General features: G+C 53.2%; 3 protein-coding genes, 1 long non-coding RNA gene and 2 other non-coding genes across 12 annotated transcripts; 3 read left to right on the forward strand and 3 right to left on the reverse strand.

The window, feature by feature from the left end:
• Window positions 1-376: 376 nt before the first annotated feature.
• TIPE1 (TNF alpha induced protein 8 like 1) lies at window positions 377-7,578 on the forward strand. 3 transcript variants are annotated; one of them, XM_086863028.1, is made up of 2 exons: window positions 377-678; window positions 6,204-7,578. In XM_086863028.1, the coding sequence occupies exon 2, from the start codon at window positions 6,206-6,208 to the stop codon at window positions 6,764-6,766; it is 561 nt and encodes a 186-aa protein (XP_086719154.1). In that variant the 5' UTR covers window positions 377-678; window positions 6,204-6,205; the 3' UTR covers window positions 6,767-7,578. The 3 variants fall into 3 exon arrangements, with proteins under 3 accessions (XP_086719154.1, XP_086719153.1, XP_023798672.1); XM_086863027.1 differs by lacking the exon at window positions 377-678 and adding an exon at window positions 1,106-5,467; XM_023942904.2 differs by lacking the exon at window positions 377-678 and adding an exon at window positions 3,486-3,822.
• Window positions 7,579-8,703: 1,125 nt separating this feature from the next.
• Window positions 8,704-12,142, reverse strand: MYDGF (myeloid derived growth factor). The gene is made up of 6 exons (XM_086863026.1): window positions 11,938-12,142; window positions 11,038-11,088; window positions 10,730-10,791; window positions 10,395-10,476; window positions 9,771-9,843; window positions 8,704-9,474 (listed from the first exon to the last, which is right to left on the reverse strand). The coding sequence occupies exons 1-6, from the start codon at window positions 12,115-12,117 to the stop codon at window positions 9,395-9,397; spliced, it is 528 nt and encodes a 175-aa protein (XP_086719152.1). The 5' UTR covers window positions 12,118-12,142; the 3' UTR covers window positions 8,704-9,394.
• Window positions 12,143-14,000: 1,858 nt separating this feature from the next.
• DPP9 (dipeptidyl peptidase 9) lies at window positions 14,001-33,532 on the reverse strand. 4 transcript variants are annotated; one of them, XM_086863024.1, is made up of 22 exons: window positions 33,337-33,520; window positions 31,442-31,529; window positions 28,944-29,046; window positions 28,793-28,847; window positions 26,073-26,185; window positions 25,197-25,370; window positions 24,454-24,622; window positions 24,170-24,283; window positions 23,766-23,894; window positions 23,210-23,271; window positions 22,593-22,693; window positions 21,087-21,264; window positions 20,727-20,892; window positions 20,560-20,639; window positions 18,652-18,804; window positions 18,369-18,504; window positions 17,739-17,884; window positions 17,095-17,241; window positions 16,797-16,949; window positions 16,123-16,265; window positions 15,707-15,818; window positions 14,001-15,299 (listed from the first exon to the last, which is right to left on the reverse strand). In XM_086863024.1, exons 2-22 carry the CDS (start codon window positions 31,495-31,497, stop codon window positions 15,207-15,209), a joined length of 2,583 nt encoding a protein of 860 aa, XP_086719150.1. In that variant the 5' UTR covers window positions 31,498-31,529; window positions 33,337-33,520; the 3' UTR covers window positions 14,001-15,206. The 4 variants fall into 4 exon arrangements, with proteins under 4 accessions (XP_086719150.1, XP_086719148.1, XP_086719151.1 ...); XM_086863022.1 differs by having other exon boundaries at window positions 28,793-29,046; window positions 33,337-33,523; XM_086863025.1 differs by lacking the exon at window positions 31,442-31,529.
• Window positions 33,533-33,581: 49 nt separating this feature from the next.
• On the forward strand, window positions 33,582-58,804 carry LOC111940440 (uncharacterized). Of its 2 annotated transcripts, XR_015279233.1 has the most exons (6): window positions 33,582-33,757; window positions 35,888-35,961; window positions 37,664-37,783; window positions 56,153-56,281; window positions 56,530-56,654; window positions 56,870-58,804. It is a non-coding gene; the product is annotated as an uncharacterized LOC111940440 (long non-coding RNA). The 2 variants fall into 2 exon arrangements; XR_002869520.2 differs by lacking the exons at window positions 33,582-33,757; window positions 35,888-35,961; window positions 56,870-58,804 and adding an exon at window positions 53,253-53,322 and having other exon boundaries at window positions 56,530-56,702.
• Window positions 34,025-34,096, forward strand: TRNAG-UCC (transfer RNA glycine (anticodon UCC)). The gene has a single exon. It is a non-coding gene; the product is annotated as a tRNA-Gly (tRNA).
• TRNAV-CAC (transfer RNA valine (anticodon CAC)) lies at window positions 34,487-34,559 on the reverse strand. Its single transcript has one exon. It is a non-coding gene; the product is annotated as a tRNA-Val (tRNA).
• Window positions 58,805-59,386: the final 582 nt, after the last annotated feature.

The following is a 59,386-nucleotide window of genomic DNA, read 5'->3' on the forward strand; positions in this document are numbered from 1 at the left end:
GGCCCCGTGCCCGCCCCCCGCGCGTTACCGGCTCCGGCCCACGCGCGCGGGACCCACGGGGGCGCGCCCGTCAGGCCCCGCCCACTCCCCATTCACGCGCTCCCATTGGCTTCTTCGTAGCAAGCCCCTCTTCGCCATTGGATGGCGCTGCCCGATGGACACGCCCCCAGCCCCGCCCCCGCCGCTCCCGGGCCCGCGCGGGACTTGGCAGCGGCCGCGGGCGGGAGGCCCCGACCCGCCGGGAACCGGCCCCGGGAACCGGGCACTGAGATCCGGGAACCGGCCCCGGGAACCGGGCACTAAGAGCCGGGAACCGGCCCCGGGAACCGGGCACCGGACACCGGGAACCGGCCCCGGGAACCGGGCACTGAGAGCCGGGAACCGGCCCCGGGAACCGGGCACTGAGAGCCGGGAACCGGCCCCGGGAACCGGGCACTGAGAGCCGGGAACCGGCACCGGGAACCGGGCACCGGACACCGGGAACTGGCACCAGACATAGGACACCGGGCACTGGTAGTGACTGCGGGGGCCCGCCGGGCAGGGAGAGGCGCCGAGGGAAACGGGACCCTCCTCCCGCCCCGTCCCGCTCCTCCCGCCCCGCCCCGTCCCGCCCCACCGGGGCCACCGGAGCAGCCCCGGTCCCGGTCCCGGCGCCGCTCTCCCCGAGGCAGGCTGCAGGTAAGGGCTGGTTCCCCCGGTTCCTCCCGGTTCCTCCCGGTACCTCCCGGTTCCTCCCATCTTCCCCGCTCCGTGGGGGCGGGGGCGCTCGGTACCGGCCCGTTTTGTGCTTGCACTGAAGGGCGAAGCCTCTCGTTCCTCACCCCGGGAATCATCCGTGTGTGTCCCCTCCCCGGTGTCACCGGGAGCCCCGGGGGGAGAGGAGGGTTTGGGGAGCCGCTGGGGGCGGGAGCTGCAGAGCCGGAGCTGCCCCGGCAGCCCCTGGATGTGCCTCAGCTTTCCCAGGTGGATAAAACACGGGGAAAGGGCGATTTCCCCCCAGATCCAAGGGAAATGCGAGAGCGCAGGGTCCGGTGGGTGCTGGATAACGGGAGCTGGGAGGAGGCACCGGAGCCACCCCCGTGGGGCTGTCACGGGAGGGCCGGCTGCCCCATGGCAGCACTTGGCTTCGAGCATCGCCCGTCCCTCCTCCCACCCCTGCGCTCCAGAGGATGAAATCCCTCGATTCCTGGAAAGAAGAATCCCTTTGGAGAGGCCAGAGCCGTCCCGGGGCGAGGGCTGGGTAAAACCTCCCAACCCTGACTGATCCTCCCCTGGAGCGGGGACGCATTTGGGCCGTTTTGGGCCGTTTTTTGCTGACTCCGAGGTGTTGGATCCGAATTGTCCCATGGAGTTTTCCTCCCTCCCAGAGCGACTTTGTCCTCCTGATCCCGGGGCAGGAAGCATGTGATGCGCCCTGGCCCCCGCCGCAGCCGGACAGACGGACGGATGGTGGTTTGGCCTCAGTTTCCCCCCTCCCAGCCTCTGTTTTCTACTTCCCCATAAGTCTCCGTCTGCTCCGAGGGAAGGAGAAAGGAAGTTGCTGCCAGAGAGAGCAGCTTGATGGCAGCTGGAGAAAGAAAAGGAGGAAATGGAAGGGAAGACAGATGCTCCAAAATAACCCCCCCTTCCTCCTCCTCCTCCTCTCTGGAAAATAACCCCCTTCTTCCTCTTCTTCCTCTGCTTTTTCTCCATAAAAACCCCATTTCTTCCTCTTCCTCCTCTTCCTCCTCCTCTTCATAAAATAACCCCCCTTCCTCCTCCTCTTCCTCCTCCTTCTCTCCTTAAAATAAACTCCATTCCTCCTCCTCCTCCTCCTCCTCCTCCTCCTCCTCCTCTCCGGTTCGGCAGCTGCCTGCCCCCGGGGCACGGTAATCCCAGGGGAATTCCTCGATGCCACAGCAGATCCTCAAATCAGCCCCGCCGTGTCTGAGCCCGGCTCCACGCGGATCCCGGGATCCCGTTCCCACGGGAAGCGCTGCCGGGGGTTCCCCACCCACGCCCGGGGTTGGCATCGCCGGAGCCCCCTCGGCCGGGGCCGCTCGGTTCCTTGCACAGACACGTCGGAGCTGCCGGGGCGGATCAGAATTCCCAGGCAAACCCGAGAACCGTCTCCTTGCCGTGGGTGCAGCGGGTTCCCACCGCAGCGGCCCGCGGAGGGAGGTTCGGGGATGGGAGCTCAGCCCCCGGTGCCGGAGGAGGGGGAGCGGCGGCGGGGCCGCTCCCGCAGTGTCCCCGCTCCGGCCGCGGCCTCTCCTCGCCGGGACAGGAGCTTTTCCAGGTGTTTACCCTGCGGCTCCTCCCGGCCTCGCCCCGCTGGGCACACACGCGCCCGGGCCGGCGTCTCCGGCTGCTCTTTGCACCCATGGCAACCCCCGGCACGCGTCCTTCCTCCCGCTCCTCTTCCTCCGCTGTCCCCGCCGGGAACGGGCCCTGGGGGCTGCGAACGCGGCCGGGGCTCTCCGGTTACTGCCCGGCGCTCCGACCCGGCTCCGGTAATCCAGGAGGGTTTGATTAATTAATGGGGGTCGGAGAACGGAGCAGAGGGATCCCATCCACCCGCCTGGCGTTCAGCCACGGGGCCGGGGACACCGGGAATGAGGAGGTGCAGAGCGGGGAGGTTTCCCAAAGAGCCGTGTGGGATGCAGGGAAATCCAGGGAAATCGCCGCTATTCTGTTTATCCTGTTGGGAAACGATGTTTCCATGTCGGAGGAAACTTGTAGCGAGACAATCCAAGTTACTGTGGCCGCGGTGGGAAGGTGGAGGAGGGAGAGGAGGAGGAAGAAGAGGCAAAGGTGCCTCTGCTCTGAGCTGGAGCTTTGTGTAGCCTCCCCCTCTGCGCTGCTCCATGAATTATTTAAGTGCTTTTCCTTTCCTGCATGAAATATTCACCTGCTGCCAAGGGAACTGGGGGGGCTCGGGGGACTGAGCCCACAGAGCCGCTGCTGGGAACCAGGTGAAAGGGACAGGCAGGGAGAGGGGTCCTTGGGACAGGTAAAAACGAGAGTTGGGATGGTGTCACTGCTGGGTTTGGCCCCTCTTCATAAAGGAGCTCTGGATGGTGCTCCCTTGGCAGCTCTGCCCTGGTGCCACCGGTGCCAGGTGACCACAGGGTGACAGGATCCTGTCTTCCCCCCTCAGACAGGAGCTTTCACTGATGCTTGTGTCCTCGGTGGGGTGGGAGAGGTTTTTTGGGGAAATCAGGTCACAGCTGGGTGTTGGCTGAGGTGCAAGGCCAGCGAGGGGAGAGCCAAACCAGAGATGGGCACGGCACACCGGTGTCCCCAGGGGACCCTCCTGTGGCCCAGGACACCCCAGCCCTCACACCACTGCTCAGGGCTGCAAGACTCCCCAGAAACCTCCAAAATGGGTGGAAATCCTCCAAGAAAGGGCTGTAGCTGTCCCCAAAGCCACGGTTGGGACCACAGCCCTGCCGCACTCTTCCGGAGCAGGGAGGAACTCGGTGACAGCAGCACTCGGCTGCTCCAGTTCGGAAGAAGAAGAAGCTGTTTTTTAGGGCGTTTTCATGAAAAAGAAGAAGGGGGTGGGGGGCAGTCTAGCCCTGAGCCGGGCTGGAAACTTGAGCGACAGGAAGGAAGCGAAGTGGGTTATTTCAGGCTGCAGTTGGCTGCTCGGGGCAAAGCTCGACTCTCGCACTGATAGCAGCCCCTCGTGAACAATGGGGTCGTGGGGCCCTTCCCAGCAGGAAAACGGCTCGTTCCGGTGAAATCTGCTGCTGCTGCTGACTCAGCAGGTCCTGGCAGGCCGAGTGTGGTGAGGAGGTGCCGGGGGAACCGTCCTGGCACAGCGGGAGCCAGCAGGAGGTGAGCCTGGCTTTCCTTGGCCTTTGCAGGGAGCAGCCCATGAGACCGACCCCGGGCACTGGAGAGGGAGCTGGTTGCATTTTTGGGATCCCCACACCCTCCTGTACCACTTTTGGGGTCCCTTGACCCCCCCCCCCCCATAATGCTTTGTGCCTCAGTTTCCCCCCTGGAGCGATGCTCCTGGTGCCGGAGCAGGGGAGGGCTGTGAGCAGCCGGGTGTTATTTGGTGCAGGGAGCAGAGGGTTGATCCATTATCCCAGCTGGCATTTGGGAGCAGGACTTGGCACTTCCTATTTTTCATGTGCTCTGGAGGTGGAGTTTGCACTCGCTTTATGTCTGTGGTCACACAAGGGAGAGCTCGGGTGTGGGAATTCCAATTTGTCCAGGCACCGTTCCCAGGGCACCCCACAGTCCTGGGGAGGAAAATTCCAGGCTGTCAACACCGCAGCAAAGCCCGGCTCCTTCCGGCCAGGACGCCTGGTGTGGGTGAAGGGGGTGCCCTCAGCCAGGGCAGAGGGGATGGAGCTGCCTCTGCCCATCCTGCCCATCCCTCCCTCCGGGCTCGGCTCACGGATGCAGCCATTGGGAATCCACCAGCCTGACCTGGGAGCAGCTGTCACCAGGCTCTGCGCTGTCATTTTTGTCTTATTAAGTGCAAGAGCCTCAGCTTGAGGCTGAGGCTGACAAAAATCAATGTTTTCCCATGGTAGGAAATGCTTCCAAACCTCCGTGTTTTTCCTGAGGGCTGTAAATAACCCTGCAGGCGGCAGCTCCGTTACTGCCCCCACAATTCTCGTCCCCACGGAGCCTTGGCTGCCCTCGGGTTTGGGAGCTGACGGCTGGGAGATGCTCGGGGAGCCGGGGCTCAGCACCATCGCCCTGGCCGGGGGAGCTCAGCCACAGCAGGGGATCCCTGAGGAGCCGGGATTTGCTCCCGAGCCTGGGGTGTCCTGCAGAGTGGTGGGAGCAGGACTGGGGATCCCCAGAGGGGTCTGGGACGTTCAGCTTGGCCGGGGGGGATGACAGAGCTGCCTGTGATGGGGACAGACCCGGTTCTGTGACAAATCCCAGAGGCAGGGAATGGCTTGGGTTGGAGAAAGACCAAAAATTCATCTCATCCCACCCCTGCCATGGCAGGGACACCTCCCACTGTCCCAGGAGCTCCCAGCTCTGTCCAGCCTGGCCCTGGGCACTGCCAGGGATCCAGGGGCAGCCCCAGCTGCTCTGGGCACCTGTGCCAGGGATCCTCTCAGGGAAGAATTCCTTCCTAACATCAAATCTAAACCTGCTCCCTCTCCATGAGCAATTTATTCCAACCCATCCTCACACCAGCAGCATCCTTCACCTGAAATATCTCCTTTCCTTCACCTGAAATATCTCCTTTCCTTCACCTGAAATATCTCCTCTCCCCTCCCTGGGGATGGATTTATAGGCTGATCCTGTCCTGCTCTGCCAGGCTGTCCATGCCATGTGCAGGCTCTTGCATAAGCAGCTCCCAGCTCTGCCCATCCATCCCGCTTGTTTTCCCGCTGTTCTCCCCTCCCTGTGATTTGTAGCTCTGCGGTTTCCCAGGCCAAGATGCATCTCCAGGGTCGGCGGCGTTTTAATCGTTCCCAGCAGAGTTTAAAGCCGTGCTCTGCCCCAGGTGATGGATTTGGTCCCGCCGGGATGTGGGAGTTGGGCTGGAGCTGAGGCTCCTGTCGGGGTGAATTATTCACCTCCAGAGGAGGCCGGGGCAGCGGCAGAACAGGTCTCAGCTTGTGTGGGTGTTCCAGTGCCAGGGAAAAGGGCTCCCACGCCATTGCTGGGTGCTGCAAACCGGCTGTGCCGCTCCAGCCGCGGCCAGCACCGGGTGGGTGCCGCACATGGCATCGGGGGTGACTCAGCTGCCACCTGGGCTGTCCCCAGCTCACCCTGCAGGAAATGAGTCAGGTTTTAAGGAAGGAAAAATGTTAAAACCGTGGGGCAAGAGTCCTTCCTGCGTGGGGAGGAGGGAGGCGTCGGTGGCAGAAGGGACACCGCGATGGAGGCTCGCGGCTCAGGTAGGGACACCCCGCTCGCTGCAGCCTCTGCGCGGTGTGGGACAAGGAAGGTGGCAACAGCCTGAAACTGGTGCCACCAACCAAAGCTGGGGCTGAGCTCAGCTCTCACCTGCCCTGGCACCCAGGAGCTCCCTCAGTCTCGCCATTGCCTGGAGATGCTCTTTCTCCTGCCAAAAACCTGCACGGGGAGGTGAGGAATGACGGAATCATGGAATGGTTTGGGTGGGAAGGGCCCTTAAAGCTCATGGGGCTCCAGGCCCTGCCATGGACAGGGACACTCAGAGGAGATGGGGATGGAGCAGAGCAGGGACTGAGCCGTGTGTGCCTCTTCCCCCGCAGAGATGGACACCTTCAGCACCAAGAACTTGGCCCTGCAGGCCCAGAAGAAGCTCCTGAGCAAAATGGCCACCAAGACCATCGCCAACGCCTTCATCGACGACACCAGCAGCGAGATCCTGGACGAGCTGTACCGGGCCACCAAGGAGTACACCCGCAACCGCAAGGAGGCCCAGAAGATCATCAAAAACCTCATCAAGATCGTGATGAAGCTGGGGGTTCTCTACCGCAACGGGCAGTTCAGCCCCGAGGAGCTGCTGGTCATGGAGCGCTTCCGCAAGAAGGTTCACACCTTGGCCATGACGGCCGTCAGCTTCCACCAGATAGACTTCACCTTCGACCGCAGGGTCATGTCCAGCGTCCTCACCGAGTGCCGGGACCTGCTGCACCAGGCGGTCAACGGGCACCTGACGGCCAAGTCCCACTCGCGCATCAACCACGTCTTCAACCACTTTGCGGACTACGAGTTCCTGTCGGCGCTGTACGGCCCGGCCGAGCCCTACCGCACCCACCTCAAGAGGATCTGCGAAGGGGTCAACAAGATGCTGGAGGAGGACAACATCTGAGGGTGGCCCAGGTGGGCTCTTGGCAGCTGGACTCTGCCCCCCGTGAGGCCGAAGATGCGACGTCTGCTTTGACCTTCACCGGGCTCGCCATCCCCTCGTCTCTGCAGCGCTCACTCGTGTTCTCCTCGCTTCTCCAAGACACTGAACCTCCTGACCTTGTCTCCCCCTTGCCCAGGGTCTGCAAACCCCTCCCTGCGCTGGGCCCAGCCCTCTCCAGGGCATCCTGGGGTGCAGGATCCTGCTGGACACTTTGATTTCCTTTGCCCACCAAGTGCCTTTTTTAGCTCAGAGTCCAAAGATTTGGACTCTTTGCCTTGAACTCTGTTGTTGTAACCCTCTAGGGGGAAACTGAACCAAAGACTCGCGGTGTGAGGCACCTGTGAGGTGTCTCTGAGCAGGTGGGACGTTGTTGAGGTGAACAGTTTGAGTCTCCATGACTGGAGGGCTGTGGAACTCCGTGCTTTTCTTCCAGCAGCTCCACAACGTGATGGGAGCAAATCCTGCTCCGGACTTGCGCTGCCTCAGGCAGGAAGATGCTTCTGCACGGGCTTTGGTGTCCTCAAAGACAAGTCCCTGAGAGCAGGAGGATCCTTCCTTGCCTGGGGGAGAGCTGGGGGAGCTGCTCCTCCCCTGGAGCACCCAACTCCCACCCCCGGTGCCACCTGGCAGCTCCCGCGCTGCCCTTGCTGGGCACCCAAAGCTCCCCTGGGATTCCATCCCTTTTCCATGCCCTTGACTGAGTGATGTTGGTTTTTAGCAAACTCTGTAGCCCTGATGAGTTATTTCAATAAACTCACCTGTGTGGCCTGGGAGCTCCGTGAGGTGGTTCCAGCAGTGGGGACAGTGACAAAATGAGCCCTGGGGACGGCTGGCTTTGCCCCCAGGGCGTGGTGGCTCTCTGTGACCTGGGCTTTGTGCTGGCCCTGCTCAATGGCCCAGCAGCTCCTGGATCTGCGTGGACACGGGGCAATGGCTCCCCACTGCCAGAGGGCAGGGTTAGGTGGGACACGGGGAAGGAATTGCTCCCTGGCAGGGTGGGCAGGCCCTGGCACAGGTGCCCAGAGCAGCTGGGGCTGCCCCTGGATCCCTGGCAGTGCCCAAGGCCAAGCTGGACAGGGCTCAGAGCAGCCTGGGACAGTGCAAGGTGTCCATGGCAAGGGTGGGACTGGATGAGTTTAAGGCCTCTCCAAACCCCAACCATTCCATGGTTTTGTGAGATCCTGCTCCCAGCACATGCTCCTCTGCATCCTCCCTGCTCAGGAGGGCCCAAGGCAGAGCCCTGGCAGCAGGAGCAGGTGGTGGCAGTGGGACACAGCCTGGAGCAGGGATGTTCTGGCCACTGCCAGCATGCTGAGCCCGGCCCTGAGCACTGAGAACTGTCCTTTTAGCATCCAAGACACCACACAATCTCCACTGGCCTTATCTCCAGGCCTTCTTGTGCCTCCTGCTCCCTGCTGGATGTCTCCAGGCACGGGCACTCCGCTCCTGCTCCCTTTCACCACTGACCCTCCTGAGATAACTCAGCCTCAGATCAAATGAAAGACACAAAGGCCCCGTGTCTGTCATTTCCCAGGCCTGGCTGCAGCTGTCACAGGTAATTGTGTGACACAGCCTGGGCTGGGGGCACAGCCCGTTCACAGGGGGGTGTGGAGAACACCAGGAGCTGCTGCTGGTCCCTCAGGAGGGCAGGGCTGGCCTCTCCTGTCCCCCCTGGGCTGCTGTCAGGAGTGTCCTGGACACAAACCAGAGCTGGCAATCCTGGCAGGTGTGCTGGGATGGGGCTGAGGGATGCCCAGCCAGAATTCTTGTGTGTTCCCCCCCAGCCTTCTGCAGCCCCCAGATTCCCGGGGACACCTCAGCTCCTCCCGGCCAAGCAGCAACAAAGTCCAGCCAGCTGCAGAGGGGAGGGACAGAGCAGAGCACTTCAGGCCAGAGCATGATGCTTTATTTCTTTATTTGTGCTGTATTTACTCAGGAAAGGAATTGCACATTCCCTGTTATTACTCTGGATAAGAAAAAAATCACTTTTCTGTAGGTATAAAACAGTCCCGTGGTTGTACTGAGACGTGGAAGTGTTGCCTGGATTGATTCCTGATTGTGTCAGAATAAACTGCTCTGCCTTCCCCCACCCAAGCCCAGCTCTGGATCCACCCCAGCCACGGAATCAGAGCTTTGGCCAAATCCCTCCCTCCCCCTCAATTAATTATTTCCTCCTGTCAAGCTGGTGGAGGGACAAATCCCCTCTCCCCTCCAGAGACTACAGAGTTAACAACTTCCCTTTAGTAAGGGAAAAATCGCTGAAATCCAGGCACTTATCTCCCTGCAGGCTGTTCCCAGGCAGGCAGATAAGGAGCCCCTTTCCAGGGAGCTCTGCTCAGCAGCTCAGCCAGGCAGGAAGGGGCACGGGAGGAGTGGGAGCTCTCAGCTGCAGAGCACGGAGTCGCTGACACAGGGCGGAACAAATCCGTCCTCACCTCCAAACCCCCCTCGTGTCGCTCCCCAGAACGTTTCAGTACGGAAAACAGAAAAGGTTTGGCCAACCAAAAGCAAAAGCCTGCAGGTCAGCAGGAAATTCCTTCACTGCCACACTGGGCAGGCAGAGCCCCCTGCCCAGGGCTGGCCTGGGGGTCACAGCTCGTCACGGGGGGTTTTTGCTACGATCACGAGTTTGGACAGCTCGAAACGGAACTTTCCTTCCCTGTGAGACACTGGGGAGAGAGAGAGAGAGAGAAGCAGATGGAAAAGCAGGAACAGAACAGCCCCACTGGGCCCTTTCCAGGGTTTGGGCACTGCTCTTCCCACTCCTGCACAGGCCAGGCTGGGGAGAAAGCCCCCCTTACCCTCGGAATTTAACTGGGATGGGACCCACGAGATCCAGCTGCCAGAGGTGGATGGAGAGCACTGCGCCCCCAGCTCCATGGCACTGGGGGATATTTGAGTTTAAACTGGTCCCTGGCCCGTCCCCCAGCCCAGCCCCTCTCTCACTGCTCCCTCAGGCACAGACCTGTTGTGTCAGTGATCTCAAACTCTTCCTGTTTTAAGGGGATGTCGCTCTGGGCACCCACAGCAGCCTGAGACTGAAACAGGAAGGAAGGAGCTGTAAGAGTCAGTCCAACAACTCACAGCATTCAAACCAACCCAAACCAGCACACACACAACGAGAGGGTCTGTGATTTCTGTGCAGTGGGAGAATCAAGTGCACAGAGGAAATCGGAAGGGATCTCTGGCTGTTTCACCGTTTCCTATTCAACCCCGGGCTCGTGTCCTCGGGGTGAGTGAAAGCCTCACCCCTGGGAACTGGGAAATGGAAGAATGAGCCAGACACAAACAGCAGCAGAGGTTTGATTTGCTTTGTCACATGCAATTAGTTGAGGCAGTCCAAGCCTCCCTTTGTGCCCTGGTGCCTTTGGAGCCCCCTCCCAGCAAATCCCTGTGACCGAGAGGGCAGGAGCACAATGGAGCAGCCTGCCCACCTGCAGCCCCTCTCCTGCCTGCCACCAGTCTCTAATTAGGGACATGATGGAGCACATTTTATGGCACAGATGTCTAATAAATGTTTTCCACGTCTAATTCATGTTTTATAGCAGCCTCCCACACTCCTGCTTCCCCGGGATCAGCTGGGACTTACATAAGCCATGGCATACTCTATCTTGGCTCCTTTCACTTCAGCTTTAAACTGGGTAAAGAAGAGATAAGACTTCCCTTGGGGCCTGAAAGAAGAAAGCAGAGCCTTTGTCAGTGGCACAGAGGGTGGAGGTGCAGAGGAGTGAAGGATTCCTGGCTCCCTCCCTCCCCCCACAGCCACCTCTGGATCTCCTGCAGCTTTTGTGCAGAGATCATAGAATTTATAAAGCAACAGCTGCACAAAAAGCCCCCAGAGCCACAGCAGCCCCAGCAGAGGAAAACCCTCCCTGCAGAGATGCACAGAAGGGTCCCTGTCGCTGTCCCCTGCTCAGGACACACCTCCAGACGGAGCAGGAGAAGAGCCCGCTGTCCTCGCTCACTCCGACGTTCATCTGCCATTGCTGCACAGGGAAGATCCGGAGTCAGCGTGGGGAAAACCCTGCAGGGCATTCCCTCCCCTCCAGCTGCAGCAGCAGCTCCAAAATAACCCAGCACCACCCCAGCACTCGCTGCTGGCCCCCTCTGCTCCCTGCTCGCCACAGGTAGGGCTGTGCTCCCACACAGAACGGCTCAGAGCCCCTTCTCCTTTCAGGATGGGAAAAAGGAGCCGGTTCCAAGGGGATGTGCCCGGGGCCTGCCCTGCTCACCTCGTTGGTGCCGCCCTGGGCCGAGTAGGTGAAGGTGCAGCCATAATCCCCCTGCCAGAGAGAGAACAGGAGCAGCCTCGCTTCAGCACGAGCTTTCCTTCCACACACTCCAGGAACTGCTGAGGTTGGAAAAGCCCTCCACGACCACCGAGTCCAACAGTGCCCCAGCGCTGCCCAGGCCACCACTGACCCCTGTCCCCAAGTGCCACATCCACACGGCTTTAAATCCCTCCAGGGACCCCCCCAGTGCCCGACCTTCCTTTCCATGAAGAATTTTCCCCAATATCCAGCCTGAACCTCCCCTGGCACCATCTGAGGCCATTTCCTCCTGCCTGGAGTGCTGGGGTGAGGACTCGTTTTTGGGGTGCCCAGGGACCCCCATTCCGTTCTGCACTGGGGCCCTTCCTTTGCTGAGCCCCCTCCCATGAGAACCCTCCTTTCTCTGAGACCCCTTTCCCTCTCCCTGCCCTTGGGCTAGCTCATCCCTTTGGAAACCCCCCTTCTCCTGGGGGCGTTATCCACGGCAGGTCCCCATCCCTGGGGGTCTCCTCGCTACAGAGATTGTCCCACCTTGGGGACCTGCTTTCCTTGGGGACCCCCGGGCTCCCCCTTCCCCTGCAGACCCCCGTTCCCCCCCGTTCCCCCCGGGCTCCCCCTTCTCCTGCAGACCCCCGATCCCCCCGTTCCCCCCCTTCCCCTGCAGACCCCCGTTCCCCCCTGGGCTCCCCCCACCTCTTTGGGGACCCCTCTTGTCCTGGGGACCCCCACCACCCGCTAGCCCCGCCCTCCCTCGCGCCCAGCCAATCCCCACCGCAGGAGTTATGAGTGACGCGGCGCGCAGCCAATAAGCGAGGGGCACGTACCCTCTCCGCTCCCGCTCCCTCCCTCCCGGCCGCTCACCAGGCTCCGGGAGAAGGAATGAATCTCCCCGCCGGGCCGCACGTCGAACTCGGCCGTGCTCGGGTCCGCGCCCGGGGCCGTGCCCGGTTCCGCGGCCGTCTGGGCCGCCAGGCACAGCAGAGCTGCGGGCACCAGCGCTGCCCACGCGCGCCGGCCGCTCCTCCCGCTGGGCGCCGCCATCTTGGAGAGGAAGCGCGGACTATGGCGGCCGGCAGGGGCCAGCCCGGCGGCGGCGCGGCGGCCATGTTGGGTGTGGGCAAGAGCCCGGGCGCGCCAAACCCGCGGGGACCCCGGCGGGACAGGAGGACGTGGCGACATCGAGGACAAGGGACAATAGGCAAAGGGACATTGGGGACAAGAGGCCCTGTGGTCAGGGGACAGAGGGACCACGAGGATAAGGTGCCTTTGGGACAAGCGTCCATGGGGACAGGATAGCAGGATGGCCAAGCTGTGAGGGAAGGCCTGGAGAATGCTGAACATGATTGGAGGGAGCATCGAGGTTGGATGGGGCTTGGAGCAGCCTGGAAGGTGTCCGGGAACAAGAAAGGCTTCAATTCTCATCCCACCCAACTCATCCCATGAGGCCACGATTGTACCACGAGGCCCTGGCTGCATCAGCCAATTAACCAAGGCACTTTTAATTGCTGCTTCCTGCACAGGAACAGAAGTTTCCAGAAGGAAACAGCGGTGGGTTGGCAGGGTGGGAGAGAGAGAGGGCTGTCCTGGCTGTGATCCCTCCGAGAGGATTGTCCAAGATGGATTTGCAGCCTTGTTTTGGCCAGCACAGACACACCCCGCTCCTCCTTGGGGGACCCTGGGATTCCTGAGCCGCTCCGGTTCCTCTGCACGGCCCAGCACAGACATCAAACCCCTGACACCCCCGAGCACCCCGAGTTTCCCCTGACGTGGCTTTCCCGCAGCCACAGCTGCCGTCACACCTTTATCCCACACACTTTGGGAATGGAGATGCCGGGAAGTTTTCCGTTCAAGCATCTTTCAGGGCAAGGAGTGACTTTTCTGAGCTAATTTTGTAGCTTGAAGAGTGATTTTGTTTTAAAAATAAGTCCTCAAGAACATCTGTTCTCCATCCACACAATCCACCTAAAAATAAAGCCCTACAGGGTGGGTTTTTGGGAGAGAAATGCCTCCCAAGCCACTCTCAAGTCCCAAATTCTTGAGGAAGAGCCTTTTTTGCCTGGTTTCCCCAGCACCTGCTGCTTCCTCTGTCATTACCACTCAGGAAATTAACTCAGCTTCATCCTCCAGCTGCAAATCCTCCACCCAGAGCCACCCTGCTCCCTGTTCCCATCGCCTTCCCCGCGGGACAGCGGCTGGGGGCCTCCCACACCATTTGTATTTCAATCTCCAGCAGAGCCTGTTCCATAAGGAACAGCTCCTCCTCCCAGGAGATCTCCCAGCTAATTCCTCTCAGGAGTCTCAATCCCCAAAAGAAGACGACCATTCCCTTTTTAGGGTGCCAAACAATCCTGCAGCGAGCTGAGGGATCAGAGGAGCCGACAGATCTGCAAACTCTTGTAGACAAGAGTGTTTTAGGACATTTTAAGAAACACTCGGCTTTTTTGGGGACAGGAAAAAGCAGTTTAAAAGAAGTTTAAACTGAAGAAGTTTTGTGTTCAGATCAAGCAGCACCCTCAGGGCATTAAGAGCAGGTTAATTAACACCGGCTCCCATGGAGGAGGGCAGAGCAGGGCCGGGTTTGGGGAGCTTTGAGCTGGGAGGGCGAGCAGAGGCAGGCCCAGCTCTGTGAGTCCCAGAGCGGGACCAGAGGAGGTGCAGCCCCCAGTCCCACCGGAGGGAGGGAGGGATGGAGGGAGGTGCCCACCCCAAGCTGCTGCTGCCTCACTCAAGGTCACACAGAGCCAAGAACACAGCCCAGGGTTCCCAGCCCTCCCTTGGATCACGCTTCCCCCGAGGAACAGCAGGGATTTAATATTCTCTCCACTGCTCGGCACAGAAAGAACAGAGCACTTGGCTTTCAGCAGAGCCGCTCTGGCTGTGGCAGCAGCTGCTGCTTCCTCCCGCCCCCCAAAGCAGCCACCACGTCTCTTTCCAATATTTTAATGAGTCGCTACATCTTACACTCATAATTATAAAAGAATAAGAATCCATAAAAATATTTTCTTTTCATAATACGCACTTAAAATACTCCAGGGCAAGTCAACGTGGTTCATTTGGGTGGGTTTTGTTTGAGTTTTCGTTTTGCCCCTGGCAGAACCCTTGGCTTGAGGGGGGGATGTGCTCCCCTGAGGTGTGATTGCTCAATCCCCCTCCCCAGAACTGCAGTTCCTGTTGCCCAGGTAAATAAAAACCAGGAGAGAGCATTGCTGAGTAGACGGGCAAGGGGACCAGTCACTGACCCGCAGAGAACTGAAGCACAGCCAATTTCAGTGCACATGGGAAAGCTCGGGGATGGACAAGGGGGCGGCACAGAGAACGGAGGGAGGGAGGATTTGCATAAATATCATCCATCTTGTGTTGCAAAAACCCAAATGCTGCTGTGAGCTCTGGAGAGAGGCTCTGGCTGTAGCCAGCTGCCAGTGCTACCTGTTGGCACAACTCTGTGTGAGAGCGGCCATGAGAGGAAGGATCAGAGGACGCTGTTACCGGCCCCGGCCACTTCCTCCATCTGCTCTGCAAATTGAAACTGGAAAATAGATATATATATATAAAAAAGACTAGTGTTGCATGCTTCTGTAGACCTCTCTTCACCTCCCAGGGCTCCAGTGTGGCAGCAAGGGCCAGGACACAGACCAGATCCCCAGGTGAGCAGTAGGTAATTCTCTCTTCCCTCACACTCCTGGCTTAAGGCAGCTTCTGATTCAGCTCTTCCGTTTCCAACACAGGCACTGAGTTCTTGCAGGTGAGAGTTTGGGAACTGCACAGGTGCAGTGGAAGGAGAAAGGGATTGGGGAGAGAGAGATGGACACAAACCTCAGCCTCAGGACACAGACCACTGTCCATTGATTCCCAGGAGAGAGGGAGTAGCAGCAAAAAAAGCATTGAACAGCCAGGCTGGAGGAGAGGAGGAGGACGAGCAGCCGAGCAGGGGCAGACCTCCAGCATGGAAAGTGAGAGAAGGTGGCACTGTCCAAAGGGAAGGCGCCCTCCAGCTTTTCCCCCTGGCCTGGGGGTACCCCCAGCCCGACGTGGGCACTCAGCCCCTTGTGCTCTGGGTTGGACGCTGCTGGGGAGCAGGAGGGCACGGGGCAGGTGAGCTGTCAGTGTCCAGTTTGCAGAGGCTCGTGCTCTCAGAGGTATTCTTGTAGAAAGTGCAGCAGCGTGATTTCGTAGTGCTCTCCTGACTCAGGGCACCGAATACTGTGTCTCTCGTTGGGGTAGATCTGTGCCGGGGCAGACATGGGGCACTGGTCACTCAGCAGGGACACAACTCCCTCCCCTCAGCCCTGCTCCCTCCAGCCGGTCTCCAGCAGGACAAAGCCGTGCCAGGGAAGGTCTGGAGCACCCCCTCCCTCACTGCAGCCTCCCAGGTGGGACAGAACAGCTCGTGGAGGAGGAAAGTTCCAGGCCCCAGGGCAGCGGCCCTGCTGCACATGCCACATCTGCCAGCCATGGAACAGCCACAGTGCCACCTCCCGGCCTCCTCTCCAGTCCACGAGGTGTTCACTGCCACCAGCACCACAACAGGATGTGGGGGAGCTGTCTCCATCTCCTCCCATCCCCACAACACACAGCAGGGATCCTTCTCCACATTTATGGAACCTTCCCTCCCCACTCCTGCCCCTCCTACCTGCAGCTGGTAAGGTTTTCCAGCCCGGATTAGCTGCGATACCAGGAAGTTGGTGTGAAAAAAGTGCACATTTTCATCCAAAAAGCCATGGAGGATCAGCAAACGGTTTGGCCTTGACATGGGGTGAGAGATAAGGAGAGAAACAGGATGAGAAACCAGATGGAAAACACGATGAGGCACCAGATAAAAGCTCTGCAGCGGGTTTGAGCAAAGAGCTGCCAGCTGGACAAGCCAAACCCCAGCAAGAGCAGTGCCAGGCCATGGCCACGGGCCTCAAGCCCTCCCTGGCAGGGGGCTGGGGATGCTCTGGCTCAGCTGCTGCCGAGTTAAAGCGGATCAGAACCTCTCCATTCCTCTGGGACTGAGCAGAGGTGGCACCGAGCAGGCCCAGGAGCAGGTCTGGGGAAGGTACTCACTCGTTGGGAAGCTTTTCCACGTGCAGTGCCACCGAGCCAGCCTCGTAGCCCTGCTGGTTGTTCTCGGGGACATCCATGTAGCGCTCGGTGTAGCCGGTGTCGTAGGCCATCCACACGGTGACAGGGGCACCTGCTATGGCAATCTGTCAAACAGAGAGGTGGCACCACACAGCCTCCATTATCACCTGCTCAGCAGCCCAGGTGTTCCCTGCTCTCCTGGAGAGGCAGGAAAGAGCAGCCTCTGGGCTGTTCTGTCACTCAGATCAGGATTCTCCTTCAGCAATCCCACACAGAACCCAGATTCCCCCTCCTGCTGTTCCTCTTGTGGTCACAGTGGGGCAAATTCCTGCACATCAGCACTAAAAGGCCTCCCCTCTGCAAGGAGGACTTGTCAATGATCCAGAAACTGTACTGGGCACTCAGGATGGGGAACAGCACATCAGTATTGCCCTGCATGGCAGACCAAGCCCATCCCAGAGCCATCCTGCTCCAGCCCCAGCCAGGGATGAACTGCAGCAGGACACGGGACTGGAGCTGGGAGCTACAGGAAGGACAGGGGGACATTTCCACCTGTCCACCACAAACAAGCCAAAACACCAATTCCAGCCGCCAGGAGGGACAGAAGCTGTGAGAGCCAAGTGTCCCAAAGGTGCCAGCCCCATGTGCAGGCTCACCTTGAAGACGTTGGGTTTACAGATGAGCCCCATGAGGGACAGAAAGCCCCCGTAGGACCAGCCGTGGATGGCGACCCGGCTCAAGTCGATGAACCCGTATTTTTCTGCTACATAATGTAAACCTTCCACCTGGTCCTCTATCTCCACCTGACCCTGAAAGGCAACGAGGAGACTCATGTTAGCAGACTGGAAAAATTTAGAAACTTGAGGCAGGAACACACAGAGGAAATAAGCAGCCACCACTTTTAGGAAGCACAAACAAACAATCAGATATTCCCCAGCACAAGGAGGACGTTACCATTTGATTTTTCAGGGCCCCTTCAAATTTGAGGCCCCGCTGGCACGATCCCCTCCCATCAATCACCACCACAGCATAGCCCAGGGATGCCAGCGTGTTCAGCCGCAGGTACTTGATGCCTTTGAAGGAGTTGTTCACCAGCTGCACCTGCACAAGGAGGGAGGAAGAGCTTCAGAGCTGAGCAGCTGCCTTCCAGTGCCTTCCTGTGTCAGTGGAGGATCCTGAGCTGGACAGCAGCCACTCATCGAGCTATCAGAGCATGGAAATCAAAGCACACGCTGGAAAAGTCATCTGAGGTTTGAAGCAGAGGTCAAACACAGGGACAAAAGGAGTAAGTTTAGATATTAGGAGGAAGGTTTTTGCTGTAATGGTGGTGAAGCCCTAGCACAGGGTGCCCAGAGAAGCTGTGGCTGCCCCACCCCTGGAGGTGTTCAAGGCCAGCCTGGATCTCTTGACAACCTGGGATAATGGAAGGTGTCCCTGCCCACAGCAGGGGTGGGACTGGATGGGCATTGAGGTCACTCCAACCCAAACCATTCCATGATTCTGTGACATTGCTAAGTGCAAGTCTTGATGCACGACTGACAGAACTCTGCCCTGGGCAGCAGCCCCAGCCCTGGGCCCAGAAGTTCCCCAGTTATTACCTGAGGGCCTCCGTACACAAAGAGCACCGTGGGATGCTTCTTGCCAGGCTGGACATCGTGGGGTTTGTAGACCATTCCATAGAGCTCCACGTCTGACTGGGTGTGGAAGTGGAAGATCTCTGGGGGGACGTAGTCTGGGGGACAGCCTGCAGCAGGAGGGTCACACACAGTGCTGAGGGACTGAGCAGGCTCTGCTGCCACCCCCCTGAACCAGCTCTGTCCAAACCTGAGCCAGGGCAGGGCTCCTTCAACACCAAACCACACCAAGACTTAGCAAAAAAACACCCTGAAGTGTTCAAGGGCAGGTTGGACAGGGCTTGGAGAAACCTGGACTAGTGGAAGATGTACCTGTCCATGGCAGGGCATGAAAACATGAACTTTAATGTCCATTCTCACCTAAACCACTCAGTAATTCCACAGTAAAACCACATCCTTGTGGGTGTGTCAACTCTGTACACCTCTGAGCATGACCTTTGCTCAATGTGTGAAACACCTCAAAAGCCCAGACAGCATTTCCTGGGTGAGTGAGAAGTATCTCCCCCACAAGGTAACACAATTCATCTTCCCTCCCCACCACTGCTGGGAGAGCTCTCCCTGAAGGGCCCCACTGGCACCTTCTCCAGGACTTACTGGCTGCCTCCATCATGCTGGCCCAAAACTTGGGCTGCTTGTGGAGCGGGTCATCGTCGGAGCCGCTGAGCTTGTAGATGTGCACACAGGGAGGAGTGCTCACACTGCTGTAGTGGCTGATGAACATGTCAAAGTTCTGGCAGGGAACACAGGACAGTCAGGGAACGAGGTGCTGCACTGCCCACATCTGGAGCAGCGCTCAGGACTCGTTACTGGCCACGAGTCATTGCCATTCCCAGTTAGCCCTGTCAGTCAGGAGATGGGAACCCAAGAAACAACAAACCTGGCTCATGGAGCAGCTGTGGGAGAAGCCTGGAGTGGTGAGGCGCATGATCTCCCCGGGAGACTCGTAGCTGACCACGTAGAGGTGGTGCTCCAGCGGAGTGTCCTTCGTGCCTTGGAAATACACCAGCTTGGTGGCCTCATTGACCCAGATCTGTGCCAGGAGAGAGGGCTCAGGGACAGGCAGGGACAAGCTCTGCTCCTCTGCCAGCCCAGAACACACACAGACCACGACAGGGCTGCTCAGGGCAGGGGCTTGAGGGGTCAGAGAACACACACAGCACACGGAGAACTGCAGACAACACAATGCAGTGACAGAGAGCAGCCCCTCAGCCTTTTTGTTAAAGACTCAAAGCATTTGCTTATTAATGAGCAAATTCATTTGGGCTTTGTTCCCTGCAGGTTAAAAAGAAACCATCCTCTTGACAAGGAACATTCTGTGCTTATATGGCATCTTACAGAACCATGGAATCCTTTAGGAAATGGGAAAACCCCTCCAAAATCAACCATAAAGCCAGCAGCACCCTGTTCACCCCATGTGCCACATCCACATCTGAACATTTCCAGTGGTGGTGACTCCCTGCTGCCCTGTCCCAGTGCCTGATCACCTTCCCAGTGAAGCCATTCCCCCCATCTCCAGCCTGAACCCCCTGGAGCAATGCAAGGCTGTTTCCTCTGCTCCTGTCCCTTGTTCCCTGGGAGAACAGCCCACTCCTCACCTGCCACCGCCTGCATGGCTGCATTATAAAGGCACAGGTACCTGCTTTCATGGTAATGAATTCCCATTTGTGGGAGGACCAGTCTAACAGCTCTCAGCACCAAACTTTGAGACACATTAAAATAGGTTTTTTACTGTCTAGATAAAGCTGGTTCTAAAAACCACCCAGTGAGGCAGGAACAGAGGCGACAGCTTTTAAATCCTGCATTGATCCAACAACAGTAACTGAACTGTTTTTCCACCTTACAGTTTCCAAATTCTATTTCTGGCTAACCTACAGTTTGAAGACCCCTGTGAACAGCAAAGGGAAAAACATATCCAACTCAATTGGCCAGGAAAACCAGGCAGAGCCCTGTGGAGCAACAAATGCATCAAAATAATTGCTGCTAACACAATTTTAGCCGTAACACATGCAGGGAAGAGCTGTGGCCAAAATCAACAGCATGTACAGTGAGAATCCACATGGGGAGGGACAGCAGGTTAATTGCAGATTGAGGAAAAGCAGCAGAAACCAAAAGCTTGGAGCTGTTGGTCTTTTAAAAAGCGAGAAGTGAAAATCCAGATTAATTGGAAATGAACAGACAAGGTCTTTATTTTGACAGAAATCACCTGGGAGTGTTAAAGATCAGACTAGGAGTTAATTCCTGAAGCAAAAATGAAACTAGGTTTCTACAAGATTAATAAAAATTCATTTCTGGCTGTTCTGCAAGCGACAACAGATACAGCTTCTCCATATTCTAAATTGCTCTATATTCCCCAGCTGCCTTCTTCCTAAAGGCTCTGCTGAGGGATCAGCTGGAGACCAAGAGTTCAGTCTGAGTGCCAGGACACATTTCCACATTGCAAGAACTCATTGGAGTTAAAATGCCTCAGCAAAGGCAGCAATCCCCAGCTTCTCCACAAAATGGTTCTTTGTTGCTCTTAAACCTCAAACTTGTGTCCTTTTTTATGGCCTGACCCACTCCTGGGATTTACCTAAGGAGCAATCCGAAGTCTGATTAAGAAGGCAATCAGATCCATGTGCACTGGCCTACAGCACTTCTGGGGAAAGCAGAGGCAGCAATAAAAACAGCAACAAAATGAAGCTTAAGCAGTTCTAGCAGGTCCCAGGCGTAAGGGAGGGCTCAGGCCAGGACTGGGGGCAGACAATGCAGAGCTGAGACACTGCAAGGGAATAAAAATAACCCCTACCTTGGATCCATGCCTCGCCAGCACCTCCCATTCCCCACCAGTCAGGGCAATCTCCTCCTTGATGGGACATTTGAAATCATCTATAAGAGATACCACAAGAATAAATCCCTGCCCTCCCCAAAGGACAGGCCAGCAGGAGGGGGAGCTCCCAGGGCTGCAGCCCTTACCCTCACTGCGGACACAGGGCTGCACCCAGTCGTGGCTGCCTGGCTTCAGGATCGCTGTCACCCTGTACAGGTGACAGAACCCCGTTTTGCACTCGTTGGCTCGGATAAAGCACAGCTCTTCCTCCTCCCCCTCCGGCTGGATGAAAGGATAGAAGATGTCATGAACCTGCCACACAAAATGAGAAACCTGTGAGTGACTGATTTGCTTTATCAAAGCCCTGATTCAACACCAAGTTTGGGACTGCTGAGTAGCAAAGCTGCTGGAGCAAGGACTTAACTGGACACCCAATCAACAGGAGATGGTTAACTGAGGGGAGGAAGGGGCAGCCTGTGTTCTGCTCCCAGCCCCGAGCCTCTTACATTTATCCACACATCAGTGGTTTCTTCATAGATCACAAATGGCTGGACATTTTCTGGCACAGTTTTGGCAAATTCAGCACGCTGCTCCTCATTTTCTGGGACTGGAATAAAGAGTGCTGGAGGCAGAAGGACTAGCTGGAGCCGCTGCTGAGGTCTGTCTAGGAACATAGCCCAGGCGCTGGGGAAAGAAGTCGGAGGTGAATGTCAGTACCACAGAACAGAGGTCCCTTTCCAACATGGAACATGCATCCCTTTCTTCCCCCCTACTGCCAGAAAGGATTTGGGCATCTGAATGCAAAGCTTTTCTCATCACTGCTGCTTTCTAATCCCCTGGAAGCTGTGCCAACACACACGTACTGCCAGACAGCTCTGGTATTTCACAGGGGTATCGCTCAGACGAGATGTCTGACAGATTTGCCAGCGCCTGTTCCAAGGGAGCACTGCTGACAGAGCCCTGTCTCCAGAATGGAACTCCTCCTTGGACACCCCTCCATCAGGAAGCACTGTCTGTGCTCCAGCTCTCCCCCAGCTCCAGTGATCACCCTCCAGGAGCTCCGTCTGCAGCCTCCTCCTCGCGCTCTGGCAGGGAGGCACAGCCCCAACTCGAGTGCAGGGGAAGGAGCTGCTCCCCTCCAAGGAGAGTCCCTGAAGTGGTGCTGCACTGCAGGCTCTCAGCACGACACATGGCAAAGCACGGCCACCCCGAGGCCTGCGACTGCGTCCAGGGGAGCTCCACCATGAAAGACAGATTTGAAAAGAGGCAGTTCTCCCCCAGCGCTGCAGGACTGCAGGAACTGAGATATTCAGCACATTTAGATAAGCTCTGGTGCAGAACATCACAATCACCTCTGGGATTACCTGCTGGAAAGCTCTCTAAATTTCCTTTCCAGAGCAGAAAATTAATGACGAGTTACAGAACGCCACCTTCAAAGACAGCCAAATCACCTTAACTTCATCTGCACACACACCAGTTAACAGCCAAGCAAGCTCAGGAGGGGGAAAAATTAAGAACTTTAAAATTTCAATCAGATTGGGATGAATTCCGTAACTCTTCAGACAAGACTGTGCATCCCATCTGGAGCAATCCTTCCCTCTGGACATGCTGCACGAAGGATGTGGCACCACAGACCCTGCCCCTGTCCTGTGATTCAGGCTGTCATGACAAGCTGTGCCAACAAACAAAGATAAACTTGCCCACAGAACACCCCCATTTTCAGCAGGAAACACTGTGTTACCTGTGTTAAACACCTTCAACCCCAAAGAATTCCCCAGGACTGCCCACTTAATGTATCCATGTCATTTAACTCTGGTTGTGACAAACCCCACAGCCCGTCACTCCGCTGTGCCTCATCCCTACTTTTAGGATGTTACAACACTAAAGCCAAATATTCAATATTCTGGCACTCAGGGCTTTAAAACCAGGTCATGGACACAGAAGAAGCATGTTGAGGGTCTGCAACCAGAGGAGCCCTTGGGAAAGTTCTTTTGGGAGGAAAATGAACTTACTATTTGCCATCCCGGGTCCATCCAGCACGGGCAATGTACTCCACAGTGGGAAACAAGGCAGAAAAGGGCTGCACCAGCTCTTTGTCCTGAGCACACACAATCTGCAGCAAAACCAAGGCCCAACATCAAATCAGAGCACCAGAGCTCATCACCTCCTCCCAGGGAAGCTCAGGGAGATGGCAGAACAAGGAAGTTTAGCTACTGGCATCAGCAAGGGTCAGGCCAGGAGAAGCAAGCCTTGCTACAAAGAGCAGGAAGAGAAGGGGAAAACAGGCTTCAAAGCAAAATGATTTTGGCATTCAGCCACAGGAAAGGCCACAGGCAGGGACTGAAGCCCCGGATTAGACCTGGCTCCAGCCCTCCTGTGTCTGCCACGGTGTAGCAGGCAAGCCCCACTTCCCCCTCCCCTCCACATTCCCAGATGAATCTCCCCCAGAATAATTCTCAGCATTTTCAAGTCTTTCTGTTTCTTGAACAAACACATAAGAGAAACAGGTACTACAAGAGAATAAAAAACTCAGACTAACACTATTTAGGATTTCTCTGTGACCTTGTTTTAATTCTAGGGAGTTTCAAAAACCCTCCTGTGCAATGTCCCCTTCTGAGTTATCACTTACCTTACCCTTGCTGTCTGTTTTAAATTCTGCCAGTTTCAATGTAATCTTGGGGTTTTTGCTGCCTGCAGAGAAGTGAAAAAACATCAAGATGATCAAGTTGAACATTCTGTGGTTACACAAAATACAGCTCCTAAAGAAGAACTGCCCTTGGTCCTACTGAAACGGCTCTGTGTGAATTTACAAATATCCAATATGCATGTGAGCAAACACCAGAGTCATTCAGGGAATGGGAGCAGTTTGCTTTGCCTTCCCTAGCTGGCTGTGCATGTTCCCAGGAGGGAAAGGAAAGATGGGATTCAGAATGTATTCCACCATAAGCCATCAGATATATTCCACTTCCTCAGCAATCCTTTCATTTAGGGCTGGGATTTAAAGTTCAGCCTTTCTTGCAGCAGATTTTGGGATCGGAGAGTCAATTAGGTCTCAGCATTTACAACCAGTTTCTAACATCCCAGTAAGTACCCAGATTAATGATGCAAAGTTTATAGCCCCAATTCCACTGCTGATTCCAGCAGGAGTCCAGAGCTGCCTCAGCAGCCCCACGTGATTCACTCACCTGTCCTGGGGTACCGATAGGAATCTGTTTTTCTCTCCTCCAAGGCAGGTGAAGGAACATGAATTATCTCCACCTCTGACTCATCCACTTCCTCATACAAGATCCGCAGTGTTTTCAAATCCTCTGAACCTGGGACAGAGAGCAGGAATGTTTGCAACAGCATTTCCTGCTGCTTCTGCCTTGCCTGGAGCACTGGTGCAGAGGGAACACCTGTACAGCCCCAGCTCTCAGTGACCACCTGCAAACACTGCACAATTATAATCCTCTCAGTGCTTTGTTCCTTCAGGTGTTCTCCCCAGGAACAGTCCAAACCCAGACCAAAGGAATATCATGCTCAGAACCTCATTCCTAGCAGGAGGCAGCAGTCACAGCACCAGGATTTGATGAGTAGAACAGAGACTGACCTTCTGTGGAAGCTGTGGGACACCACCAATAGCCCGTGAACCGATCAAACTCCTCCTGAATGACAAAAGTGGCTACTCCAGCAGACTTGGGGTCATCCAGAACATTGGATAAGCCTGGAGAGGAACAAAGACGAGACAGCATTTGCATTTTGCATTTACAGCTCCTTGGAAAATGCTGACCCAAAAGACAAATGCACTTGTAAAAAATAAAGCAGGAATGTGGGTACTGCAGGCCAGATTCCTCAGCAGGAATTCCCTTCTGGGGCTGGAGGAAGCCTCGTTACCTTTATGGCAGTACGTCATCCGCCTCTCCTCGCCCGTCTCGATGTTTGCCACCCACAGGTCGTTGTTGTTAATGAAGGAGAAGAAGGCTGGGTCAGCAGGGCAGATTTTGGGATCCATCCGTGGCCCCGTGCACTGAGTCTTGATCTCCAGAGGTTTCATTGGAGACACCTACGGCAAGAGACACACACAGAGCTGGGTGCCACACCAGCTCCCAGCTCTGCAGGGAAAAAGCCTAAACCAGAGACACAGCACAGCCTGGGGGATGATGGCAAACCCCTGACAGGACACAAGAACAACCACCATAACCAAACAGATGAAGATGTGGAAGATGTGAACCTGCTAGAGCAGGTCCAGAGGAGCCACAGAGATGCTCCAAGGGCTGGAGCCCCTCTGGAGCCAGGCTGGGAGAGCTGGGAGTGCTCACTGAAGAAGAGAAGTATCTTGCAGTGCATGAAGGGGCTCCAGGAGAACCCTCCTGTGAGGGAGGTGAGGCCCTGGCACAGCTGGGGCTGCCCCTGGGTCCCTGGCAGCGCCCAAGGCCAGGCTGGACACTGAGGTTGGGAGCACCTGGGACAGTGGAAGGTGTCTCTGCCCATGGCAGGGTGTGGCACTGGGATGGGCTTCAAGGTCCCTTCCACCCCAGTCCAGCCTGGGATTCCACATGCAGCCATCTCCAATCTAAACCATCAAGCCCCTTTGAGGTGACATCCCTCAGGATGCAGGAAATCCCTGTCAGACTCACCATGAACCCATTCTTGCCCCCATCTCGACAGTGGAAGAGGCTGTTGCTGGCCTGGAAGAGGAACAGGCCACTCTCACTGTGGAAATCGTAAGATGTTATCCCAAAGACACCCAGTCTCTTGCGTTCCCTCAGGAGCTCCTCCTCTCTGGAATACATCCCGTGGTGAGGGGTTGCCTAGAATTGAAGGAAAGGAATATCTGAAAGGATTTGCAAGGAGAAGAATGTTCACAGGAGTGCTCTGAGCCTGTCACAACAGCCCAGCTCAAACAGGCAGCAGTGTCAGGGTACAGGTCCCCAGTTCCTGCACTGCAGGCTACAGCTGTGGGTCCAGGAGGCCTTAACCCACCACACCCCCCAAACTTCCCTCTGCAGGAGGGCCGAGCTGTGAATCTCTCAGTTCTGCAGTTGGCACTTCAGCATGAACTGAGAACAGCTATGCTTGCTCTGCTTATGCAAATCAGATGTAACCAATTAACTTAATGACGTTATCTGCAGCCTTCACAAACAGTTTCCATGTCAGACACTGCAAACAAAAGTTCTTCCGGGATCTTGAATTACCCTGGAGAGAACTCGCAGCCCAAATGGGGTCAAGACAGATAAATTCTGTTCCACCAGGAACTTTTTAAGGATGGGAGAAAAGACCAACACCCTTCGATGCTGTCAGTGACAAAGGACATGAAGATACTGAAACCAGGGAGGGGAAAATTCCCTCCCTTTCTGGTGCACTCCCAACAGTGTAGGGCAGAAGCAGCAATTAAACTCAACTTTCCCAACACTGTGAAAGCAGGAAGGATGGCAGACACCACACAAATGTCCCCACCACAGCAGCCCCACAGCATCACCCAGTTCCCCCAGGCTCTTCCCACCCTGGCTTACCTGAAAGTGATCCAGCATCTGTTTCCAGGACAAGAGCAGCAAGGCCTCCTTCCGTACCTTTTTGGGAATCTCTGAGTAAAGAAGGGAATTCTCTCTGCTACCATATGGCATTCCTATTAGGAGGACAAAAGCATCATGGTACTTAAGATGAGTTAACCAGGACAAAGAGGCCCACAAACAAATTCAAACAGAAGTTTGGAAACAGAGGGGCTGGGGCTGCCCAGAGACCTTTACCCACTTTCCTTCCCAGATCCATCCCAGAGTAACATCTAAACCATTTAGATATTCATTTGCTTGGAATTTTCCTAGGCAAGATTTAATATTCCACCTCTCCAGAATGTATCAGGTCCAATTTTCCCCTCTGTGCCTGCCTTCCATGCCCCAGCCCCACTCTAAGAGCACCACTCCCTGAACGGGTGACTCAACATTACTCTCCACATTTCTCATACAGAAATTTGCTACAGGGACTTGGTTCAGGCCAAGGCAGCAGCCTGCAAGGGGGGAAGGAAAAGCTTGGAAGCTCCAGAGAGCCCATTCAAATGTGAAACAGTATCCTACAGAGTCAAAAGACCTTGTCATTTTACATAAGCCTTTGACTGTGGTTATCAAATGAGCTCCTGGCCTTCATCCAACTTCCAAAACAACCATCAAATATCCTGACACGTGATTTTGACAGTTTCCACAAAAACAAAGACCGTGAACTTGCCCTCTACTTATGCTGCAGAGACTCCCTGGATCAGAAATTCACACAGGGATATGTGCCCTGATACTGCCTACTCTGCACATGTTCTGGGCAGAACAGAGAGATTTCTGAGCTGGCTGACCCAGCAGTAGTTACTTCAAATTAAAGCTGAAATATTAATAAGTGCTCGGGAAGCAGAGCAATATGTGAGGATCTAATCCTCAGAGATCCAGGAACACCAAAGTGCTGAGCATGTGGTGTTTAACATAAGCAGCATCTGCCACCATACAACATAAAAAACTCTGTGGGGATGGCCCAGGAATGATTGAAGATGGCCATACAGGAAAAACTGCAGAGGGGAACAAATGACTCTGGATACACGTATCTGACACTCAGGCAACTGTGACCTGGACTTCCCCTTATGCTAGAACTTTCTCCAATGATCTCAGGCTGACTACAATCAACTGGCATTTACAAGGAAAATATTGCCTTCCTCCCCAAAAGACAGTTTACTTTGCTTCCAAGTGAAATATTCAACCCTACAGTAAAGTTCATCAGGAGTCTCCATCCACTCCTCAGTTTCATTTAAACACTTTAAAATGCTACTTGATGCTGGAGCAGTAACAGCCCACTGAGTTAAACACTTTGAACTTACAGGCTGCCCAGAGAAGCTGTGGCTGCCCCATCCCTGGGAGTGTCCATTATTATGGCAAAAGAATCAGCATTTAAATCAGAATTTACCCTTTATTAGGGACATCTGAGCAGAGGTACCCTGGGATTACCTGGCTGATGCTGATCTTAACTGAGGGATTAATCTGCTCTAAGCCCTGTACGATTCCTTAAGGAAGGAAGCACTGAAAAGGCGCTCGTGTATCCTCATTCCTGGTTCTGGCTCCTGGAACAGTCACACCCTGGCAGAACACCAACCACCCAGTAGCTGGTTTGGTTGCCATTTCATACAACAGAACATTAAAAAACTTAAAATTAGCCACTTAGCTCTTTAATCATCCAGATCAAAACCAGTATCAAAGTGAACTGGAAATACATTCAGCTTTAAATCAAGCCTCACTGCTCAGACTTGACAAGAAAAATATGCCAGCTCTGGATCCTGCCCTTCAGAACAGCACTTGTGTCCCAAGAATTTATGGGAACTACACAAATCAAGTCACTGGCACACGGGAGCTGCTCAGTGACAAAACAAATGAGTCCCTCAAATCCAGCATCTTACAGTGACCTACACTCAAATCTGGAAAAAGGAGGAAGAGCAGCAGGGTCACTTCAGGGCAGCAGTCACTGCACAGAGTTGCACATCCGGCAATTTTTGTACTGGCCCAGTAACGATCAGCTCATGCCCCAAAGCACAACAAATTCTTTATAGTCTATAAAGCTTCCCATGTTACCAGCCACAAAATTATCCAGTTACTAAAATCCAAAAACTCTGTCACTAATTACACCATGGCTCCATCTGTAAAAAGGGACCTGTACAACACGGAATTCTGCTTTGAGTCCCACTGAAGGAAAGGGATATTTCCCTGTAAATGCCAGGAACAGCTCATTCCCACCTCAGTTTTCTTCCCTGCTCTTGAAATCATTTTAACTTCATGACACTTAATAAAGCAGGAGACACCACCACCCTGCCATTAATATGTTGCAACATATAATTAGTCATTACTGACAGCAAATTTCTTGGAAAGTCAGTCTGGTTAATGAAGCAAGTAAATCCCATTTCTCCCAAGCTACAGAGGCACGAGGCAGTCCTGAGCGTGAGGAACATCCCTTCTCCCGCCCCATGCCCTGCGTGACAAAGGACACGGAAGTGCTGGCTGGCCAACACTTCCCCTTGCCACAGCTGATCCCTGCCTTGTCTGGCACTGGGGAGCCCCTGCTCAGTCCCAGGTTTGCGGAAGATCCTGCAAGCCTTGAGCCACGTTACCCAGTCTCAGCTCCCCAGCCCACAGAGGGAGATCCCTCCCATCCCTTCCCCTGCCTGTTGAGTTTGGAAGAGCCCCGTGTTCCCCCGGATTACCACGAGGCTTACCCAGGTAATAGAGGCGGTGCGAGTGCGGGCTGGACTCCTCTGTTTTCCGGACAAACTGGAAATCATGGGGAGCTTTGTTCACTATCATGCCCGAGTACTTCCTGCTGCTGTGAATAATGTCACGCAGCCCATCCCAAGAATGCTTTTGCACCTGGAATTGGGAAGGCACATCCTCCATCTCGACCACCTCAGAGCTGTCCGAGAGCGTGTCCACTGCAGTCATCCTCGCTTCCCCTTCAGAACTGGGCAAAAAACTGAGGGAGGAGTAGAGGGAGAGAATTAAGTCTTAAAATCAAGCAGGTGCACCTTAAACTGCAGATCCTGGGATTCTCTGCACTCAAGGATTAAATTTTAAACATATTGAAAGAAAAGTCCATCTCCCATCCCATATGGAATCCTGTAAATGACCTCAGAAAACTCCCTCTGCCAGGGCTGGCTCTAGGAATGAGCTGTTAAAGGAAGCACAAGCAGCAGATTCTGGTGCAGACAGCAAGCAGGTTGACTCAAAGGAAAACCACTCCAGGAATCCAGATGAGTATGTCATCAAAGCTATGATCTATCGTAAAGGCACATAAACTCCTGCCCTGTGAGACCACAGAAGTGGAATTCCCTTCCTATCCCAAAGGAAAACCTGGCCATCACTTGGGGAGAGAGGTTCAAACAACAACTCACTTACCTGAGGAGGTACTGAGGCCAGGAATGAAGCAAGAGAGATGGGAAAACAGGAAGAGAAAGTGCAACTGCTTTGCTAAGAGAGAGAAGGCAGCAGGAGCAGCCCCTGGTTGTATCCTAAGAAACGTGGCACACATTCCTCAGAGATCTCCAAGTGAGCAGGTGTGGAATAAGAGGACAAGAACCACCTCCACATTAACACAAATTTTAATTTGAGGTGAGGTGAACCCACAGACTTGCCCAAGGTCAGTGATGTCATCCACTGTAAAGCAGGAATGAGCTGAGGACTAGGGAAACCTGTTTCTGACACCCCACTTGAGAGGTAGGATGGCCCTCCAAGAGGACACGTGAGGGGTTTTGGAGGTACCTGAAAGAATGTTATAGAGAATTTCAGAAGAACTTCAGCTTACTGGAGAATTTTGCTCCAAGGAGACAGAATCAGCCTTGTGCAAGGGCTGAAAATGTAACATCTCCTCAGACTCCTAAGTCCCTAAGTTGTACAAAATGTGCCAAAAGTAACACTAGAACAAGGTCCCAAAATAATTCCCTAGGTACTCCTGGTACCTATTGCCCAGCAGTAAATCCACAGCTTGAAAATGGATAAAGAGGAGTATTTTCCAATCAAAGGCAGGCAGGAAGCCCAAGTGAAACCACAAAAGAGAACATGATGAGATGTCACACAGACTGTGTGTTTGTGGCCTCTGCCTGTATCCAGACTCTCCACTGCAGCAGCCAAAATCACAGCTGAAGGCAGAAGTGCTGCCTGTCAGAAACACAAGACAGAAAGGCCATGAAAATCCATAAACTGAGTGCAATTCTCCCAACCCCATCCCACTGCAGATCAACTCAGCCAGTCAAATACTCTGGCTTTAGCTCACAAAGCCTGGCCCTTGAGTTAACTCGCACCCAGCTGATGAATCCATTTCACTCAGCCAGGCTGGCTCATCACAAACGAAAGCTTAACCTTTAAAACCAGTCCACAAATGTGATACTGGTACCTGTCCCCAGCTGAACTGGAGCCTGGAGGCCCTTCCAAACCATACTGCCATGATTTTATCATGTCAACAGCACAGCTCTAAGCTTGGCACTGTTCTCACCCTGGTGATTTGGACACAAGAATGGAGTAGGGAAGTGGGATAAGCAAAGCAGCCACAAACTGAGGTGAGAGTGTTGGGATTTATCACTGGCATTGCTGGAACCTGGTGGACTCTCACAAAATCACAGAATAGTTTGAACTTAAAGATTATCCAATTCCAAACCCCTGCCATGGGCAGGGACACCTTGCACTAGAAGGGAAAAAAACCTCTAAAACTTAGATCCTGCCATGATAGAGAGTAAAAGGAAACTCAGATTTCTGCCTTTGTCACTACAGCCACCTCTGGAAAAAGACGTAGTCAATATTTGGCAACACTGCGTGTGTAAGTAAACAAACACAAGGAGTAACTTATCTCAGGGTAGATTTTGGGATTACATTACTCAGACGTGAGCTGGATCAAGACACCAGTTATTAACCATCTTAAGGCAGCAATAACAGCATCCAAGATTTCCACCTTGCTGGAGAAGCCCTGTCCCTTCCGCCCCACGCTGAGGCAGGGACTGAGATGACTCAGAGCTGTTGCAGGAACACTGCTCTCTCCACTCCCAAAAACATGGAGCTGCCCCTTGGGGGTCTTTTAATGCCATTTGTGCCCTGTCAGGTGAGGTGGGTGAGCCAAGCCCTCCTCTGGGGGAAGGTGTTAGTCTGGAGGGGACAACAAGCACAGGTGGGAAATCAGAACCCGGAAAAAACTGTAAAGCTCGGTATTGGAAGTGAGTGAAAGAAGTTATTGTCCTGAGTCACTTCCTGACTCACAGATCCTGACACAGAGCTCCCTGGGCAGGACTGTACAGATGGGATTTCTCAGAGCCCTCTCGGTGCAGAGGTGATTGCTGCTCTGTCCCACAGCACACAGAGTCCCCGCAGGGACCTGGACGTACCTTCTCCAACTTCCTGCAGTCTCGTTTTCCAGACGAACCCTCTTTATCTTCTGCATTAACTACTCAGAGAGCTGGGCAGGACAGGAAACTGGGGAGGAAGAGGGGAGAAAGGAGATTTCATACAACTGCTGGATAAAATCATCTTCCACAGGTCACATTTCCAGCTGAGCGGGGAGGAATAATTAAATCCTTGGGTTTCATTCCTTGGTCCAAATCTGTTCTGTCGGCACAGCCTGGATTTGAATAGCCCTGATAAATCTGAGAGACTTCATCTGAACGAGGCTCAGTGAACTCTGGGGTTTGCCTTGCTCTTCCCCAGAAAATTCTTCGTAAAATCCAAGGATCTTGAGTACTGAACCTTTCCGTCATCCCCTTTCCAAAATCTTGGAATTCTTGCAAGTATCAGGTACTAAAAACTCATAAAACAGAGGTCTGGCCCATACACTTAAGAGGGAAGAGTCAAACAAAGGACACACCATAAGGAGCGAGCCAGAGGGTCACAGTCCCACCTGGGACATAAAAAACACATTTATCTTCCAAGCCTGAATAATGCTTCCCTGTGCTTCAGCCTGCTGCCACGAGGAACCCTGGCTCCCACACCAATCTGTTCTCCAGGAGCACAGGAAGGTGCTTCACTGCCATCCCCTCTCCCCAAGTACAAAGATCTTTAGCTCTGAATCACAGACACACTCAAGACCCACCAGCACCTTTTGTCAAGGCTCCTGCTCTCCCCAAACAGCCATTTCTCCACCAAAAACGAATTCACAGGGGACCAGGAGAGACAAAGCATCACAAAGAAACTCCTCCGCTGCAGAGGAGAGCAGAGAGGGAGGAAGCAGCTGCATTCCGCAATTTAAGGGCAGTTTTTGATGCAGGCATGAAGGACAGCAGGAGCGATGCTCAGGAATGCTGAGTAACCTGGTCTGATCTCCCAGCTGACCCTGCCTAGAGCAGGGGGCTGGACCAGAGACTTCCTGAGGTCCTGCCAGGCTCGGCTGCTCTGTGATTTTAATGATTCTGAGGAACATCCTAACCCTCATTGCACCCAGCACAGATCACACATTTTACACGGGGAAGGAACAGTAAAATCTTGAACCAGGAGGAAAAAAAAAAAGAAACTGAGCAAAATAGACAAAAGAGATCAGGAACCAGCGTGAATCATTCGGGAAGAGCCAATGGAGCACAGGAACAGAGTCACCTACAGGAACCCTTACAACGTGTCCCTGTCGTGGCTGTGAGCTTTAAGATCTCCAAAAATTAAAGCTGCTGAGGGTGGGATAAAACTGTGGGAATCTCTCCAGAGAGGGATGAGCTCTGGCAAAGGCTGCCAGCAGCCCGTGTTCCTGTGCAGCTCTCGCCGGGAACTCTGCCCTTGGTGCAGAGGAAAGGCCGGGATTTGGGATAGCAGGAGAGGGGGAATCCCCGGGGATGGAGCATCCTGTGCCCCCCATCTCCCTCGCTGCTGCAGACGGCTCCTTCCCGTGCCGGAGCGAGCGGCCCCTCAGCCGCCTGGGCTGGCCAGGGCTGCTGGGGGGACACGGGACCCCCCTCCAAGGGCAGGGGGTCCCACATCACCCCATCCACGGGCAGCATATGCGGGAGTGAACTGCAAACGAGTCCCTGAGGGCCAGGCCCGGGAACGAACCCGGGCGAGCAAACGCCCCCCGGGGCAAGGAGAGGCGGCTCCCATCCCTGGAGGGGAGGGAGCCCACGAACACCGCACCCCCGGCCCCTCAGGCACCCCCAGCCCAGGGCAGCGGGGATGCGGCCCACGGAGCGGGCAAACGCCCCCCGCCCGGCCCAGCCGCCCCTCACAGGCGTGGGCCTCACCCAGCCCTGCCCGTCCCAGGGCGGGACCCCCCGTCCCCGCCATCCCCCCTCCCCTCCTCACTCACCGCGGGGCGCGGCGACCTCCCCGTGCCGGGCGGGGGTGGGGGCGGCTCCTGCGCGGGAGGGAGGGCGGGGGAGGGAGGGGGCGGCGGCGGCTCCGTCAGTGCCGCTCCATGTCCCGGGCGCGGGGCAGCCCCGGAAACGGGGGCGCGGGGGCGGCGGCGGCCACGGCGCGACCTCTCACCCGGCGGCGGAAGTGGCGGGAGCGCGCGCGCGGCGGGAGCGCACCCGGCCCTCACGGTAGGAAGCACTGCCTCTGGCGGGGGAACGAGATGCTTGCGGGAGTACGGAGCTATTAGAAAATCACAGAGAATAGATTAGGTGTTGGAAAAGGCCTCTGAGGTCATCGAGTCCGACCTCTGACCGATAGTCACCTTGTCATCCAGATCACGGAGCTAAATCTGTCCTTAAACACCTCCAGGGACGGTGAGTTTGCCGCCTCCCTGGGCAGTCCCTTCCAATGTCTTCATGGAGAGGGTGGGCGCAGAGAGAACTGAGGCTGATACAGGATAGAAAAAGCAAGAAGAGAAGATTCTTCCTCGCCCTCAGAGATGGGCCCCTAGTTCAGCATTCATTGGGGCGGCTGTGGAGCTATGATCATTTTTCCTTGTGCTTTATCTCCTGTTCCGGGAGAATGGTTGGGTCGGGCTGGGTGATGTTGCTGAGGGAAGCCGGGAGGAGCTGTATCAGCGGGCGTTGGTGGTATAGTGGTTAGCATAGCTGCCTTCCAAGCAGTTGACCCGGGTTCGATTCCCGGCCAACGCAAGTTCGCATTTTTCCTTCCTCGTGTTATATTTTTTTCCCCCCGTTTGTCACCGATCCGAACCGAATTGGGATGCACCGGCACGCGGAGCGCCCGCCCGGCTGCGCCCTGGCGGGAGTCGGGCGCTGCTCAGTGATGGGGCGCATGGTGCCGGTTACTTCTTTTCCCAACACGCGATAGAGGCCCCGAGTTGTCAGGAGACGGCGGGGAAATAAACAAACAAACAAACAAACAAACAAGCAAATAACTCTGAATTAAAAACAAAGTAACACAAAACAAAACAAAGCAAAAAAACCACACACAAAAACATCCCCCAAAACTTCCCCCAAAACTTCAAATAAAAGTGCACAAAAGAGCACCCCGAAATATGAGAAAAAAAGAAAAAAAGCAGGTGTTTCCGCCCGGGATCGAACCGGGGACCTTTCGCGTGTGAGGCGAACGTGATAACCGCTACACTACGGAAACCCGCCATGGGAGTAGCAGGCGGGTGATTGCCCATGTTCCCGCCATGGCGGCTGAGGGGATGCGGACCTCCCTCACGGCAACCTCAAAATAAACCTTCCGCAAACCCCTGGAAGGGCCGTGCGGGATTCCCAGTGATTATCATCAATGACTAATTTGAGTTCCCAGAGACCCGCTGGTCTCAGGAGACAGCTGAGGTGCGTGTCCTGGGCGGCGTTTTGGGGGTCCCCTCAGAGACGACACAGCTCCACAGGGAGGTTCCCGCTGAGGGGGCGCAGGGCGCTGCTGGAAAAATCTCTTTTCCCTAAGGCAGCTGCCAGCAGATGTCGGTAGAATAGTGGCGACAGGGAGTGGAGCTCTCTGGAGAGCAGCCCGGGAGGGACAGGATCCGCCTGGCCCAGGGGACAGGGGCTGGAAGAGGAACGGCCCCCAGGCCTGACTGGTTTGAATTGGAAGGACTTTAAATCTCATCTCATTCCACCCCCTGCCATGGGGAGGGACACCTTACACTGTCCCAGGATTCTCCAAATCTCATTCAACCTGGCCTTGGACACTTCCAGGGATCCAGGGGCAGCTACAGCTGCTCTGGGAATTCCATCCCAGGGCCTCCACACCCTCAGTCGAGAGCTGGCAATCCCAGATAGTTCTAAGTTTGTTCCTCGTACCCTACTGAAATGTTAACAACTTACTTAATGACAATCTTTCTCTTTTTGGTAATAACCTCAGCCCTTGGAATCAGGTGGTAACATGAGAATTATGTTTTCCTGTTTTCTTTTCTTTCTTGAAGTGTATTTTATGCTCTGCTGGCTGCAGAGAAAAGCTTAGAAGGGAGAAATTAATCATAAATCCAGACGAAAGCAAAAAGAACCTCACTTTTAGTAACACTTGCTCTTAATAAAATCTACTTTTAATTTTACAATTTCATTTTACAGTTTTGTAGCTGGTCTTTTGATCTGGGGCCAAAAGGGGTAGAGAAGAGGTTGTCACATGTCCTTTAACTTCAGAGCTTGCCAGTGCTTTATTCTGATCTATGATAAGGATTATAATGTTACATCCAAGTCCGTGACAAACCCAGTGTCTTGAGACTTGTTTGCTTCGTGTTGTTGTTAAACATCCTGGAATGAAATCCTTTTTGCCTGTAGCTGGCAGAGCTGCAGAGAGGACTGGTCACAGCCTTTGCACTGAGCATCAGCTGAGTGTGCTGGGGCAGAGCTGATCAATAGCTGGGGGCAAGGTCCCCTCTCCCTCGAGCAGGGGGAAGTGAATCTGTGAGTGACCCAAGACCATCCATGGAAAGATTCAAACGCCTTGGGTTTTGTTTTCTTCTGCAGCCCTCTTTCAGCCTGGTGATGGGTGGAGAGACAAGCCGCAGAACAGACAGCTCCAGGGAGGAAGCTCTTGGAAGGTACCTGTGCGAGGCAGAGGGAGGAATTCCATTAAAGATGTCGTGCTGTTGGTGTGAACTCCCAAAATCCCCTGGATCCCGCAGTGGTGCCTGGTTCTGGTAGCACTGGGCTCTGGGAGCTCTGGGACACACCGAGTCGTGGGCTCTGGATGCTCCTTGCGTGGGCAGCGCTGGCTTTGGGGGCCCAGACAAAGCCTCCTCTTCTCGCTGGTTCCTGCTTGCTGGAATGGCTCCCGAGGATGTTCTGGCTTTTCTGACAAAGATCCATTGTCAGAGACGGCTCAAACTTTGCCCAGAGGACAAAGATCCCGCAGCATTCTCCCTTCCAGCCCCTGACCTATCCCACTTCTTCCGCTCCCAGCACTTCCCACCCGTGTGGCACTGCTGGGTGTGGGAGCCCCCTGTGCCTCACCCCCTCCCCGCGAACGGTCCCCAGAGCACGGGAAAGGACTGTGCCGGGGAAAAAAAGAACCCGGGGGCTCATTTGGAGGTGAAGGCTGGATATTCTCCTCTATTATCACCAGCATCTGCCCTTTCTGAGCGAGGAGCCCTCCCCCAGCTCTCACCAGCGGCCGTGCTCGGCTTTGTTTCCCTGACACGCTGCGCTGGTTGCACAGTCCCATTCTCCCCTTTTCCTCCCTCCACTCCCAAAGCCTGCGTGGCTGTTCCAAGAGGGGAGTTGGAAGCACCGTGGAGCAGGAGAGCTGACAATCAGGGCCGGGAGACAACGCTGCGGTGCACAATACCCCCCCAATTAGCCATTCATTTCTTCTGCCTCTGAAATGGGGAGCACAGCCCTTGTGCTGGGAGATAAAACAAGAACGGCTTCAATAGCACTGATTTAAATTAGGTCAGGCTGGCTTTTGTGTGGCTGGGACCACACAATAGCTGTCACACGACGGTGGAGGGGAGCAGCACAAAGGAAAAGAGGCCAAGCAAGTGGCACGGATGCTGGGAGTTGGTGGGTGCTGGGACATGGCGGGGTGTGTGCTGGGGATAGTGGAGGGGCAGACACCCGAGCAGCACGTGATGCTGAGGCATAAAAGGGGCAGCATGGGCAGCAGGGGACAGAGGGGTCACACACTGCCTGGGCAGAAACAAGCTCTGCCACACCACAGCCATGTGCCCCTGGGAAATTGGTCTTTAACCATAACTGGTTATGAGACAAAGGGGTGACAAGTTTTGGACTCCTCAGGACAAGAAGGATGTTGAGGGGCTGGAGTGTGTCCGGGGAAGGGAACAGAGCCAGGGAAGGGTCTGGAGCAGCAGGAGCAGCTGAGAGAGCTGAGAGGGCTCAGCCTGGAGAAAAGGAGGCTCAGCGGGAACCTTCTCTATTGTTGGGATGTCCTGTGCAGGGCCTGGAGTTGGACTGATGGTCCTTGGGGAACCCTTCCAACTCGAGGTATTCCATGACCTGTGTTGCAACCCCCAGCATTGCCTAGTTTCCTTCCCTTCATAAATTCTCCAAAAGTCCATGCCTGGTCTGAACAGCTGGTGTGCTGTGAAATCCTGCACTGGCTTCTTTAGGGACGGGTGAGTCTGGGGAAATATCAGCAACTCCCTCAAAATGATCTGTTAACTCAGGTTCTCAAAGCCATTAGAGAGAAGTCCTGGGGAGAGTTTTCTCAGAGGATGTGAGCACTGCAGCCTTGTCCCAGCTCTCCCCCCAGTTTCATTAATATCCTTATTGCTGTTTTTACAGTGGCAATGCAGATGTTCCTGTTTATCTGGCCATTGGAGGACACGAGAGCAACGTGCTCAGAGCTATCAAGAACCTGATCTTTTCAGCAAGCTGTTGTCATGTCTAAATGAATTTATCCAGGTAAATCCATATGCAAAGGAAGGGCAGGTAAGTTTAAAAATAAGAGTCCATTTCAAGTCTCCCAGGAATAAATGGATGGTCTTTTGTGCCCCAGATTGGGCTTTTCTAGGTATCACTACTGCTACAGTTGGGCCAAAAACCAGTGGGGGAAATTGTGGGTGTGGAAAAGTTGAAAGACATAATCAGCCATAATTCATAATTCAGTCTTTTTGGAAGGACAGCTTGATTTTCTTTTGCAGTTGCAAGAAAAAGCTGTAAACAAAAAAAAAATACTTAAGAAAAATGTTCATTGTATTACAAAGTTATAATTTGCATGCTAAAATTGCAAGTGTTATCATTTCTACTACTAACAGTAAAAAAGTAGGTGAGCCAAAGCACTGAGTGTGCCAGCCAGTGCCAAGAGGAGGAAACTAGGTTAAGCTGAAGTATCAGTTGTTCCTATTCCCCTTCATTTGTTCGTTCACACATGAATAATTTTTTTTCAGTTTATTTATTTTTTTTTTTTTAAATACAAGACAGCTTAGTGCTACTCTGGGCCATCAGCTACAATGGACTACATAATTCCCAGGCTGATTTAAACACACTGCTTCCCATGGGCACACACAGGCAGAGGAATATTCGGTGGCCACCAGCTGATATTGGAAAGACAGGCACTAAAAATAAGTTGTCCTTTTTTAACAGTAAGTGTAATTAAGCACTGAAATAGTGCCTGTTGTAGGGAGGTGGCCCCAAAGGCACGGAGCCAAAACAAGACATGTTGTTAAAAGGTATGTTGCCTTCAGCAGATGGTCAGAGCTCTGATGCTTGAAGCACCCAGTGAAATTATCCACCCAATTCCTGTAGGAAGCCTGTCTGGAGCAACTGTTACAGCCCTAATTTCTCTGAAAATACAAATATATGGTTGCTAGTTTTCACTGCTTTACAGCTATACTATTTGGTGTATTTTTAGCTGTTCAGTTGTGAGAACACAACGAAAACAGCACCAGCCCACTTTGGTTTGCATTATGATTTACTTTCTAAAGCCCACACTGCAGTGGAGACTGGAGGGGCCCAGGTACCAAAAACAGTTTAACTATGATGGCACAAAAATATGTTGTCTGTCAGGGGAGGGTTAGGTGGAATATTAGGAAAAGATAAGATATAAAGATATAAAGATATAAAGATATAAAGATATAAAGATATAAAGATATAAAGATATAAAGATATAAAGCACCCAGAGAGTGCTGGGGCACTGCCCAGGCTCCCCAGGGAATGGGCACAGCCACAAGGCTGCCAAGTTCCAGGAGCATTGGGACATCACCCTGTCCCTGCACGTGGGGTGACCCAGAGGCAGAAGAGGCAGGAGTCCAGCTCTTGTGATGTGATCATTGTGGGTTCAAGAACAAGAAGACATGAAAGTTATATCTGATCATGTTATTAGTGCACACATCCATACATGCAAATAAATCAGAATGTACAATTATGTGTATATAGGTAGAGATTGTTATTCTCCAACAAACAGCATCATCTGGGATGCTCCTGAGTTGTGACTGTGTAAATCCCAGAATTCCTGATATGGCCCCTATAACCTGAAATGCTCATTGGAGTCCTTCAGTTCTCCAACAACCCAAAATCCACTGCAGAAAATAATATGTTCTGCAGAAGATTGGTTCATTCCCTGAATATTTATTTGCTGGTTTGGGCTGGGGTATTTTTCTATTCTTATTATTACTATTATTTGTTTTGTTTATTTCTTCTCCTTTTATCAGCTCCAGCTGAGACAGGGGAGGGTGGGAGGAGGGTTTTGTTCCTCTGGAGATAACAGGAGGCTGTGCCTGTGCAGCCATGGTGACAAGATCCAGGGCGCTTTCTGGTTCCAAGCAAATTGTGCCCCACCCCTGGCTCCCAAGTAAAAGTGGGGCAGAGAAAGAAAGGAGCTTTTGTTTCTCAAGTGCTTCAGCTGTTACTTCTAATTAAGCAAAGAGCTCCAGTGCCTTCCTAGTCCCCAGCCGAAGGAGGATGGAGTTGGGGCAAAAGGAGAGCCAAGAGGCTGTGGCAGCTCTCCTCTTTCCAGCTGCAGCCTGGCTGGGTGACCTGTGCCATCCCAGCGCCTCGGATTCCCTGGCTGCAGGGGGGGAGGAATGAGAGAGCCCGAGCCCAGCACGAGGCCAGATGGAAACGACCACCCTGCTGTTCAAGGTGTTATTATCGGTTTAGTGCAGTATGTTCCCAGCTTCCCAGACATGCTGACTATCAGCAAATTGCTCTTTCCTTCTCCACCTTTCCCTGGATGCCATCCCCTCCTGTCTGAGATGCCAGCCCTTGCTCTGAGGTCTAACAGCACTTCTCCAACCTCCCCAGTGTGCCTCTCTTTGAGCCCTGCTGGCGTCACCAGCATGTGCTGCAGGAGCCAGGTGAAGTGTCAACAGCCAGGGGTTGGGCAGGTGGCCTTGGCACAGCCAGGTGGGGTCTGTGGGACACGGAGAGTGGGGTGGGCAGAGCTGTGACAGCCCCTGCCCGGCTCTGCAACAGGGAACACAGACTGTTCCACAGCACTGCACGAACACGGGAAGGACTGCCAAGAGGAAAAGAGGGTGGAGATGTGGAGAGAGAGAGAAGAAAAAAAGAATGTAAAGAATAGGAACGCTCAGGAAACCAACAGCCCACAGACTCAAGGTCCAAGCCCTGCCTCAGTTCTAGAAGGTGTCCACCAAGGAGTGAAGGAGCCCTCCAGGCCACGGCTGCTCCTCTGTGCCCACTGAACTCCGTTGGATCTCTTCTCACACAGAGAAGTTGAGGGCTTCACTCACAAACAGATGGTCTCCCTCTTGGGCCCCATCTGCCAGGCAACACTGGAGCAGTTGGTCTCTGCAGTGCTGAGCAGAATCTTGTTTACTTTCCCCTCCCATCCCCAAGGTGATCGTGGGGCAACCCAGGCCTGCTGTTTCAGCCCAGATTTCCAGGAACAGCCAGCAACTCCGAGGTGCAGGAGTGTAACCCAAGAGCAAGAGAGGGCACGTGGCATCGGCCAGCCCTGATCTCTGTCACTGTTCAGTGTTGGAAAGATGGAGCAGCACCTGGCAGCTGTCCCTTTTCCCCCCTCAGGACACAGAGTCCACCAGGGATGGAGGGAAGTGTCTCCTGACAGCATTAAGGACACACAAAAACGGCAGCTGACACCAGCTCTCCTTGAGCAGCACCAGCCAAGATTGCTGCAGCACGCATGAGAAAAGAACTTTACTTCTCCTCTGGGTTCTGTTGCTGCAACTCTGTGTCAAGGACTGGAGGATATCACCTATCCATGCACCAGCCCATGTTTTCCAGAGACCTCGGCCCCAGCAGCCAGAGCAGCGAGGTCCTGCTCTCTCAGGTTGCCAGGTTAGGCAGTCAGTGCTCTAATGGTGCTCGCTGAGCAGAGGGCACGGAGCACCACTTTATCCCTCCCCCGAGGGTTCCCATCCGCAGCGGCTTCAGCCGGGATGCTGCCGGTGGCAGCTCCACTCTAATCAGCCCCGAGGCAGGAAGTGGAAACTTTCTGCTTGCAGCCACTTAGTTTCATTAGAAGCATCACGAGAGAAAATGGGGCCTCAGGTGGGGCAGGGAGATGCAGAAGGTGGGGAGAGGGGTTTGCAGCCTGTTTGTTGTGGCACTTGTCATGGCAGCTTCAGCTGGAGAGGAAAGGGGGCAGAGACAGCCCGGAGCTGGGGCCTGTCACCCACACTGGTCAGAGCTCTGGAGCTCGTGCCGCTGGGTAAAGTGATTGTTGCAGGATATATTATCCCTATCACTGCAAAGAATTTTTCCCCGTGTCTAGCCTGACTCTTCCTTGTTCAGCACAAACGTGGTACTGTTCAGAGGTGGAATATTAAGCACAGGAGTCACTGCCTAATCATGTATTGATTTCAGTGGAGCTGAGCTCGATGAGAGGAGTCAGCCTGGCCTTGCTCCATCCGCCTCGTGCCCCAGGAGAATGTTTTGTGTGAGACTGAATGCCTCTGTAAGTGCCTCTCAGCTCCCTGCTCATTGAGAGCTGTTCTGCACAGACACATTGGAGCAGGGAGGACACAGGACCCTGGAATCACATTTCCTTTTGGCAAGAGGGGTTTTTACCTCAGTCTCCCTGGGCAGTGTGCATGGTGGGGCTGTCAGTTCTCCTGAGCAGGACTAAGAGCCCAGCCAGGCAGGAATTCTGCCACCACCAGCAGCCCTCTACCCCCTGCCTCCCATTTCACTCATGTCCTCACCCAAGAGCAGAAATAAACTCTCAACTGCTCACCTCTAAGCCTGATTTCCCTGCTTACATTTTTCACTTAGCTCAAATAAAGCAACACTTTCAGGAACTGGACTTGATGATCCATGTGGGGCCCTTCCAACTCAGGATATTCTACATTCTGTGCACCCTGATGACTTTGGGAGAGGTCCATGGCAGGGACAGAGCTGGCAGGATAAATAAGACAGGAAAAAGTGACCAGGAGAACAGAGTTCATATTCCTGAAGTCTCATTCATGAAAAAGTATTGCCCCTTGTTCCTGGTTTGTGCCTCGTTTGTGAACACAGATGTTCTGTTACTCCCACATGGATGAGCAGTTGTTTTCATGTGAGCTCCTGTCCATCTTCCAGTTTCAGGTTTCATTTGTTAGCCTTGGAGATTTCAGCAACAATAATCCTGTTTGGAGACACCCACGCAGTTCTGCAGGAGCTGTGCCCTGGGATGGAGAGGAGCTGGGTCAGGGAATGCAGCAGCCAGGAGATGGAGCAGCTTAGCTCCTCAGCACAGAACAGGAGCAGGCTTGGAGAGAAAGGCCAGGCCCTTACAGGGCTCTTGTCCCTGATGGAACAGATGTGGCAGCTGCTTTGTGCCGCAACTGCTGCGTGTTTGCGGAGTGGCCAAAGGACTCCCTGGGCTGTGCCTCGGGCTGGCACATGGGGCCTTTCATTTTCCTCAAGGGCTCTCGAGGAAGAGCTCATTGTACCTGCTCGGAATGAATTCTGCCAGTCCCCAGCCTGCTCATGGACTCCCTGTGCTGGGATTCAAGACATGCCTTTCATTTTTTTCCTTCTGTCTGGGACAAATGATATCCGGGGATGGAGCTACATCAACAGCCAGGACCTGATCCAAGAGAAGACCACACAGACGTGACTTGGAGCCTCCAGGAATTGAATTTTCCAAGTTTTCCTGCGGCAGCTGCTGGCTGACAGCTTTGTCCCATTCCCTGTTTGCACAGCCCCTGTTCCTCCAAGCCCAAGGATCCCCCCTTTGTGCCCCATCAGCTGGAAGTGCTGTTCTGTTTGGGGCTACCTCAGAACTGCTGGCACAACAGAGCTGTTTTGGTTCTGGCTGAGCACTCAGCATCTGAGCTCTCATGTGGTTGGAGCCCATTTTTTTGCAAGAATGAAAACAGTGGATTAATGAGCTGCTTGTGGCTAATGTGCAGGGTTTCTCAGAACTGGTGCTATTAGAGCCCAGCGTCATGTAGGAGGTAAATGGCAGCACACGGTGAATAAAGCAGTGATATAATAGGTTTAAGTAGTCCATTTCCCTTTGGAGTGTTACTGATAACAGGCCCAAATGCATACAAGACCATTCCCTTAATGAATAAGACTGCTCTCTAGCAGAGCACACGCTGCAGCGCCTCACAAGGGGTTTATTTTTCATCATTTTCATCCAAAACAAGGCTTGTGTGTTTGAGTTGGAGTGGGGTGCAGGGAGGACTATAAACATGGTCTGACTGCTCCACAGGAGACACGTCCTTATCCCAGTGTGCTGACCCTGGATATAACCAGAGGAAGATGCTCAGGACAGGTCACAAAGGTGGATAAAGAATAAGGCTTCTCCCACTCACAGTTTTGTAGCTTCCAGCAATCTGTGGGGTCTGCTTGGATGTTGCATCCAAACTATTAAGTTTAATCATCACTGATAGACCAAACCTCCATAATCTTGTCTAAAACCTTTTGAACCTATTTATATTTTCAGGCTACAAGATATCCTGTGGCAAACTAGCTCCAAAATTTAATTATGTGCTGTGTGAAAAAGCAATTCTTATTGTTTGTTTTAAACTGGCCTGGTAATTTCACTGGGGCACTGACTCCTCGTATTGTTAGAAACAGCATCTAAAATACCTGAGGGAGGTAGAATCCCAGATTTTATTGGAAGGGCATGTGATTATGACTTCTATGTGTTAAAAGCACTTCTGAAAAAAAAAATGGAGCATAGGTTCTACTTTTAATGCTTATGGAAATATTGCCTCCAGTGCTCTTGTTTGCTCTTCAGCTTGTTTTCACTTATTTAATTTTTTTCCCTTAACCTCTCTTTACAAGCTGCCCTAGTCCCTGACAGATCCAGTTCTCAAGCTCCTTGTTTACTCTGTTTGCATGGGCTTTATTTTTTACAATATTCTCCTTTTAAGTGGTGCAGCAGCCGAGAGTCTCTTGCGGGAGCTGTGAGCACAAACCCCAGCAAGGACAGGCACACGCCTCGGAGCGACCTCTTCCTCCTCATTATGTTTGTGATGGTCTCAATGTCACCAGTTCAAGCACAGGCACACGGGGGTCAATAAAGGCAGGAGAGCCATCCCCACTCCCCCGAGGCGCCAGCGACTCTGCCGCTCCTTGATTGTGCCTTTGGCAGACACCTCATTAAAAGTGGGTTATTCCACACAAACATCCCCTTGTCCTTTCACAGGCGTAATCTGAGCGTGGAGGGAGAGCTCAGCCCCACACCAGTGTCTGAGTCTGTCCAGACCTTGACTCTAACGAGCTGTTGTTCATTTGGAGCCTTCTCTGCCCTTCCTGGACTTGTACTTTCCTGCTGCAGCCTTAACTTACTGGCTCACAGGCAGTTTTGATTTTGCCCCCAGCTACTAGAATGAAAATTAACATTACCCAAACCAAACCCAGGACACTGCTCTTGCAAATCCTTTGGTTTTAGTCCAAATAACATTTCTCCTCAGTCGGATGCTCCTCCTGCATGAAACATTCCCAGGTATAACCAAGTTAACAGGTACAGGAGCCAGACTCTGAACCTTTCCCTTCCCATCATAAACAGTTCAGTGGGAGGTGTCCCTGCCCGTGGCAGGAACTGGGTGATCTTAAAGGTCCCTTCCAACCCAGCCCAAACCATCCTGTGATCCTCTGTCCTGCAGCCCCCTCCTGCTGTGCTCAAAGCTGTTGTTCTGCCTACTCCCTGCACTGCAGAGAGCTTTGCAGACACTGCCTGTGCCTCAGTTTCCCTTTGCAATGAAAGGTTTGTAGGTAGATTTGGCAGCACTGAGTTAACAGTTGGGCTCAGTGGTATTAGAGGTCCTCTCCAACTTAAATTTGTGTGTGGCTCTCTGGTCAGTGTGCAAAGAGGCAGGGATCGCAGGCAGGGATCACAGGCAGGGATCGCAGGCAGGGATCGCAGGCAGGGATCACAGGCAGGGATCACAGGCAGGGATCGCAGACAGTGATCGCAGGCAGGGATCACAGGCAGGGATCACAGGCAGGGATCACAGGCAGGGATCACAGGCAGGGATTGCAGGCAGGGATCACAGGCAGGGATCACAGGCAGGGATCACAGGCAGGGATCACAGGCAGGGATTGCAGGCAGGGATCACAGGCAGGGATCACAGGCAGGGATCGCAGGCAGGGATCACAGGCAGGGCTCACAGGCAGGGATCGCAGGCAGGGATTAAAAGCAGGCTCAGAGATGCCTGCAGGTAGCACCGGGCACAGGAGGGACCGTGGAGGGAGGTGCGAGGAGCTGCTGTGCGTGGATGCTGCCACGCCTGCGTGTGGGCAGAACTCCGGCTGCATGTGCAGGGAAAGGCCTTTGGAGGAGGGAGAGGAGATTGGTGTACGTGGGAGCTCTGTGCCAGCCTGCAAAGGATCCAGGTAGGCTGGGTCTGCGCCTGCAGCGGTGGAAAGCTTCCGTCGAGGCCTCTGTGATTATAAGAGACTTTTTAAACACGTCTCAGGAAAGGGGTCTCAAACGTGTCCTGGAGCTGCTCTGTGCAGAGCTCCCCGGGAGCGTCCCTGCTCTGGAGATGGGCAGGCTGTGATGCGGCTTTGCTCGGATGGGCGTGTGTGGGATGGGCGTGCAGCGGCGGCCGGGAGGGCTGAGCCAAAGGCAGCTCACGGCTCGGGGAGCCGAGCACGCACCGCAGGGCTCTGCCCGAGCCGCTCCGCCGGCAACATCACCCAATTCCACCTGAGAGCTTTCTATTTCGGGGGTTTCTCCGCACACCTTTGCTCCCGTCTCCTGTCCGGTTTGCGTCAGGCCCTCGGGACCAAACCGCGGCTCTCCTGCACTTGTTGAGGAGCATCGGCAGGAGAGGGAGCGGTTCCCTTGGAAACCTCTGGATGCCCAGCAACAAGTCGCTGACAGCTGCCATGTGACCAGGTGCATTAATCAGAAATGTTGTATGAATCAGGTCAGATGGGGCCAAAGTCCAGCACGCTCCCCCTCCGCTCCACTGCTAATTACTGAGCTGCGAGAGCTGCTCCGAGTACGGGGTGGAAAACAACTCAAAATAATTAAATCAAACAGTGACCTTTCTTATCGTGGATTCTAAGTTCATCCTAGACTTTCTCCATGAAAAAAAATCTGTCCGATCCCCTCTTCCACTGAAACAAATCTTGAATGCAAATGAGTGAGGCAGACAAATCTCCCGAGGTGGAAGAGACAGGGAGAATGAATGTGCCATGGTCACAGGGAGTTCCCAGCTCTACTCAAAATAAGCCAAACATTTCAAATTAATCTTTTGAATAAGTAGATCAGGCTTGAGACACTTTGGGCTGGACAGGTACAGCTTGTGTTCATCGCTTGGTTCCCTTTGAAAATCACATTTCTGAAACCTCAACTGAATTTGCTGGCCAACATCACCAGTTAGAACACAGGGAAAGGACTTGAGTCCAAAGTCCTGCCCAACAGCCCTAAAAGAAGAGGCTGCAGCTCTCAGGGTAACAGGCACGTCTCATGCCTTGTGAACTGCTGCAAAATGGCTGTTCTTTGTAGATACAGAGAACTGGAGCCCCTCTGCTCTGCAGCTGGGCTGGGAGAGCTGGGGGTGTTCCTTACTCTGGCTTTCCTTTCTAGCAGGATGCTCTAAGGGAATTGGGTATCCAAGAACTCCTCAGCTGAGGGGTATCCAACCCCTCAGCATTTTCTGTAAGATGTTGTTTACAGCTTCAGCTCTCATTCTTTTCATATTTCCCCCAAATTTCTGCTTTGCCTTGGCAAAGTGAGAGCAATGGCTTCCAGATTTGTCTCCACAGTCAGGCACCAGCAAGGCTGTAACTCCTACCCCAACACCAATCTACATTCTTTGTGCTGTGGCTAATTCATGGCAAGGTCACCAGGTCCTGCTGGGCTCATGCCCTGCTGCAGGGTTTGAGCCTCCCAAATTCACTGATTTGTGTCACACACAGGTACATTCTGCCCCAAACCAGCTTTCACCTCAGGCAAAACAACGCTGTCACCTTGGCTGGGCAGGGCCTGGGCTGCTGCAAACCAGGCAAAGGATTTGGCCCTTGATCCATGGTAGTGGGGGAAACAAACAAACAAACAAACAAACAAAAAGAGCTGGAAACAGAGCACCTGGCTTTATTGTAATTGCTCTGAAATTTGAATAGCACCCAGTGCCACTGGAAAATGGGTTCCTTCATGTCATCTGCTCTTACTTACAGGTCTTGAGAGCCCCATATTTACCTGCAGGGATCCGTTCCTAGCAGAAATTTCCCAAATCAGATCTGACTGTGGATCTCAAGTATTACCCAGACCAAGCCTTCATCTTTGGACCATTATGATTTCTATCTAATTAATGTTGCCACCAATTATTGTTTTTCCTTTGGTATCATGTGGTGACACATCCCATGCACAGGATACACCAGAAGACAAAGCTTTATTCAACAGACTGACCATCAGGGGTAACTTTGGGCAGCCTTGAAAAATTGGTGCCTGCAACCTGGGAATTTTCTGTCTTAGAGGTGCAACTCAAACCCATCCCTGCTGACACCCCCAGTCAAACCCAGGAACATGAGTGTTTCTGAGGGTTAGGCAATAAATTTATTCTCTAAATTTATCGTGCTGAATGCTGTGCTCCTTGGCACACTTGAGGGAATGGATGTCGGAACTCCTTGCTCTGGAAACAGGAGAGGTCCAAACGGATTCCAGGTACTCAGATCTGGGCCGTCCTTCAGTTCAGTGTGTCTGGGAAGAAATGGAGGGTTTGCCAATGAGGCAGCCCTGAGAACAGGATGATAAGGGCTGAAGCTTGGCTTGTCCATCGGAGTGGGAAACCAGAGGCTGCGAGCCCCCAGGCCGAGGGACACTGCGGCAGGATGGAGAGGACGGGCTGGTGCCGCTTGGTCCTGGGGAGTCCGGAGCGAGTGACCCGCACAAAGCAAAGCTTCCATGCTCACGCTGGAGCCAGCTGGGCTCTCCCGGCGGGCTGTCCCCGCTGTTGCCGCTGCCAGGGAGAGCTCGGAGCGCGGCGCTGCCCCGTTTCCAGGGCTCGCAGCTCCCCGGACGGACCTGTTGCCGAGTGTCCCCGCTGCCGGTGAGACTCTTACACTGAAGGCGGGCGGTCCCATGATGTAATGCTGCCGCAGCTGCCCGGAGCGGCCGCTGCCGTTGGCCGAGGCGCGGAGTCCCCGCCCGGGCGCTCCGCCCGCCGCCCCCCCGGCGGGCCATAAAAGCCCCGAGGCAGAGGCAGGGCAGCTTCCCCGGCCCCTCCGCCGCCCAGGTGACCCAGGGACAGGTGAGCCCCGCGGGGCGGAGGCGGCTCGGGGACGCTGCGAGGGGCTCCCCGGCCACCTGTGGAGCCGGTGCCGCCTCTGCCGGGCGCGGGCAGCGCTCGGGGGAAGGGGCCGCTCTCCCCCGGCCCCGGGGACAGCCGGGGCGATCCCGGGGAGATCCCGACCGGATCCCGACCGGATCCCGGCGGCGGGGCCGCGGATCAGCACCACGGACAGCGCCCGGCGGCGCCTCCCAGGCGGGGCTGGACCGAGACACGAGCCCGGCACCGAGAACCGGCACCGGGAACCGGCACCGGGAACCGGCACCGGGAACCGGCACCGGGAACCGGCACCGGGAACCGGCGGGGGCGGGCAGGACTCTCCCGGGACATCGCCGCCCGCCCAGAGCCACCGAGGCGGCGCTGGACCGTTCGCCGGGGCCAGGGTGAGTCCAGCCCGGCGGGGTCCCGGCGGGACAGGGGAGGCAGGAGAGCGGCAAAGGGCGCTGGCACAGCCCGGTCACCTGCCCGCAGGTACCCGGTGCCGGACAGGGATGGCCGGGTGGCGTCCCCATCCAGCCCGGCCCGACACGGACACACAGGGACCGGGAGCCGTCCCAGTGCCCCGAGCACTCACTCGGGAGCTGCTCGGGGTCTGGCTGGATGAGCTGGGAAGGTACTTTGGGATGGATGCGTTTTCCGAACATCCCTTCCAGCCTCAGGTAAGACACGCTCGCAGCCTCGGGAAGGACAGGGAATAAAAACATTTGGGAAGCACAGAATGATTACATGAATCCAAAGGCAACCTGCACCTCCCATCTACTCAACATCAAAGCTTTTTGCTGGAAGACCCAACGCTCTTGTTTTGAAAACGTGTCTGACTGGTAGTTCATGTGTAAAGTTGCTCTTAAAATTCCCTAGTTTGTAGGAGAAACAGGACATTTCGCCAAGATTCTGTTGGGAGATGATGCTTCGTGAGCAGTTATTTGAAATTATTTTTCCTCCATGGCTGATTCTATCTGACTACTCAAAATTTCCCTTGCAGTAGTGGCACACTTTGGGTCCATGGACAGATTGTGTTATACTGAAGTGCCCAATAGCTAAATCAGAGTGGAATTTTCCCCCAAATGCTCCCCTCCAGAGGAAAAAAAAATTAAAAATTGAGTGTGATCAAGTTAAACAAAGTGGTTGATTTTTGTTTTAAATTTGACAAAACTAAAACAACAAAGTATTTATCTCTGGCTTAAGCTGAAATAAAACATTTTTTCTCTTTAGATTAATAAACCAAGGATCTAATATAGAAAATAAAAAAGATAAAATGTTCAAGTGTTTGAGCACTTTGGAAATTAAGCATTTCATAGAAGTATTGCCAGCTGAAGTGATTTGCTTCAATTTTTTTATCCGCATTTTTGGAAGCTGGGGTATTCCCTGAATGAATCCCTGTTCATTGGAAATTCTCCCCCAGCTCTGCTAAATGTGTGTTTAAACACTTTGCTGAACAGAGGCTCGAGGTGATTTAATCCAGGCTCAGCCTGGCCACATCTCCTGTCCTTACACTTGTATTTTTCCTGAGTGATGTTGGTCTCTGAGAGGAAAAGGAATCAAACTGTTCTCCATTTTAAGGAAACTCCTATTTGTTGTTTCAGAATTAAATACTTTGGGAGAAAAAGAAGAAAAACACTTGAAAAGAAAGTTATTTCCTTTCAGGCCTTGAATATCCACACAGCCTTTAGACATATTTTCTAGACATTGAACCAAGTAAGGGTGGAAATGTTTCCCTATGGAACTGGAGTGCAGAGATATCTTTGTTATCTCTCTGTAAATCTTTTAACATCTCCCATCAGTTCTGTGCACACAGTGACTCTGATCTGTCCTGAATGCAACAGCTGCTGAGGTTCACTCTGGCCAGTGCCCTGTCTCTGCCAGCACCAATGTCAGGCTTTTCCCCATGAAGTTCAGCTGGAAAATAAGGGGAAAAATCCCAGATTCTTCACATCCTGCCCCATGCAGAAGAAGGCAGAAAATTATATTGCACCAAATACCTATTGCTGCTTTTATGGGTTTATCTCTGCATTCTGGGAAATGGCCTAATCAGATTTTATATTTAATATAAAAAATAGTAGGACAGATGATATCACATCCTCAAAGCTAACTAAATTTTTTATTGTGCAGTCTTGCTTAATCAAAGTTTCATTTCCATTTGTTCAGGGCATATTTTGTCACTTTTTTTTTTTACTGGCAATTTTCGGTAGATCTCATAGATGGATCCAACCCAGAGGTCTCTAAAGAGCAGAGGACTCGGGGTAAGGTCTGGATTTAATTCAATTTAATTCCTGACCCTTTAAGTATTCTTCAAAATGAGAAAACTGGAAATCAGCCTAGCAGGAGTCACCTGCTGGAAAGAAATATTTGAAGTTTTGCTAGAAATAAACACCATACAGGCATCCAGATTTTTATTATTTAAAATTCCATAGAAATAAAGCCTGTTAAAGGCAGGATCTTCCTTGCCCTCTCCCCCTCCCACCACGCAGACAATGTTCCAGGCTCCTGGCTCTGTGTGCCTTGCACAAATATTTGTCTGTGTGTCGCTGCCACTCCACTGCAATCGTGGCATCTGGTAGTAGCTGGGAGACTGGGAGGTGCTTGGGAATCTCGGCAGGAAAGAGAGAGAGTGGATTCAGACGCAAGATGTGCGACAGCGTTTGAGCCTGGATAAACAGGGCGAGGTTGTTGTGCCTGTGGCAGGGATTTGTTCTGCCCCAGACACCTGAGCCAGGTTCACCTTCAGCCTCTCTCAAACGCTGCTCCTGCCCCAGCCCAGCCCTGCACAGTGTCCCACACAGGGGGGACACAGCCCCAGCCTGCAGCCCACGCTTCAGGGCCACAGGGAGATCTCACGGAACTCTGAGCAAAGGATTTGGGTTTTCTGCTCACCCAAGTCATAGAATCACAGAATGGTTTGGTTGGAAGGGACCTTAAAGCTCCTTGGGACGTGGAAATTCTGTTCTGTGTGTGTTCAGCACTTAAAGATTCCACCTCTGGGACTCTGGCTCAGGGGTTTAGGAAAGGCAAAGAAAAGATCTTTCATGGCACAGCCTGTGGCTCTGCAGGTGAGCACATGGACCTGGCAGCAAGCCAGCAAACCCTGCGTGTCCTTGAGGAGAGAACTTTGCCTTTTGATTTATTTTAATTTGGGGACTCAGAATTTTTCATAAAGCTACAGTAACTTACACAATATCAGGCCCCACTTCATGAGAATATAAATGCACTTGCACAAACTTCAGCACTGAGCTCCCTCAGGGATCAAACTAAAGTCAAGCACTTGCCTGCACTGAGGATTAAAGGAAGTTTCCATAATTTTATGCAAAGATCTTCTCTTTATCCTGTGTTAACTTAAGGCTGTTCATTCTTCCCAAGTCATGTTCAGAAACACAACTCCCTCCCCTGTGATTTTCCAAAGCATTTTAGTTTTCAGGTGCCCAGCATGACATATTCCAATTAATCCTGATTTTCAGGGACCTCTAAGCACCTGCTCACTCTTGTAATTGGTCCCTTTCAGAGTGTCTCAAACACAAATATAAGGTGTCCAAAATTGCTAATTTCTTTTGAAAATCCAGAGCCATGATGAACAGTCCACCTACCAGATTCCAGCCCAGGTGAAAATTGCATGGATTCAAGCCCCCCAAAATCAGAGGCAACAGTCGGTACCTGCTCCTGTGGGATGACAATGCACCCTGCCATTAGAGCAAAGTTTCTCTTAGAAAGGAGAAAATTGCACCATTCCCAGCGAGAATAGGAGCAAATCTTTTCAGTTCAGCTCACAAGATTATTAATGTTGTGGTCTGTAATTCTGCCTAATCAAATATTCTGCTGCTCCGTGCTGCCAGTCGAATGTTTGTGGAGAAATCCTAACCCAATGCCACGAAGAGATGGAAAACTTTCCCGAGTTCCTCCCCTCAGATGAGGAGGCCCCATCTGGAGAGCAAAGGCTCCAGCAAAGGGCACTTTGCAGGCTCGGACCTTGCATGGATCAGGAGCAGTGGGAATTTCTCAGGAGCGAGGAGAGCAAAGGCCACTTCAGACAAACCCTTCCACAGCTGGGAAAGAGCTCGCAATGTTTAAAGAGTTTTCAGTTGCTCCAGTGGGTTGTTTCTGTTATGGGAGATAATCTGTACCCTGAAAGCAGAGGGGACAGAGGGGACAGGAGGACAGTTCCCCTGATCCCATGGCCAGGCTGAATGCAGACCCCACCGGGATCAGGGAGCAGCAGCAGAGCTGTGCCCTTGCACAGGACCTGGCTCTGGTGACAGCTGCTGGTGGCAGGGACAGGGACACCCTCGGGACAGGACAGGACTGACTCCCACTCTGGCTCAGCTGGGAAAAGGTGAGCTGGGAAAAGAGCTGCAGCTCTGGTTTCACCAATGAGAAACAAACAAGAAAAGGCAATGGTTTGGCTGATTTTTGCAATCCTAATCTGAAATTTAAAGTCATTCCTAAGTGAGGCACCTCAGATCCCTTGTCCATAAAGACAGACCTCGTGATCCGCATTTCCAGGGTACCAGAAAACCAAATTCTGTGATATCTGTAAAGCTCTGGTGATCTGAGAGCAAATGGAACCAGAGAACAGAAAAAGGTGATTATCCTGTCAGGTTTGGCCTGGGAGGAAGATTATCCATCTATCTTGCCAGACCTATTTATCGTGTGATTTTCTCCTGGCTTAGCTTTTATCACCTTTCTAATCCTCCCCATCTAATTCAGACAACATTTTATCTCAGCAGTTCTCACCCTGTGCTGACGAAGGTGGGCTTGGAGCTCTGGGCAGGTTTTACGTGAGGGGCTGCACAGGTGGGTAGAACATTAATTGCCAGCTAATGAGTTCACAACTTTCAAAAATAAATGAGGTGGTATATTTTTCTAGGAGAGAAGTGCTGTATCTTTCTGCTGGTCTGTCAATGAGGGAACGGGTTTGGAAGAACTCCTTTTCCGGAATTTTTAAAGAATGGAACCATTCCATGTAGCACACAAATCTAAATGTGTGTGTGTATATCTATACCTGTTGTACAAGGTGTATTTAAGTGGATGTGAAGTATGAAATTGGTTTCTGGGACAGGAATCATTTGGGATGCATCATTTGAATCAAGCAGGACTCGAAGATAAATTTGAGGCAGGTGATGTTTTTTGAGTATTGCTCATGATTTGAACCCACTCAGGGAAAACAATGAAATTCCAGGGCTCCCAGTCCCTCACAGGGTTCAAGACCCAAATCCCAGTGAGATGGAAGTTTCTCTGAATACCACAGCCCTTTGCCTTTTCCCTTTTCATCCCAGATCAATGGGCACTTTCCCCACCTTATTGCTGGTGAATGCATTAGGGGCTGAACTTGATCATGTCTGCAGCGGTTCCTGGAATAGCTGCAAGCTGAGCACTGGGTTAAGGACAGCCAGGAGGCTGGAGGGATGATTGCCTCCAGGCAGTCTCCATGGAGCATCCCAGGGTTCCTACAGGCACAGCCTAATGCGGGATTTAGGATGCTGAACAGACTCCCATTACAGGGCCAGCCATCTCCACACTTCCACACGGAGACACCTCCTTGTTAACATGCACACCAGTGGCTCCAGAACACAGCAGCCCAGCCGGGGCTCATTAGGGGCAAAATCATTCCAAGGGACATTGTTCCAGAAAGGAAAGAATTTAATTTCTCTCAGGGTTGGGGTTAGAAGAGCCTGGGTATTTTGCTCAGGTTTGTGTTGGAGCGTGGAGCTCGGCTGTGCCGGGGGCTGTGGTGGGGTTACCTTGAGAGGGACCCTGGCCCACATCAGGGGCACATTAAAATAAATCTCTGTTAAAGAGGTGACTTTAAAGCCTTTGTGTGTCCTCTGGGAGTCTGATGGAGGCTCTGTCTGTGTGCCTGGCTCTGCTCTGCTCCTGCCCCAGACCTGCAAAACTTTTGGGAGCAGGAGGGGCGGTTGTGATGAGGACATCTCAGTCCACTTTTACCAGCAGGTATTAAAAACCCCTAAGAATTATCATTAATAGATACAAATGAGTCACTACACAGCTGAAGTGTCAACTTTCTCCTGTTTACTGTGGAACAATTAACTAGAACACACAAGACGTCCAGTGCTTTAGTAATTCAGTGCAAAAAAACATCTAATTATCAGGTCTGAGAGGGGAAGGACTAAAAAGCAACAAGGATGAAGCCATTTGTCATCTGAGTTTGATTTCCTGTACAGAGTCCTGCACAAAGTGTGCTGGTAGCTCTCCTCTCCCACGTGTGCCACCGCTCCTCAGGAATAACTCTGATGCCTGTTCATTCAAAGCTCAGCTCTATTTTAGAAATCTACTCTCTCTGAAAGGGTTGTCTTTAAAAAAACCAAAAAATTGTACAGGAAAAAGGACAAAATTGCCTCTCAACAAAGGGGCCTATCAACAGCCTGTCAATAATGTGCCAAAGGCCAGAACCTGCCTTTCACAGAGGCTCTGAAGCCCCGACTGTACTTTGAGAGCAATTAAGGGATGTAAGCAACATGATGATTATCTCATGGGTGACATTTTCATCGGCTCTTTGGGAAAAAGGAGAGATGGGCTTGAGATGGCTGTGATCAATGTTCATCCCAGCCCTGCAGAAATGGCAGGAAAACTTGTGGTAGATGAGCCTGGAAATCAAAATGCGTAAGGAAAGGAAGGCTGGGATGATGAAGGAAGAGGTGATGAAGCAGAAGGATTTTAAATCCTAGAAGCTGAAAGAACGAGTTACATGAGAAGGAGACAAGCTGAGAAATGTGAGTGGGAACCTGTGACTCTTCCTTTTCCCATCTCAGGCCCTGTGTCTTCCACCTCCTCACTTATGAGGGCACAGCTCCATCCCAAGTGTGAGGAAAGAGGAGCAGAACATTCCCAGGGGCCGAGGCGATGCCTCAGGGCTGACACGGCCGTGCTCCCTCTGCTCTTGCTCCAGAGCATTGCACAGTGCAAGACAGGGTGCAGTGGGAGCCTCAGCAGGAGTTTATTGCTCGGGATAATGCAATATCGCAATGGGGTGAGAGGAGCCCCAGCCCAGGGCGGCTCAGGGCGTGAGCTCAGCCCCAGCTCTCCCGGCTGGATCGGGAGAGCAGAGCCCGCACCGACTCTGCTGCCAGCACCAGGCCAGGGCAGGAGCCAAGCAGGAGTTCAGATGTTGCACATGCCCAGCTGCTTTGGAGCTAGGCAAAACGTTTCACAGAAATCACATCTGCAAAAGCACATTTGGCTGCACTATCTCCCCAGTTTGCTGATTTTCTTGTTTAGGAAAACAAACTTAATTGCAGCAGAACAAAATGTTGCTTAATTTGCTATAAAAATCTCCTTCCTAGATTTCATTTTATATAAAAATTAGAAATGTTAACGTTGAGGGAAAGAAATTATTTTTTAAGTGTTCGGAAATCTCCCTTGTCCCAAAAGATCCTGTTGTATTCCCAGCTCCTCCCTGCACGTATCAGCACACAGGAGCACATATCCAAATTTCTGTGTGCACCCCCACAAGTGTGCACTCACATCCTGGGCAAACAATTCCAGGCAGCTCTGACAGGCATAAAGCTGCTCTGCATTCTCCAGGAGTGCCTTTTGAAGAGGATCTTAATAATAAAAATAATGTTATGTTACTAGTTAAACACTGGGAATAATTCCTCTATCACAGGCAAGCTGTGCTGAAGCCGGGGATGAACCCACACGTTCCCTGGGAGGAATCCCCAGGGTCCCAGCAGGATGCATTAACAGCACATCTCTCCAGCGAGCCGTGATGGGAAGAGCACGGAGCAAAAAAAAGGTAAAGTGGTTAAAAACAACTTGTATTTTTAGAGCCCAGTCTCCCACAGAAATCTTCCGAGATGCTGAGCTCTCCACTTTTGATTTGCGAGGAATAATAGTCTGGAAGCCCAGCTGAGACTCCTGGGCTGTAAATTTTCTGTAGTGTTTTTCTCCGGACCCATTTGCTGTCCTGCTAATTAATCCAGGTAATGGCTGGGTTGTTTTTTTCCCTTCAGCAGCAGTTTTCCTTTTTGTTAACACGAACAGAGGGAACCGAAGAACCGATCTCTCGAAGGATCCTGGCTGGCAGCAATATCAGCATCTGACTGAAGAGAACTCAGCCGCACGCATAATCCTCGGGAAAATTCATCTCCACCCTCCCGCAGCCCCCGGTGAGAGCCCTTGAAGTGGTAATTAAAGTCTATTGAGTGGCAACTGCACCTGTTTAGAGAGGAGAGTGCGGGTAAGAGGTGCACAAAGGGAGATGAGCAGCGCCGAGAGGAACTGCTGGAGGTGGGGAGGAAGAGAAGTGGAAAGAACGGGGGAAAAGTATTCGTTGGTTTGTTGAAGTCGATCCAATCGGTTGTGCATTTCCATCCTGCCCTAGATTTGCTCTCTCCCCGCTCTCGCAGCCACTGATGGAAGCTCCGGGGGTTTCCCCACCGGCCCGGCCCCGCCGCTCCCGTGCTGGAAATCCGCAGCTCCGGGAGGACTCACGGCAGCTCCGGGGCACGGACACCGCTGCACCCCGTCCCGGGGACCCTCATTAGTAACCCCATCCCAGGGACCCTGATTAGCAACCCCATCCCGGGGACCTTCATTAGTAACCCCATCCCAGGGACCCTCATTAGCAACCCCATCCCAGGGACCCTCATTAGCAACCCCATCCCAGGGACCTTCATTAATAACCCCATCCCGGGGACCCTCATTAGTAACCCCACCCCAGGGACCCTCATTAGCAGCCCCCCGCTCCTCGGGACACGCCGGCTCTCGCCCCTCTGTCCCCGGAGAGAGCCGGTCCCTGTGTGCCAGCCCCGGAACCACAGCCGTCCGTGGGCTCTGGCAGACGGGGCCGAGCGCAGAACCCAGGCAGGAGCAGAGGGAGAAGGAAGGGACCGGAGTGGGGCAGTGCCTGTTCCAGTAAAGATGCTGGGCTTGGCCACATCCATGGCTCCCGGCTGCTGTGACCCGGTGTCACCCCAGATGTCCCCACGGTCTGTAGGAGAGACCATGCAAAATACACTTATTCATAAACTTTATTAATGGATTTTTACAAGGCTCGGCGAGCCAGAGACCAGTGCTGCAGAGTGATCTAGGTGCAGGCTCCAGGAAAATATTTATTCTGAGACCCATGGCTGGATCACAGAGTTCCTGGCTCCTTCTGTCCCAATCCCAGTGTGACCTCGGATGGCAGCAAACAGGGTCCCAGGCTACTTGCCCTACAGATGAGGCTCTAAAACCTCAAAGACTCCTGCAAAAGCTTTTTATTGTAGGAGTAAATAATCACCCCTTACACTCGACACAGGCATTACTGATGCCCTGGACTCCCCTTGTTCAAAACTCCATTGTTTTAGGTGGCACTGGAGCAGTAATGTGGGCTTTGTCCCTTGTCACTGCAATTCCATGTGTGCCCCAGAATCAAGTGGGCTGAAGCAGGATTGCTGGGGTGAGAACAGGAGGGGACAGAGGTTCATCCTGAGAGCACCCCGAGGCTGAGCAGAGCAAATGAGTCAGGCAGAAGAATTCCACCGGTGCTGGCAAATTTTTCTCTCTCGCTGGACTTGATGGCAAGCAGTCCCCTGTGAATCCCTGACCTTCACACTCCACAGGCTGCCTGGGATGGCTCACAGAAACCACAGGAGATTTTTTCCTGTTCCTGATTGTCGGAGCACACAACAATTCTGGTGTGAATGTTGTTGCATCTGCTTTGGACAAGTCCTGTCAGCAGCACCTCTGCAGCTTCCCAAAGCTGTGCCAGGACATGCTTTGGTGTGAATGAGGATAGGGAAGAACTTACACTCAGAGAGTCACAGAATCCCAAATGGTTTGGGCTAGAAGGACCACAAAACCTGTCCAATGCCACTGCTGCCATGGGTGAGGACACCTTCCACTGTCCCAGGCTGTTCCCGGCCCTGTCCGATTCCATTGACTGTTCCAGGTGGGATTTGAAATTAGTTGTGTGTCTGATCCATTTGGCTGCAGTTTGTGGAGACAGACGGACATCCCTGGACAACAGGATAACCTGCCAGTCAAGTCCTGTCCCAGGGTGAGAGGGTTGTTGGACAGGGAGGCTACATGACACCACTGAAAGCCCAGCTGCCACAGAATCCTCTCTAAAATACCCTCCTCACCTCTTAAATTCCAGTCTTGTGCATTAACCAGCTCGCTGTGTGGAAGGGCACCGTGTGATAACTCACCTTGTTTCTGCCTTTTGACTCCCAAACACTCCTCTCTCATTTTTCCCTTTTAGCCCTCCTGTCCCTCGGCCCTTTTCTCTCTCCACCTTTCCTCTGATTGCTGAGCAGCTTTTTGACTTTTCCATCAATAAGTCTAAAGAGCATTTGAACCTCTCTGGTCCCCCTTCTCTCCTCCCTCCAGTTCCAAATCAGGCAAGCTCATCGATCAGAGGAGCTCAGGAAATATCTGGTGTTTTGTTGTCAGGCTGATAATAACATTGCAGTTGTGAATGGGCTGCTGCAGGCCTGATCATGGACACCTGCAGGGTTTGTTTAATTGCATTTAATGACAAATCCTATACAGAGGAGCATTGCCAGAGAGATTTATTATCTGCCAAAGAGGCAAAGCACAACAGCTCAAAATATAATTTGCACTGAGCATTTTTCCCCCTGCCTCTCTTTAAAGCACGGTAATAAATGACAAATCGGGTAAAGTGGGAGACATGGGGTTGGGGAGGAGGTGGGGGGCAGAGGACAGAGATTGAAACCAAAGGAAATAACAGCAATAAGGCCACATTGTTCTCTTTGCCCTCCCTGTGGTCTGGTGTAGAGGAAATACTGTTTGTTTAATTTACAGCCTGGAAGTGCAGCTGGGGATCTCTCTGTGATGAGCCTGGCAGAGATAGCTGGAGGCCAAGAGTCCCCACTCTTTCCAGACAGGCTTTTTC

Source organism: Cyanistes caeruleus, chromosome 25 (assembly GCF_971803275.1).
Source record: "Cyanistes caeruleus chromosome 25, bCyaCae1.hap1.1, whole genome shotgun sequence".
Lineage (NCBI taxonomy): Eukaryota > Metazoa > Chordata > Aves > Passeriformes > Paridae > Cyanistes > Cyanistes caeruleus.

Excerpts from the sequence above, each read along its gene's own strand:
- TIPE1 (XM_086863027.1), top strand. The coding sequence starts at position 5,401 with ATGCATCTCCAGGGTCGGCGGCGTTTTAATCGTTCCCAGCAGAGTTTA. Across the intron at positions 5,468-6,203 it reads AAAGCCGTGCTCTGCCCCAG|AGATGGACACCTTCAGCACC; the intron begins GTGATGGATTTG and ends CTTCCCCCGCAG.
- MYDGF (XM_086863026.1), bottom strand. The coding sequence starts at position 12,117 with ATGGCGGCGCCCAGCGGGAGGAGCGGCCGGCGCGCGTGGGCAGCGCTG. Across the intron at positions 11,089-11,937 it reads ATTCCTTCTCCCGGAGCCTG|GGGGATTATGGCTGCACCTT; the intron begins GTGAGCGGCCGG and ends TCTCTCTGGCAG. Across the intron at positions 10,792-11,037 it reads CCCAGGGCGGCACCAACGAG|CAATGGCAGATGAACGTCGG; the intron begins GTGAGCAGGGCA and ends TTCCCTGTGCAG.
- DPP9 (XM_086863022.1), bottom strand. The coding sequence starts at position 31,497 with ATGCAGAAGATAAAGAGGGTTCGTCTGGAAAACGAGACTGCAGGAAGT. Across the intron at positions 23,272-23,765 it reads CTATCGGTACCCCAGGACAG|GCAGCAAAAACCCCAAGATT; the intron begins GTGAGTGAATCA and ends ACTTCTCTGCAG. Across the intron at positions 21,265-22,592 it reads TGGACCCGGGATGGCAAATA|CGCCTGGGCTATGTTCCTAG; the intron begins GTAAGTTCATTT and ends TTCTTTCCCCAG.